This window comes from Styela clava, chromosome 5 (assembly GCF_964204865.1).
Source record: "Styela clava chromosome 5, kaStyClav1.hap1.2, whole genome shotgun sequence".
Classification (NCBI taxonomy): Eukaryota; Metazoa; Chordata; class Ascidiacea; order Stolidobranchia; family Styelidae; genus Styela; species Styela clava.
The window spans coordinates 5,017,227-5,079,520 of NC_135254.1; the positions used below are offsets into that span (position 1 = coordinate 5,017,227).

The 62,294-nt window shown below is 36.5% G+C and overlaps 2 protein-coding genes across 2 annotated transcripts; one reads left to right on the top strand and one right to left on the bottom strand.

The window, feature by feature from the left end:
- The first annotated feature begins 2,441 nt into the window (after positions 1-2,441).
- On the top strand, positions 2,442-35,640 carry LOC120344662 (peptidyl-prolyl cis-trans isomerase NIMA-interacting 1-like). Its single transcript, XM_039413955.2, has 5 exons — positions 2,442-2,692; positions 3,474-3,559; positions 30,850-30,961; positions 31,749-31,859; positions 32,896-35,640. Exons 1-5 carry the CDS (start codon positions 2,626-2,628, stop codon positions 33,003-33,005), a joined length of 486 nt encoding a protein of 161 aa, XP_039269889.1. The 5' UTR covers positions 2,442-2,625; the 3' UTR covers positions 33,006-35,640.
- A 7,828-nt stretch (positions 35,641-43,468) lies between these two features.
- On the bottom strand, positions 43,469-59,863 carry LOC120343890 (phosphatidylinositol 4-phosphate 5-kinase-like protein 1). The gene is made up of 11 exons (XM_078113099.1): positions 59,566-59,863; positions 56,168-56,236; positions 55,193-55,356; positions 54,538-54,609; positions 51,506-51,593; positions 50,409-50,486; positions 49,301-49,394; positions 48,022-48,184; positions 47,109-47,236; positions 46,344-46,428; positions 43,469-46,034 (listed from the first exon to the last, which is right to left on the bottom strand). The coding sequence occupies exons 1-11, from the start codon at positions 59,752-59,754 to the stop codon at positions 45,752-45,754; spliced, it is 1,413 nt and encodes a 470-aa protein (XP_077969225.1). The 5' UTR covers positions 59,755-59,863; the 3' UTR covers positions 43,469-45,751.
- Between the last annotated feature and the right edge of the window lie 2,431 nt (positions 59,864-62,294).

Below are 62,294 nucleotides of genomic sequence, written 5' to 3' on the forward strand. Positions count from 1 at the left end.
AGTGCGTTTTTTGAGTTATTATTCTGGCAGGAAATCCTGTCGACAGAATTGGAGAAATGTTTGTTTGTATTCTATCAAGTGCTCAACATAGAAAAATATCACAAGTTGAGCATCGTTTATCTATTATTCAAGCTTGGGAAATATATCCAATTGACAGACTGCGAAACGGTGAATGCACGTTCCGGCAAAGTAGGAATTTTTGGTAGTAATTACAACGTTTTTGATAGTATTTGCAACGTTTTTTGGTGGAAAAAGTGGGTTTGTTGGGAAGATATTGTTCCATGCACGATTGATGGTCGAAACCCATGTATTCAGAGGTAATTTGAATTTAATATATTAATAGACATGATATGTTCTGGGTTAGGATAGGAATTTAAATTGAGAAATGGGGAGAGTATTTAAAATAAGATTCTTGATATGTTTTGGGTCAGGATAGATGTATTACTTTGGCAAATGGTTAGAGTAAACATGTGTCAGTGTGTAATTATGGAGTCGAAATAAACTTATACAAGTGTGATTCATGGTAAGCTATGGGTTGGGGCTGTAGGGTGGAATAGAATAGCTACAGGAGTGGTGACTCAGGCAGGGGCCACGGCCCATCTAATTTGGCCACATGGGCCGTGGCCCATCAAGCTATGGGCCGCGGCCCCATCGGGAAAAATTCAATTATCTTACTAAAATTTTCAATTTTTACAATATTGTCAATATTCGAACCGAAAAAAAATCGCGAGATGCCAGCAAATTTTTTTCTTACGGTAAGCCTCTATATTTAAATTAAGCAAAATACCAAACAACAGAAAAGAATAGCCTACTCCTGTAGTATGTGTACCAGGTTAGGGTTAGGACAAAATCTTGTTCAAAATTTTTCACATTATAGTTCTATTATGAGTGTGGTGACTGACTGTGTTAGCCAAGTAAATAGTCCATTTACACAACTTGATGGGCCGTAGACTGGTAGAGGAATCACCACTTCCACTCTAGAATAGGTAGGAATAGCTATAAAGCTCCCATCCAGTGGCTAGGTATGACATGGTATTTTTTGGGTTAGGCAAAACTAGGGGTTCAGGTGTAGTTTAGTACGGTACCACATACAGACATATACTTCTAATTTGAAAAGCTATATGACGTGATTGTGACGTCGTAGTTATGTAAATTTTGGATGACATAGTCAAGTGGGGTTAATAATACTGTAATAACATATGCAAAAATAATTTTGTCCAGCCCACTAGGCTTGTTGTACTATACTACGTTAAACCCAAGTTAGGATAGATATGAAAATTTAGTCACGTTTTGATTGAGTAATCATATGTTTGCTCGGTATCAGATGCTAGAAATACGCTCTGTCATTGCACCTCTGACTACCCTGCATGGGTTCGCAGGTCGAATGCTGTGGGGGAAAAAATGTCCTGAGAGGATTGCTGGCCTTCCCGCCGCCGTAGGCCATATCACGTAACCGCTGAATGATTTAAACAGCACAAGGCTCAACTAAATATGGAAAGAGTACTGACAAATTGCAAGTGCCATTCATTTGCTAAATTCAGTTTGCCCGATAGAGATATCAGTGGTTGACACAAGTAGACAGTGGTCTACATCTGGGTTTCTTGAACTGGGGTTCGTGATGGCTCCACGAGGGTCCGCAACGAAATGAAAAGATTACGAAATATACATTTAATGGTGCTCCCGAAGTATGCGAACCAAGATGGCGGACATCGGAACGTAACATGGGTAACAGGTTAGGGTTAGGCGATAATTTCTTTCCAATTTTCCTTATTTTAGTCCTATTATCAGTTCGAAGACTAGCCAAGAGCCTCCCGTAGTATTTATACCTAAAATTATGGCCTAACCCTAACCTAGTACACATATTACATTCCGATGTTCGTCATCTTGGTTCGCATACTTTGGGAGCCCCCATTTAATATCATGTAGGCTATATATCCATTGTCACGTAGCGATTCGTAAACAAGATAATGTCGTAAGTTCAGGCGATCGCAAATCGTAATTGTTACGAAACCAATGGAAGTGAAAAAATTATAGTAAAACGATCCTTGCTTCCAGTGTCTGTGAGGTGGACCTTCATCGGGGAGCAACGAATATAAAAGTATTTATTGCACTATAGCATTGGTTTCCAGCTTTTTATATCCTGTGGCCCCCATTCGGAGACTTTTAGCACTCATGGCCCTCCTGTTTATCACTTCAGTGGTATTTATGATGTTATTTTGATTTGGAACAATATTTCCCTGCCTCATCTGATATTCAAATTTTCTGTATTCCAGCGACCACCTTGTATATGAGCATGTCTTGAATCTTTTCTTGGATTTTTATTTTCTGTATATTTTATTGTTTATATTGCCTTGTATAAATCAGAATAATTAATATTTTATCTTAATAATGTTGTTGAACTTTCTTATCAGGATTTGAAATAATATTGTTGTAAAAAAATTTATTTGTTTCTTGCTTTGTTTTAAGGAATATTGTAGATAAAACTAGTTTATACTGGTTTGAACCAGTTAAAACCGAGATAATCCAGCTGTGAATTGTCTGATTATATCTCAAGCTATCTGACAACAGTTTGTCTTGTTTATCATCCCGTGCAAATTGGAGCAGACGAAACCAGTCTAATCCAGTATGAGCGAGTCAGAACCGGTTAGTCCACTTCCAGATGGTTGGATAAAGAAGGAAAGCAGATCATCAGGTAGTTATGACTCACAATTGAAGGATTTTAACCAAGCATTATTTTAGTCCAGTGGTTCTCAAACGGTGGCGCCCCCCCCGAATGGGGGTATGGGCAATTTTTCGAGGGGGCTCGAAGCTAATTGAAAATGGTAAAAAAATGTTAGATTTGATCTTGCCTGCCTTATTTTGGATATTTTACATTTCGAAACTTTTTATTCGTATCAATATGTACGTTCCATCCACATATTTTCAACGTGCTTTTCAAATAAATCATACTTTTGCCTTACTATCTGTTATTTGTAGCTTATTGTTAGCTAGTTATTTTAGAGGTGGGACATGAAATTTGACAAATTCTAAAAAGGGGGCGTGGCTCAAAAAGTTTGAGAACCACCGTCCTAGTACATTTTATTTATTTATTCAAGACATTTGAAACGTCCATATAAAATGACAAACAAAAAACAATAATTAATAATAAATAAGGGGAAGTAAATAGTACAGAAAATGCATTATATAGGATTTACATATTCATCCCGGGAGGAGAGGAAAGCCTATAAAGTGGCTTGATTACATGGCGAACCACGGCCTCTTGTCTGTTTCCATACTATGTCGGGTATAGAATTAGTTATCCAGTATGCGAATCCTATACCTAACGTTTACCACGCTGCGCCACACTGCTGTGTGTGCAACGTGCAGACATGCAACATATATATATATATATATACAGAGAATCTGTGATTGTGCAAGTATCTTGAATTCCAATTTTTTGTCATTTTTGTCAACTTTCTTTTTGTGCTTCTCAGGGAGACATTACTATGTGAACAAATACACGAATGCGAGTCAATGGGACAGACCAACCTCAGAAGCAGTGAAACCAGCAAGACCAGAGGTAGGAGATGATTTTTTTTTTTTTCTTGAGTGAAAGGAAAGCTGATGAACCGTGTTTGGAAGCTCGAGCGATCACAAGTCAACAGTTATCTAAGATGAATATAATAAAATATAATCATAAGTTGCAAGAGTTTCCAACAAAGGAATTGAAATTTGCTGTTGTAAATATAGCTATCAATCGGAGTTATGTAAGACTATGGAATCGCTTTTCTTGTCTTTGTTGACATGCTTGTCTAGCGAGGACAAATTATTAATCAATTGTGTCAGTGGACCAGGTGAATAGCCAGGAATAATTGAAGGAGGGAGATCTGGAATTTTTATTAATTGTCGAGTTGGACCATAGCAGCCAGCGAGTCCGACTGGACGACCCTGACTTTGTCCCAGTGTGAGAATAGCTGGGCGGATGCATGAACTAGACTAGTGAAGGGAGTCTTTCTATTAACAGTGTGATTGCTGTTTAATGAGATTGAGACCAAATTGGGAAAAATGGGTAAAGTGAGAGAAATATTAGTCCTAGTAAATCGAACGTCTCACCTAAGTAATCTGGAGAAATATTCCCCAAACTCTGTAAAGTCTGCATATGTTTAGGTGGATGCTTGCCCAGAGCCATCTTCACAAAATTGCTATGTATGATACATAATGGGGTGTACTAGGGCAGGGGTGTGCAAACTGTGGCCCGCGGGCCAAATGCGGCCCCCAAGGAAATATTGTGCGGCCCGCTGAGAAGTGCCAATTTTGAATAGTGTGCCCGCAAAAAGAATTTTTAGTTTAGTTATTGTGACACGTGCGAGAAATTTTAATCACTTTACGTCGCAAAGCCAGTACCCGAGTGCCACTGTCATATTAGCAAAACTAGCTAGCAAAAACAGTTTTTGTGTGTGAAACTACTATAAACTATATCTTAAATAAAAGTACAGCCTGTGACTTCACTCAATCACTTGAATCTGGCCTTCCTGTAATAAAGGTTGCACACCCCTGTACTAGGGTATTGTGTATTGAACTGCAGGTCCTTTCTCCTTGTTTACTTTATATTCCGGATCCGTATGTGGCTGTTGCCACAAGGATGTGTGACTGAGATAGTATTATGAAGATAAATAAAAATAACATAATCTCTTTCCACGAAATATTAAGTATATTATATAGTATATAGCTATTTGATTAGGCCATATCTTGTTTTATCTGGAGAAGTTGGACTATGATCTAACGCAGTGGTCGGCAACCTTTTTCCAGTAACAGACCGGTAAAGCCTGACCAAAATTTTGTAATAAATAATATGCGTTAGAAAATGTATGTTGACAATACATTCAAAAACAAAGGTGATACTATTCATGTAACGTATTTCTCACTCACGTTAAACCCACTTCGATCTTTCGTTTTTGTAATTGCCATTTTAAAAACCCAACCTCACATGAAGATAACAATGGCATTGTACGTTTTCATGTCACCATTCTGCGGACCGGTAGTGACCTTTCCACGGATCAGCCGCGGCCCGGTGGTTGCCGACCACTGATCTAACGACAAATATAAAATATACTTGATATCACAAATATACTTGATATTTCATGGAAAGAGATTATGTTATTTTTATGATACATAAAATTGCTTTTTTATATTTCATTTGGGGGTCAGACCCTCAAAAACCCCTGTAGTGGCAGCAAGCCCCCTTAATCACAAAGAATAGTCCTCTGTTTATGACATGAAACTCAGAAGGAATATTTTATTCCTTTTGATATATATAAGTTAGTATATTTTTGTTTTGTAATTTGTAACATCAGGCAGTGAAATTTGAAATGACCTAATTTGACTAATTTCAGATACTGTGGAAAATAATATGCAATTTGATGTAAATTTAATTCAAAAAACCATTTCCCTTTTAGTTTGAACATTCTGAATTTTCTGTTGTGATTTGAATATGTTGTTCATTGAGCAAGTTGACTGCTACAAATGTACAAATCTTTGTGCACAGTGAAAGTGAATGTACAGTGCCGTATTTCTCAACCTTTGGTTCATCACCCAAAACTGTCCTGAGTTATTTCATTTAGATGGGGGCTTGCCAAGTTGGGTGTAGTGACCCCATAGAGGGTGCGCAAGGAATATTAGGGTACGCAAAGCCCCAAGGGTTGAATGGTATGTTTTATCTTCAGGAAGTAATTAAAAAAAATAGAAATTTGTTATGCAAATTCAACGTTACTCAAATTTCATGAGACCATATGGTTAAAAAGCTTTCTTCTTATTAGGCTCTGTCAAGTATGAAATATAAATAGACTATAGTACAATAGCTTGCCAAGTTTGGGAGAGATCATAGACCAGATTTTACTCACTGGTGCAGCCAGGGATGGTGAAAACCAAATAAATGCTTTTTCTAGACACTTATCGTATTTATTCGAGTATAACTCGAAAAATTGCTGGACGTGTTGCTGGACGAATTTTTTTTCTACAAAAAACTACTCTTGATATTTGCCTCGATTAATGCAAAGCCATCTTGCTTTTGAAACATAATTGCTGAACAGCTGGCTTTTGATTTTCAAATTTCAATTTTATTTTTGTGCGGTCAGGAACGGTCCATTGATAAAAAGATATAAAAGTCATAGCACAGTCAAATTGCTGACTCGTGTGGCCTATTCACTCCAAAGACAGGAAGTGTTCGCTTCCTGCTTTCGCTCTCTTTAATCCAATTATATGAAACCATGTGTTCAGCCATATGATTGTGTGTGTGTAATGTCTGTATTACAATGCAATATACCTCATATCAGTGATTTCAAACGGGGGGGGGGGGGGCTTGTAGCCCACCATGTGGGCCACTGGGAGGGAGTACACCATGCCAGGCGCGAAACTGATTTTACTTTTCCCGTTACTAGAAAACGTCCTGTTAAAAGTGTTTTCACTTTTAATCGTAGGCACTTGCTTTAAGCAGAATTGTGCATATTTATAATATATTCTACATTCAGTTTTGCCATTTCTTTAAGCATTTAATGTTTAAAACACAAAACAGAAAGATGTTGCTCATCTCTCTCCTTTTAAGCCTCCTACTTACTTATATAAAGTAGAATCTATATATCGACACCCACGTAAATAAAAACAGAGTGGCATCCTGTGCCGTCTCAGAATAGCCTAAGAGCTGTGATTCGTGGGTTTCCTATTTCCTAGTTTCGTAATTTTAACATAAACTCAGTGTATAAGTAAGTGCTGTCGAATAAGTTATTGCAAAAATTTGAGAACGTTTTTATTAGTTGTTCTTTCTTTACACCTTTATTCTTAACTGGGCTCGGTTCATGCAAGGCACTGATATACGGGGGGGGGGGGGTTCTAGGAAAATTCTCTGTAGGAAATTCCATCTTATAGAAAAAATCGCAACAAGAGCATTTTGCTGTGAAACAAGTATTTACGATGAAAACAGTCAGGTTTTTGAAGTAACTTTTTATTTAAAGAAGATTCGTTATTTAAGACCTCAACGTTAACCCTGTAAACATAACTTTTTTTTATCACAATTACTTGTTTAGTTGTTTTACATCAAAATGCTCTTGCGCAAAATTTTTCCATCTGCAGAATGTTCCAGACACAACACAGGGCAAATTTTTCTGAAGCCCGGGACGGTTTCTGATAATGATGACTAGGGATGCCACTTTTGGATTTACGAATCGGATCGATTCGAATCGCATCTTTTCTGAATCGATTCGAATCAGATTTACGCGATTCGGAAAAAGAGAGCGATTTAGCGAAAAAAAAAAAATTGAACGTTTGTCAAATCGTCGTTTTCGGCGGCTTTAAATCTGCCGAGTGCGTTTATGCGGCACTTCAAATAACGCCAAATTACGGGACCGAAATAAAAACATTAAACGTGTGTTAATCGTTGTTTTCGGCAGTGTTAAAACTACCGAATGTGTTTATGCGACACTCCAAATAACACCAAATTACGGGACCGAAAGAAAAACATTGAAAATTTGTTAATTGTTGTTTTCGGTGGCGTTCAAACTGCCGAATGCGTTTATGCGGCACTCCAAATAACGGGTCCGAAAGAAAAACATTGAACATTTGTTAATCGTTGTTTTCGGCGGCGTTAAAACTGCCGTATACGTTTATGCGGCACTCCAAATAGCAACAAATTACGGGACGTAAATAAATGAAAATGAATTTTTCGTGATTGACTTTTTTACTTGTATACCTGAAAATTCGTGACAATTTTGATGAAAATTTTCAACAGCACACCTGCGCTGCGACTAAGTTATTGTACCCCCTGGCATGATTGGATAAAGAATCGGCTACCGACGTCTAGATAATGTTTAATTTTGATTGAAATTTAATTTAAACTTTGTTCTGAGAGCAATATTTCGCGTACATTTGAAGAGAACTATTACTGAATGAGTTTAGTCGACAATGTTAATTGACAATCATGTTTCTCATCCCAAAATATATATTTATTTTGTTTGCCTTTGTCAGGCTTCCACTCGAGTGGCTGTAAACGAAATCAGGGGGACATAATGTAGTAGTACATACACGTCTTTTTTCAGCTGTTATAAAAAAAAAGTAGTATTTACTTTTAATTTATTAGCGCGATACAAGCGGATAAAACATTTCGGATTATTTCTAGCAAATGTCATAACGGACAGGTGGGAGTAAATAATACTTGAGGAAAGGTAACTTGTGCACTGATTTACATCAACACGTGCCAAATTTCATACCAGACCAAGCATACTGTGCGAATGTCGTCTTACTTTAGCCTCAGCGACCATGTTTGATCGAGATAGAGCGTCAACCAATTATCGCTCGTCAGCGCGGCGTCCATTATGCACATTTGGACTTTCTGAATTACAAAATTAAACGTAGAAGCCTGAGTTAGCCAATAACGCTGTTAGCCACAAATAATATTGTCTCTAATATTTATGGAAATTTTTGTTCGCAATCGTAGTCGGATGAACGATTGTTTTTATCGAAATTAATTTAATTTAATCGTGGTTAATCGTCGTCTACAATCATATTCTTGTAAGCATTTCCCATTTATAGTAATTCAGATGCAATTAGAATGTTTTTGTCGTATGCTGCTGGCATAAATATAAAATATTGTACTAAGATTTTGAAGATAAAGAATCAGTAATAAGGGCGGCCCTAATTCAATATAACAAGAAGGGAAATACAACGGTTACATATACTGGGGTGGGACAGCAGTGCTGTTACTGTGTTTAGGACATAACAGTACAACTGTTCCCTGCTTATTTTCTCATATGAATCTTTTTTATCATGATGAAAATAAGTGTGGCTTATCCACCGAAAACCCTTATCATCCTTGCTATACAGCGTATTCCATTTTTCTCTCCTAGATTTGAGCTTTTTTGTGACTTTGGGCAAACATAGGTATGTAATAAAAAAAAGCTTAATGGAATCAGATTCGGAAAGATTCGATTCGAAAATTTTTGATTCGAGATTCGATTCGAAAAAAAATGTATCTGAAAGTGGCAACCCTAATGATGACCCTTATACCTAACTTCAAAAATAATTCGGGGTTAAACAAATTATAGATGTTGTTATACATTAATGATACCCATTATACCTAACTTCAAAAAACGAGAATATCAGTCGGAGACCGAAGACTTATTGATCGAAACTGCGGTTTCGATTCATGACTCTATAGTGACACCGCGTGTCCCATCAATAATTAATTAATAACCGCTAATTATACGACTTAATTCATCCAAAATCAATTGGCTTCTGGTCCGAGATATGATGAATGCACATGCAAAATTTGGAGCAGATTCAACCACGCCTTCGTGAGATATCGCGTGCATCTAACAGACAGACAAACAGACAAATACCTATCAACATACTTACCGATCTAAAGATCGATGAGTAATAATTCGGAGGTAAACAAATCATAGATGTTGTCATACATTAATGATGCCCATTATACCTAGGTAACTTCAGAAATAATTTTGGGAATAAACAAATTATACATGTTGATAGTCATGTGAATGAATAAATTAAAGGTCGAGTAAGAATGAAATGTCTGTATGTTTATTTAAATCATCAAACAAAGCAATGAACTCACCCCTATAAAGGGGCAGTCACCCCTATTGCCTCTTAGACACGCCCTGCTAATACACAAAGACAAACTATTTATGGAACCGGCATTTAAATTCTGAATACAATTGCAAAGTATAACAATATATATTCTCTGTGGCGTAGCATTCAGTTATTTGAACTCTTTATTTATCTATTTCGATCGATAAGTCTTCGGTCTCTGACCGATATTCTCGTTTATTTAGTTGAGTAGTTTAGTATGACTGAAAGAGTTCATGCATGTTTATATTATAATAATGGATGGTTTGTGCAATTTTTTAGTTGAACATACCCAATTTATATTACATTTATATTCAAAAATATTTTTTCAGGACGTATTGGGAAAGTAAATTATTTGGGTTTGGCGATTGGTAAATATTGTGCGATTATATAATGAACGTGGTACAATTCAAAACATATTCCTCTACTCAAAAATATTCTTTCTTCAGTATTTATTTGAAATAGTTAATTATTTGAATTTTGCTATTACTGGTTTTGAATAAACTGTTGCCTATGGTCCAGTCTCAAATGTTTGAAAATATATTTCCATAATGTAGTAGTAATATTAAATTATTAAGGTATAACTTATAAGACATCGGTATTCCCTAGTGAATAAGATGCCATCCCTAACATTACTGAATAAATGGGAACAATCCAAGCCAATTCCCAATGTGAATTTACATTTCGTCAACAACTTTTTGTTGACTTTTGCCAAAAGCATTTTTCTATTCTCAAAGGATATTTATGTATTGTATTGGTGGCTGATGTTTCAACTATAATTCATGGGAAATATTCTCTTTATGTTAGTGATTGGTGACCTCAGTGGTTCCCACCAGGAATTGCAAAATAATTTATTTCCTTGAAATATGAACTATGGCATTTTCTCTTATTCAACACTTATTTGTGTCTTTCGCTCCGAACAACGACATTTACAAGCATTTACTAATTTCGATTGATTGGCAAGGAGTGTAGAACTTATTTTCGGTGTATCACGCCTTCAATAAAATCATGGTGAATATTCTCTTTATATTAGGATTGGTGAACTTGCTGTTTCTAACCAGAAATTGTTGATAAATTCGCTATTTTGAATATTTTCAGTGGCTTTTGCATCTTTGGTATTTATGTGTGTATTGGCCTTTATCATTAACTTGATATGTCGATAACTTGGTACTTCAATGATTGTTGTGTCGGAGGAAAAAATGATTATTGTAGGTTGATTTAGTCCACTTTTTTTTACTTTGCACATTTTACAAATTTATTTATTGTATGAAACTGCTATTTGTACAAGCTTACCTTGAAACAGAACAGACACCATTTGGAATATATTCTAGAATTAAGTTAAATTTTGTGCATTGGGTCCTAGATTACAATCATACGCAAGCAGAAGTTTAAGTGTTAAATAATCTTCATTTTTGTGAAAGTACCTAATTAAAAAATTTATGGGTCTTGTTTTTCTGGATCACCGCTTAGTAAGATATTTTGTTAAAATTCCTTTTGATAGTTTTAAAATTGAACTTATTCATTCCTGAAATTCTTAGGGCAACATGTGTTGTTATTCCAATGCACCTAAATAATTCTATATTTGCCGATAAGTTTTGCTATTCAGTGAGACGTGACTAAAGAAACGTGTTAAAAAGGAGAGAAAAGAGAGTGCAATGAAGCGTGTGATGTTTCCGTATATGTGGTATAGATCGAATTTTTTTTGTCGTGTTCTTGTGGTTTTTGTAACTGATCTGTAGTGAATGTTGTTTCAATTTTAATGATGAAAATGGTCCAGTTTTAGGTAAAAAATCTCCAATTGTAACTAATGCTATGCCATGGAAAAAATGTATAATATTTACGTTTTTATTGTTTTCGGAATTTAAATGCCGCTTTCATAAATAGTATATCTTTGTGTATTAGCAGAGCATGTCTAAGAGGCAATAGGGGTGACTGCCTCTATATAGGGGTGAGTTCATTGCTCTGTTTGATGATTCAAATAAAAAAAATTGATGCAAACATTTCATTTTCCCATGACCTTTAATTTATTTATTCTCATGTATAACAACATCACTAATTTGTTTGTCTCCCGAATTATTTTTGAAGTTATATATATAAGAGGCGTTATTTCTGAGTAGCTGCTTTCCCATGCCTTGTTCAGAGCAAAGATAAAAATTATAACATAAAAATTGTAGCATTAATTAGTTGTAATATGCAATTCAAGAGTCCCGCTGCTCGCTAACACATAAATGTATTTCTGTAACGTTTCGTCTGACCAAAATCAGACCTCCTCAGACAAGCAGTTTACAACAATAAACTGCTTTGTCTGAGGAAGTCTGATCCACTGGCGCTAAGGCATTGAAGATGGACTGGGAGTCAGTCTCTCGTAACCTCTACTGATAATTAATTAGTAGTATGATTATTTTTATGGCACAGTCAATCAATTCAAAATTGACAGTATTTCAAGAACCCGCATTCTCAAATTAAGTTTTTTTTTCGGCGCTCCAGGAGTATGTGTACCAATATAGAGGTAGGCTAACTAATTTTGCTCGCCTACTCCACACCAAGTTGTGTGAAGGAACAGAATCTTATGGGCAGGAGGGATTCACTTGGCTAACACAGACAGTCCCCAAACTCGTAATAGAACTAAAAAAGGTAAATAGAAATAAAATTATGGCCTAAACCTAACCTGGTGCACACACTACAGGAGTACCTTTTTTCTAAGTTGCAATTTTTGTTTCCAAATTACAATATATGTTGAACTTGGTGACCGTACATTTGAACCCACGTACATTTGAACCCATGCGTATATCCACGGGTTCAATCTATATGCGGGTGCTAAAACCCATGGGTTAGGGTTAGTATGGGTTCAACTATCCGTGAAACAAAAAAATTCCATAGGTGCAATAGCATACAGGTGCAATTGTCATGGGTTCAAATGTACGTGGGTTCAAATGTAATGGAACCGTTGAACTTTGTTGAATAAATCCCCAGTGACGCCTGTAACTTTGCTCAGAGATGTGTCTTCTTCACTTTGTATAAACCTGCTTTAATCAAATGTCCAAAATCCCATTTTGGATGAGACAATACTAAATATAAGGTGCTCCCGAAGTATGCGAACTAAGATGGCGGACATCGGAACGTAACATGGGTAACAGGTTAGGGTTAGGCGATAATTTTTTTCCAATTTTCCTTATTTTAGTCCTATTATCAGTTCGAAGACTAGCCAATAGCCTCCCGTAGTATTTATACCTAAAATTATGGCCTAACCCTAACCTAGTACACATATTACATTCCGATGTCCGCCATCTTGGTCGGCATACTTCGGGAGCCCCAAATATAAAACAATACTGAAAGTTTCTTCCCCAGAAATGTGAGCTTTCGTCATATGATTGACCTATTCTTTACAGTAGTTCAGTGGTAACGCAAGACTTAAAATAATGCCAAGTATCCGGCTTCTATTTGCCGTAGTATTACTCAAAATTCTTCAGTTTTTTGTTATTACTATCAATCTATAATATTTATTTAAGCACACATTATGAGCTACTTAACTATTCAAAAGCGGGAGTGTGGCTTGTGCATAATACTAGCGAAGGATCCATTGAATATTGGGTACTCCCGGAGTATGTGGGCCAAGATGGCTGACACCGGAACGTAGTATGTGTACCAGGTTAGAGTTAGGCCATAATTTCAGGTACAAATACTACTGGAGTCACTTGGCTAGTCCCCATACTCGTAATAGAACTAAAATTCGGAATAAAATTATGGCCTAACCCTAACCTGGTACACATACTACAATCCGGTGTCCGCCATCTCGGTTCACATACTTCGAGAGTACCCAAAATACAACAATAGATATGATTTTATTTTCATATTGCAATTTCAGATTCGTTTTTTATTTATTTCGTCATGCAAGAATCCTTAAGCGAAAAAAGCATGTAAAATAAAGAACAGGAAACATTGATTCACAGCAGATGACTCGGAGACATGTAAGACTCAATGAGTCATCCAGTCAGCGACACTTTATTTCACTAAAATCATTTTAAAGACAAAAATACACAGAATTTTCAGTTGAATATGAGTGTATCCATTTGATAGCCTAACTTAATTACAATGACAATCATTTCTAGGCTTATGAGTGGAAGCACAGCATGTAACTGTGCTAATAGATTGTGTCCTTCAATTCTGAGTTAGCATTTGTTTCTTGCTTTGAACAATACCTAATATCAAAGTAGGATGTTATAGGTGCATGCCACACATTCATGTCTTAGGCCGGTAAGGTCTTGTATATGTATCGTGTCTCTGTTATACTGTTTAATTATTATGCAGATACTGTTACATTTTTGAGTCAAATAAATATACAAGCATACATAGGATGAGAGAATGTATTTAAATTAAAAACTCAATGAGTGTATCTGTGTGAATAGAACAATATTTATTTCTTCGGGTTCCATTGGTCGCCCAATGAGTTTACTTAGACATTTATCTCTTTGCTTTTAAGCAAGTTCACCAAAATGATGCGTAGGGTGTCCATAATTTCCCTTCATAATTTCAATTTTGTTATGAAGTATATTCTCAACATATCTTAACCAGGTTTGTTTTTTAATCAGTAATTGTTCAGGTATTTTTACTTCATTTAATACATCTGTATGGGCCAAAACAATATATGGTATCAATAAATTCCCCTTGCAATTGCAAAAAATTTCGGACTTCATGGACACTGTATATTAGTATATATGAAATGGGTTGTCGCCTCCATTTGCCGCTTAGGCATTCCAAAAACATCTTAAAAACCAGTCATTTGGGGTTAAGTGCGGTGCTTAGCCGGTTCGCTCGCCACTTTTACGACTTTCGCCATTACGATTTTAATCACGGCGTGGTGAGACTGTTAGTTTTAGCTTTAATAAAAAGAAAGAAAGCGAGAGAATTTTCTAGAACCTGTTTCCCTTAAAAAGAGAGCATATAAAATAAAAAAGAGAGAAGCAAGAGGAGAGTGGGCTAGATTAATAAGAAGAGAGGGAATAGAAGAGAGAGCAAAGGATAAAAAGGAGAGATGGAAGATAAGAGATACGTGAAGTGAATGAGATAAAAAGAGAAAAGCAGAGGAGAGTGCAATGGAGCGTGCAATCTTTTTTCCCTGAGTAACACCCAGCGGCGTTTTTTTTCATATTCGAAATTGCTTTGTGACTAAATAAGTGGTGTATTATTGCGTAACAGACCGGTTGAGTAATACCTCGCCCGCATAAATTTATGAGCTGACGGCGCCATCTATGGTAAAGAAATAATATTTTATTATGTTGTTATTCTATTTTGCCACCGCTAACTTTATGGTATGTGTTTAGGATAGGATGTAAGGTGATGCAATATCCAAACTTGGCTTATCATAGTCTGAGGTAAACATATGAAAAATATGGCTTGCGCAATAACAGATAATACCAAAAATATTAAATTTAAAATATCCATATATAAATACTTTTGGTATTCTACCATCGAATAATAAAAATGTAAATTGATTCATTTCACAAAGTTTACAAAAATTTTATTGATAAAACGGAAATGATAGGAGAAATAGTAATTTAATGACATGCTGTTCATATGGTACAACCTCAACATAATCAGCCATTCAAATGGAAAATACCACCATTTATCTGTTGTCTTAAATTGCCTTTACTGTATTGTCAATTACGATAGACAGGGTGTCCAAAAAATCTAGTAAATTTATTTATTATTATTTCAAAATGCTCTCAAATAGTCCATTTGCGGTTAGACCTAAGAACAAATAAGATTTCGTTTTTTTCAAACTTCAGCAGCTTAATATCTAGCATTGGCTGCTTGCATAAGGCGTTGTTCTGAACAAAATGCATATAGACACATTGTTTAATAAAGGATATTTGTTTTGGATATTCCTGGTCCAATCTTTCTCTCATGATTTTCAATCCATCTATGATTCCCTTAAAACTGAGGGCATGCAACAGGCCCACCAATCCATTTCGTGTGGCCCTAGTTGACACTCAGATTTTTTTCCTTGAAGTATAAAATCTTAATCCGACAGTTTATGTTTAAAATAGACTCTCACATGGGTGGAAATAATATGAAGAAACTTGTCGAACAGTTCCTTTAGGGCCATTCCTTGAACAAGTAAAATTCTGTTTTTTTCAAACTTAATACTGACCTTTAACCTATTAGTGGCTGCTTCTACAGACCCTTGTTCTGAGTGAAAAGCATAGTTACACATTGTAATTTGGATATCGATGTTCAATTTATTTCTCAAGATTTCAAAATTCTCTCAAACAGTTCATTCATGATCAAAATTTACGAATAAGAAAAAGTCCGGTCTTTCCAAACCCGTCGTAGCTCAATACATAGATGGCTGTTTGCATATGGCGTTGTTTAGAGCAAAATTTATATAGCCTACATTAGAGGTAAAATCAGGCCCAAAAATTCCGACCCGGGCCTGGGGTATTAAACTAATTAACTGGATTTGCAGGCCCGAAGCAAACCAGAAATTTATATTTTATTTAGGAGTTCCCTGTATTCCACACATAGTTTTAGTATACGTTTTTTATAAACATGCATTTATTTAAAAAAAAGTCAGCGATAGAGAAGCCCGACCCGAATGTAATGATTGACACTTCAGACCCGAATTTCAAGTCAGGCTCGGGCTTCAGATGTTAGCGCTAGCTGACATATGTCATATGATAAAGAAAATTTTTTTTGAATATTCCTGTTCAATTAATTTTCCATGATTTCAAAAATCTCTCCGACAGTTTATTTAGGGTCAGACTTATGAACAAGAAAGATTCCTGTTTTATCAAATTTTAGTAATTACAGTGTATGTACAGAGCCTTTTTCTGAGCAAAAGGCAAATAGGCACATTGTGTTTTGGATATCGATGTTCAATTCATTTCTCAAGATTTCAAAAATTCTCTCAAACAGTCCCCGTGTGGTCAAACCATTCGAATTAGAAATATTTCGCCCTTTCCAAAGTCTTCGTAGCTTAATACCAAAAATGGCAACTCACCAAGAGTATTGTTCTGAGTGAAAGCTATAGATACACATTGTATTTTGGATATCGATGTTCAGTTTATTTCTCACGATTTCGAAAATTCTCTCAAACAGTTCATTTGTGGTTAGACTAGGAATGAGAGGCATCAATAATTCATTCCTTGGATTTCTAATTCCAGGTTAAAGATTGATCGTCTTTTGTTGCCCGAGGGCCTGTTTTGGTTTGTCGCTGTTAATCAAGGAGAAAAGTCTAGAACGTTGAATTTGGCGGCTAACGATTTTCCATGTTGAATGCGTGGGTTCGTTAAAAGCGAGATGTTTAATTGATTTGTTTCCCTCGTGTGCCATATAAACAGATACGTTTCGTCTCAATGGGGAATAATGCTCACACCCAGTTGATAAATTATCCAATTAATAACCTGGAAATGACGTATTCTTTCATGACGTCAGCTGTAATAATAAATTTAATATAGGATTGTGTGTGTGTAAAATTTCAGTAAAACTCCAGTAGTGTGTGTACCAGGTTAGGGTTAGGGCCTTAATTTAATTCCGATTTTTCTTATTTTGGTTCTGTTATGAGTTTGGGGACTGTCTGTGTTGGCCAAGTGAATATACACCTTCCCATGGGTTTCAGTCCCTTGACGTAAAGTAGGCGTACAAAATTAGTTATCTCCATATTGGTACACATACTTCTGGAGCGCCCAATAAACAATTATTAATCGTGACTATACAAAGTAGTTTTCCTCAGTCAGATAAAATATTCGAAATATATATATATATTAGGAATTCAGATAAGAAAAGATTATAATTTTTGAATAAAATTTATTAAGCTTGTTGTGAACACACTGGGATAAGTTATTACATATCGATCTTAAGATCGGTAAGTATATTGATAGGTATTTGTATGTCTGTGTGTGTGTGTGTCTGTTAGATGAACGCGATATCTCACGAACGCGTGGTTGAATCTGCTCCAAATTTTGCATGTGCATGCACCTTACCTCGGACCAGACGCCTATCGATTTTGGGTTAATTATGTCGTATAATTAGCGAGTTATTAACTAATTACCGATCTAAGATCGATAAGTCTTCGGTCTCCGACCGATATTCTCGTTGTTTCATCAGGACATTTTACTGATTCATTTCTTACATATTCACAATGGACAAATACTTGTATTCGCACCTGTGTATGAAAATTTTCATAAGATGAAACGTTACAGAGATATATTTGTGTGTGTGACAAGACTTAATTTTATATAAAACACGGTTTCAAAGTAGGTTTTATCAAGAATATTCAAATTGAAATCAATTGCAGTAGAAGACTCTAGAATACTGAACTATTTTAAAATGAACGCCCCTAACCATATTGGCAGTGTCAAATTGCTAATGTGTAATAAAGTGACATTTTCAAAAAAGACAGGGTGACATTTTTCAAATTTCAGTTTTTACTAAATTATTTGTACTTTTTAGCTGTTGCATCGCTATTCAGGTAACTCTAATATTTACTGTTCATCCAAATAGGAATTCCTAAATTTATTTGTTTAGGATCAATATTATTTACAACCTGTCTACTTAGACCACCTTTGGTAAACATTACGTTGCCTCACAATAGTTGTGTTGTCATTTGGCCAAGGAATTAATCAAACAGTCAACAATCAAACCCGAATTTCCAGAAATGACAAGAATTGCTTTTTAGTAAATTTTTTCGATCCAAGCAAGCGTTACCTTATGTCATTTAGCCAAGGAAATATTCAAACATTGCTATCGCTCGCGAAAAATTTGGCTGAATCGAATCCCAAATTTACAGAAATGACATTTTTTAAGAATAGATATGTGAATATATGCATTTTAGTATAGATATTTTAATCTAAGCTTCGGTTTGAAATTTTGACTAAAATTCACAAAAATTAAAAGTTTAGTTCAAGCAGATCCAAAATCTGTCCCGAAAGCAACGTTCAATTAAAAAATATCATACGACCCCAAAAAATGGTTGATGGCATATTCACAGCTGGACCACAGCATCTCATTCGATTACCATTCCCGGTTGGGTATCGAAGGGAAATGATCAAACAGGTACTTGTTTCATTTACATGTACCTGGGTGAAGATTATTTCATAATTCAGATTATTGGAATTGAAATTTTATAAAGTCAACCATTTTGAAAACGAATATCATGTATATATGAAATTTTATGGGTTGAAATTTAGCAAAAAATTATTTTAAATTTATTTGAATATCTAAATTCCTAATCCCAAAAATCTTTTAATTTCAAATTTTAATTAAACCAAATTCTTCGACGAAATATTTTAATCATTTTATTTTAATCTTAAAGCCAGACGAAGCTACTTGAAGTATACACACCCCGAGGCTAGTCAGCTATTGCTACGGCCGTTATGTGTTATCTTGATAGCAAACAAGTATAAAAGAATGTATTTATCATGTTATAACTTTCAATAGTGTACCGGTATATTGTTTGTACTAATAAAGAATAACTTATTAACTGGGATACCCAAAATGAATCAAATATTCGAAGATTTGAAATTAGTCTGAGAAATCATTGTATGTAAATTGATTTACGCCATTTCTTGTGTTTGTCCTGCAGTCTCTTGTGTATTTCATGAATATTGTTGTCAAACTGGCTTTCATTTAGTAAAGTTAAACAAACAAACTTGGGTGCTCCAGAAGTATGTGTACCAATATGGGAGTAACTAATTTTGTTCTCCTACTTTACATCAAGTTGTGTTACGGGACTGAAACCTATGGACACGGGGTATATTCATTTGGCTAACACAGACAGTCCCCGAACTCCTAATAGAACTAAAATAAGGAAAATCTGACTAAAATTATGGTCTGACTAACCCTAACCTGGTACACGCACTACGGGAGTACCCCAAACTTGGATATCCAAAATATATCGAATGTACAATCTAAACAAAATTCATTAATTTCAATTTTTAAATTCTCAATTTTAAGAATAATGTGCAATGTTTTTTTTTTTAATTATCATCCTGAGCAATTGAAATCTCACAGCGACAAAATCTTATTTAATTAGGTTTCTGAAGACTGAAAATTAGATAACCTATTGGTACTCCCGAAGTATGTGAACCAAGATGGCGGATACCGGAATGTAGTATGTGTACCAAGTTAGGGTTGGGCCATAACTTTATTCCAATTTTCTTTATTTTAGTTGAATTACGAGTTTCGGGGACTAGCCGAGTAACTCCCGTAGTATGTGTACCTGAACTTATGACCTAACCCTTACCTGGTACACATACTATGTTCCCGTGTCCGCCATCTTGATTCACATACTTCGGGAGTACAAACCAATCTGTTCATGTTTATTAATTTTCAATATTTTTTTACTGCGAGATTCATAAATCATTGATTTTAGGTATAATTCAGAATAGCTAGGTGGAGGCCACATTGTGATCAAAATATCTTTTATTTCATATTACTGAAAAGTGGAAATAGATTACCGATCAAATTTATGTTTATTTCAACAGTCTTGCTTTTAGGAATTTGGCCTCATTTAATATACAGGGTGTCCATAATGTCCTTTCACAGTTCCAAGTCAGTCCCCAATATATCTTAACCAGGTTTGTTGTTTTTAAAGTAATTGTTCAAGTAATTTTACTTCATTTAATACATTCGTGAAGAGCAAAACAATATATGGTATCGTTGTATTCTCTTTGCAATTTTAAAAAAATTTAAGACTTTCATGGACACATTGACTTTTATGAAATCAGAGAGAATTGACCTGATTTTGTATTTGAACATTATTTCCTGTCTTTAACATTTCCAACTACATGACTGTCTGCACAAAGTTCAAACAAATTGTCAATGTACTACGTTCCTTTTCCTGTGAGTCTTGTGGTCTGTGCTTCGACATAGTGGAAATCCATAGTCAGCGATATCCAAGCGTATTGAATAATTTATAATAGAAGAGTTAATTTCACTCTTGCTTTAGCACTGGTTCTCAAACCATGGGCTAATTACGACCTGCGAAAACGATTTAATATGACCCTCCGAACTTGAAATAGTTTAGCACAGGGTGGTCCGAACCCGAGCCCGTGGGCCACATGTGGCCCGCCACTTCATTATCTGTAGCTCGCATTCGGAGAGGAATCAAAAAATCGCATTCGTGTTGTTTCATCATAACATTAACCAAAAAATCTTTTGACATATTGTTGCATCACCAACGTCACTGAATTGACTAGTGTTATGGCTTGCTGAGGCAACTAGCGAAGTTAAACGAGCGAAGTTCTTGGCACTATTGTGGCCCGCGAACAATGCAAAAGTAATTTTGTGGCCCGCAGAGCTGTCAATCTTGTACCACCCTGGTTTAGCATTTTTTGTGTGTTTTAGATAGATAGATTTGTGTTCTAATTTGAGCATTTGATAGGTGTAACTAATTGGGTATACTTTTCTCAAATATATCATTTCCTTTCTAAGTATAATATCTCAATGGTTAGCGATGTCCAAATAAAATAGTCAATTAATTTAGAATTAAGTTATTAGAAATGATTCAAAAGTCATCTTCAGTCTTGCCACATTATCATTCCATTATACATATATATGGATCCAGCAACGCAAAATTTGAAAAGATAAATATTTGTAAATTTTTCTTCGGGAATAATGCAACATGTTTTTGTGTAAAAATTGGCAATTTGAGCATTTAATAGATGTAACTAATTGGGTATACTTTTCTTAGAAAGATCATTGTCATCCCAAATATAATACCTACTTCTGAACCAGTGGTTCTCAAACTTTTTGAGCTGTCCCCTTTTTTAGAAATTGTCAAGTCTCGTGCCCCATCTCAAAAATAAAAAGCTAACAATAAGCTACAAATACCAGATAGTAAGGCGAGATAATGTTTTCATTCAATAAACACGTTGAAAATGCATGGATGGTACGTAGATAATGAAATAAATGAAAACGTTTTGAATGTACGGTAAATATCCAAAATAAGGCAGACAAGATCAGATCTAACAAATATTTTTATTTTCAATTAGCTTCACGTCCCCTAAAAAAATTGTCTACGCCATCTTGTGTAGCAGGCAGTGTTCCCTCTAAAGTGTGCGCGCGCACACAGCTTTCAGAGGCCGCGCACGCGCATAGATTTACTGCGCACAGACGTATTTCGATGTAATGTAACAATGTTCTCGGTTGGCAGGTTGAGAAAGTTTGTTGTTGGCCCACCCATTACCTAGTTAGAACGCCAAAATTTCTTCATTGGTTTTTGCACAAATATTAGTCATTTCCAGAAAAGTGCGCAAACACCAAAATTTTTGCGCACACATACTACAAAAAATTAGAGGGGACATTGGTAGCGGGCCCCACCGATTGGGTTCCATTCGTACAAGACCTCGTTGAGAGTGTGGGTAGAATGAATATTTTATGATCATTGTGATTAGTAAGTTAAAATAAAATTGGTGAATGGCCTTGAACTCTCATTGAGGTAACCTTAGGGGTTGTGACCATTCCACCAAGATTAATGTTATTTTAGGCCCAGGAGATAGTTGCTTGTTGTTTATTCGAATTATTACTGTCAAATTATTTGACTGTTTCCATATTTTGTGAGTCGCACACAATCGTGTTTAGGTCTACATGTCCATGTATGTACCCTGTCTTTAATATCTTCATTTATGCAATTTGTGGCGCTCCAGAAGTGTGTGTACCAATATGAAGGTAAATAATTTTGATCGCTTACTTTACATCAAATTGTAAAGGGACTGAAACCTATGGGCAGGGGAATATTCACTTGGCTAAAACAGACAGTCTCTGAACTCGTAATAGAACTAAAATAAGGAAAATCGAGATAAAATATTGGCCTAACCCTAACCTGGTACACACACTATGGTAGTATCGATTTGTTACTTATTTAGACAAATATAAATACATCAATATCAGTGGCCGCGTATTCAGAGTGACTTCGTGAAAATACCGTCATCATAATGCCACTTGGATTATTTGATCCATACCGTTACTACCACTGCATTGATAAAAACCTGGTGGCTTAGTGTTTTCTGTGACTTGTTAGGGATAGGATTTACATATTTAATCTTAATCATATGGTGAACCACGACCTATCGCTTGGTTATCATGGTTATATGGGCTTAGTTAGCCAGTTAGTTCGTTTTCAGATGCATGGACTTGATGATGCTGGATGGTCATAACCGACCAGTGGTTACGTGAATCACCCTATGAGGGTGAGTATAGGGTTCACACATTTATCCCGGGGGAGAGGAAAGCCTATAATATGGCTTAATCATATGGCGACCCTATTTGGTTACTAGTTCATGTCAGGTTTGGGATTAGTAAGTCAGTTATTTTTTTTTCAGATGCACGGACTCGTTCAGAGTCACAATTCAAATATGCTCCTAAAAAATAGCATTTAAGAATTGGATTATTCAACCTAGAAATATACTATCATGAAGTAATCAGTACACAGTAGTTTATTTTATCCATCGGACATGAAATACCGTACACTAATGAATACAAAATGTAAAAAGAGCTAAACTGGTAAGTCGTGGTGAAAAAATGTCGCGAGAAACCATGACTAGTTATCGAGCAGCCGACACCCATGAAAAAAAACCTAACAGTAATTGATAATAGCATAAAAAAGTCAAAAGTTCATAAAAACCATCAATGATTACATCAATACCTTGCTGTGTAGCTTTTTCTGCGAAGGCTTCAACCACATTTTAGTGATGTCACATGACCTGTACAAGGAAGTAACACAAACGTGATCAAGTCAAATTATTGCTCTTGTGCTCCATCTAGTGTCTGTATTCAAATTGACAGGAAACAGGATGTACATTTTGTATAATAGGCCGTGAAAATTGCATAGGATGTGATATTGTGCTGTCAACGCTGAAATTTAGGTTTTTCAGTGACTGGCTATCTGTAGCAGCGATTTCCAATCGAGGGCCATTGGACTCCCAAAGGGGCCACAAAGCAGTTGGCGGGGCCACAATGCCAGGTGCAAAACAGATTTTACTTTTCACCTCACGAATAAATTCCCTGTTCTTTCTAGTATTATTGTTTGATAGGGTTATTTCACAGGGTTTTTTACTTTGTTAAGCATGAATTGTTTGAACATAATGGGGTTTGAAATCTTACAACCAAAATAACACTAGGGCCATGAGTGCTAAAAGCCTTTGTAGAGAAGTTCACAAGCCAAAAAAATTGGGAACCGCTGATCTAAAGCATCATTTGGAATGATTGTGTGAAAACTCCTTCACAATTAATTCAACTTATGACACTTATTATTATTTCAATGATCTAAGTAAGACTCGTATGGACACCCCATGTTTTCGATTCCAATGATTTCAATGGGTGTCCATAAAGTCTTAGAAAATTTTAAAATTACGAAGGGAATTTATCGATATCCTATATTGTTTTGGCCCTCACAGATGTATTAAATGAAGTAAAAATACTTGAACAATTACTGATTAAAAACAACAAACCCGGTCAAGATATATTGAGAACTGACTTCATTGAAATAAAATTGAAATTGTGAAGGGATATTATGGAAACCTTGTATATATATATTTCAATAGGTATACTTGTATACATGAATAAAACTTATTTTGTTGTCCTTGTGTTACAGATAAACCAGTTATTGCAGTGATTCTCAACCTTTGGTACGCGGGAGCTTTTTAATCGGTCTGCAACCAGCAATTTTCAATTATTGCAACGTTTAACTCTTTAATTGGCTAAAACATGCCGACAACGCTTTGTCTTTATCATCCATACTGTATGTATTTGCTGAACAGCATTTATAGCATTACCAGTTCTTTTTGTGTGTTACGTCACAAGGCGTGTTGTGCCACATAAAATACTCCCATAGCGCGTTTCTTGTGTCATTGTTCCCCACGACCGCGGCCAGAGTAAAAAACAGTAAAGTGGTACCAATCAGTAAAAGATTGAGGACCACTGAGTTAACATAACAATATTATAAATCAATGCATTTGAACCAAATACCTGGTTGACTAACCCCAATAACAATATGGACTGGTAACCGGATGAGAGCCATATTATGATAAAGCCATATTTTCGTCCTTTCATTTCCTAAAATATAAACAATAATCCAGTTCGATTTTAACATAAAATGAATAATAAAAAGCCAGTGATTCATTTTGATTGCTTCAATCAGGCCACCAACCCACTGCCTTGTATTATTTCATCATAATGGTGCCTGTTAATGGTATTGTGACTCATGACCACTGAAAAGGAAGGAAGAGTTACTCACATACATATATAGAACCATATTATGAAGTAATAAAGTTAAGTTAGGCCTTGAATAGTTTATGTACGAATATGGCCGGGTTTGGTATGGCTTATCTGTGGCCAAGCTAGTTCTGAGTATGAAATTTGAATTTGTTTTTATTTCGATTGCCTAGAGATTTTGCAAAGCATGTCTTCATCATGTATGGCCATTGATATGGAATTGAATATAATGGGGTTATGTTAGAAACATGCATGATATTATATAATTATAGGTGCATGTCCTTCCTGGGCTGATATGCCTGTTCTGTTGCGAAATTCTGAAGGCTTCGTAATGATGAACTACTGCTATCTAGTGAGTGATTTCCAACCTTTTATGGCTCGTGACATCCTTTCGGAGGTTTTTAGCACTCATGGCCCCCTGTTCATCATTCCAGTAGTATTTATAGTTTAATTTTGACTGGTAGATTCCAAATCACTTTATGTTCAAACAATTCACGCTCAACAAAGTGAAAACACCCTGTGAAATAACCTTATCAAGCAATGAAACTAGATGTAAAATCAGTTCCATGCCTAACTTTGTGGTTTCCCTCCAACTGCTCTGGGAGAGGCCACGGTTGGGAAAAACTGATTCAAGATATTCAAAGAACAGGTGGTTACATTGGTGGTTTGCAACTACTAAGACCTCACACATCTTCTATTTTGTCCCTTAGTTTCTAATTCAGAAGGGTGTTTCCCAAACTGTGTGTTGCCGATATCAGACATTCAGTTACGTTATTATCGTATATATGCTAAAAAGAAGCTCAAATGTTACATTTATTGAATATGCACACCTTGTAAAATTAATTCTAAGAAATTTGACAATATTTTTAACACAGTAAAGAAGTGGAGCCGGCCATCATTTAAACTCCCAATAAAAAAATATCAAATGCTCTTAATAGAAAGGGTTACATAGGCTAGTACTAAACAGTGAATCCATAAATCAGCTCTTCAGTAAAGAAAAAATTAATGATTTAACCTCTTAACGGCTGTTTAATGTTTGCCGATTTTATGAGCTTGTTTAAATTACCAGGCTGGTGACATATTGCGCAATTAGGTGATAAAATTGCTCAATGTTTTGTAACAGTTGCCAGGGAAACGTCTTTGATTCATGAGCAAGGTCCCAATGGCATATTTATCATCACATTTATTAAAACCATGCTGACGTGCTGATAAAAATGATTTCAAATTGGAAATTACTTAAACTCGAATTTTCACTTAAATAATAACGTACAAGAATCTCAATTCAATAACAGTCAACGATAGAAAGGGCGTATTCACAAACTTTGCCATTGGCACCATTTCATGTGGATATGTCACTGCCCTGTAAAATGACGCTCATTGTAGTCGCTGACATTTTGATGAGTTCAGTATAGGCCATAAAACCACTCCAAATATGGCATTTACTAGTAAATAGCAGATGGATCAGATATTCCCGGTACAAAGCCAACTTACCATAATATTATGTATTTATATATAGCAGGAACAGCCAAAAAACCATATTTTGGTTTGGTTACCGGTTCTCAACCAGTTGTCCATGGCTCACTGCCAGGCCACAAAGATTTTCAAATGGGCCACAAAGCCATTAAATTGATAAATTTAATCCTATTTGTGTTACTATAGTATATGTTTGATTGCAGTGCAATATTTGATGCTGCTTCTGTTTGCTGCAGAATGGTAATTTTCAAGTGATTTAATAAAGGGAAAGGGTCTATATTGTGTAAATATTTACCGTATTTGTTTTTCTTGCAGTCTTACCCTGACATGGTAAGGTAAATGGGCAACGAATTTTCAGCGCAACGAAAATGGGCCACGGCAGAAAATGGGTTGAAAACCACTGGGTTATGTACTTCAGAACTTGCTTTAAGCAAACACTTATGAGAACAAAAAGATTACAAACACAATGACGACTTTGAGGTTCTTTTCACTATCGCAAAACATAGTTAATAATTTATGGCTGTAATCTTAGAAAGTGTTCCACTTTTCAAGTTCCTTACAAACAATGTAATTGCCATGCCGTCTTTGTGACATTGTGAAAATAAAGTTTTAAAAAAGTGGTTTCGAAATTGATATTGGAACTCGTAATAGAACTAAAATATGGGAAATCAGAATAGAATTATGGCCTAACCCTAACCTGGTACACACACTACGGGAGTACCCTTTTTCAACATGATACAATTTAAAACAAATTTGATATCCAAAAATTTTAATTCAGAGTGGATTTCGAACATTAGAATATTTATCGTAGTTTTAGTTATCTCTGGAAAACATATATATAACTACTGTATGTACTTATTGGGTGCCATACCAGAAAATACACGAGCCTTTCAAAAATGATAAAAAGTAACACAAATAGGATTAAATTTATCAATTCAATTGGTTCTGAAAGCCAGGCAGTGAGCCATTGACCACTGGTCGAGAATGCGCTTTTTTATCGTTGACTGACGATTTTTAATGAATCTTATTGAATTGAGATGCTTGTTTGCTAATATTTGAGCGAAAATACGATTTCAAAAATTCCCATTTTAAATTATGTTATTGAAACCCTTCACAAATTGCTTTTATTCAAACTTTTTCTACATTTGAGAACTCATGAACTATATTTTTTTTAACATGACCCAATTTAAAACATATTTGATATTTCAAAGTTTTTTGACAGAGTGTATTTTGAACATTAGATCATTTACCGTAGTTTTAGTTATCTCTAAGAAACCTATATATACATATATATTGGGTGATAATATTTCTGTATTTACCAGTCATTGCTTGTCCAAGCCCTATTTGGAGTGGTTTTGTGACTTTAACATTCAATGAAAACATAAAATGTCAAAGCAGTATGCTATTGCTGTATCATATATGAAAAGATCCTATCCAAAATTCTAAAGCAATGGACAAGCGTGCGTGAAAAAAAATTTAGCGTCCACTGTGTGCCGAAAATAACGGGCGTGGCCACAATGCTTTGTATTGTTGAATAGAGAAGATATGGCCTCCATTAAATAAGGTAAATGTTTGCTCAGCAGAGCTAAACTGGCCGTGTCCACTGGACAAATAAAAGTGAAGCGAGGTGAATTGGATATATACGAACAGAGATATTTTATCATGTAATACACGTACTGGGATCCCAAAAGTCCATGCATTATTGGGTACTCACGGGTACTATAGTAAATATTCCTGTTTGTTGAATCTCCATAATGTAGCCTTAGCTGTACTCCCAAGGTATGTGAACCAAGATGGCGGACACCGGAACATAGTATGTGTACCAGGTTAGGGTTAGGCTATGATTTCAGGTACCCATACTACGGGAGTCACTTGGCTAGTCCCCGGAGTGTAATAGAACTAAAATAATGAAAATTGGAATAAAATTATGGCCTAACCTTAACCTGGTACACATACTATGTTCCGGTGTCCTCCATCTTGGTTCACATACTTCGGGAGCACCCATTATTGTGCATATATATTAAAAAAATTTTCCTTCATAATTAACTGTTAAAGATTCCATTTTTTTTTTTCAATGTACTGTGATTTACATTACATATAGGAAAGTATTAGCTCTAAGCTATTCTATATGAGTGATAAATTTAACACAAAAGTAATATTATTTGAATAGGGCAACAAGACAATAACTATCTACTTCTGAGAGACATCGTGCCAAATTATGCGTCCGTATGACAAACATTGCCTCACCCATTTAGTAAATATCTTCATTTCTTAACTTCATCTTATCCTGGTCCATACATAAAAATAAGAATTATCTAGATTTCATGTACAATCAAATATAATAAGATGAATTCATTGGTCAATGATTAAAGCTTTATTTACTCACAATGACTATGCTAAATTGTACTTTGTTAGCAGCGCAAGTTTTTGTGACCACACAATAAATGTTGAATAATTTATAGATTATGATGTCACAGTAGAGGCTTTATTAATTTGTTGTGTTATTTATAGAGGGCTATTCAAGCACTATTTACTGGCGCGTAATGTCCCTCTATATTTTTTATAAATTTGGCAATTCGATGATTGTGTCTAACTTTGTTCAGAGATTAGTCTTCTTTACTTCTGTGTGAGGGGGCCGAATACACCATTATAATTCATAGTTTAAAGTCCCTTTACAGTTTCAATTTTGTTATCGAGTCAGTTCTCAATATATCTAACCAGGTTTGTTGTTTTTTAATCAGTAATTGGTTAAGTATTTTTACTTCATTTAATACATCTGTGAGGGCCAAAACAAGATATGGTATCGAGAAATTCCCCTTGCAATTTTAACAAATTTTAAGACTTTATGGACACTCTATAGTTAGAGTGAACCCCGGAATTTCAGTGTTTGTCTTTAACTTCTGAGTGAGTGCGTGTTATGATACACACACCCAATTCTGTAAAGTTTACAGCTTTTGGCATACCAGTGATAACCTGCAAACTCTTAGCAAGTGTGCGTGTCCTGCTTCAAGGAAGTTCTCCTTATGAATAGCAATAAAAGTTTGCGATGTCTCTATCCACCACGCCCGGTCTTTAAATCTATATTTCACTTTTGATTACTTTTAGGGAGGCAACACTTCACGTTTTTATGAGAGAAAAATGACTCTCTGTCACCACATAGTGGTTTAAGTAGTTGACAGATAGTTCTAGAATCTAGATAATTTTTGTCGTCCAAGCCCGTCTTGATCATTTTTGGATACATAATGGACGTTTTTTCAATATTTTTGTTGTGATGTTTGGAAAAGATTGCCTTTCTCTGAAACAGCGGTGGCGGTGTGGCTCAACGGGCTAAGCGCTAGGAATACGCTCGCCACCGCACCTCTAATTACTCTGCGTGGGTCCGCAGGTTCGAATCCCATGCAAGGATGGTTATGTGCGAGAGGATTGCTGGACTCCTCGCCGTCGTTGGGTGGTTCACGTAACCGCTGGTCGGTTACGGCTTCCTCCACCAAGTCCATGCTTCCGAAAACAAACAATACAGTAAAACTAATCCCATACCCGACTTGGAATGGTAACCGGACGAGAGGCGTGGTTCGCCATATGGATAAGTCGTCTTATCGGCTTTCCTCTCCCCCGGGATAAATATGTAAATCCTATCCAGATGAACCAAACAGAAGTGAGTGTTAAGAACCATGGTTCCCAACCTTTCATGACTTTTGTCCCTTCTTCGAGGGCTTCCAACACTCATGCCTTGCCTGTTCATCATTTCATAGAGTGTTATTGTGATTGTTAGATTCCAAATCTCATTATGTTTAAACAATTCATGCTCAACAAAGTGAAAACACCCTGCAAAATACCCTTATCACACAATGAAACAAGGAAGAAGGGGGATTTTTCTTGTTAAGTGGAATATAAAATCAGTTTTACGCCTAGCATCGGGGCCCTTCCAACTGATCTGATCTAGAATTGCGTCTGACCCTTCAACCACTCTTTGGGGGCCACGGGACCCCAGTCAGGAACTGCTGAATTATAAAGAAAATACTATTAAAAGCAGATATGTCAGGCTATTTGAGTAACAATGTTCTTTATTAGTCCCTTGTTACCTCACATTAAAAACATTGTGAGACTGTCTCTCACTGCTATTTCCATGGTTACCTAGACTGTGGTGCTTGGAGTCAACTTTCTTTTATTGAAATGGTGACTGCTCGGCATATACCAGGTTGCCTTAATAACGTACATGTTGTTTTTTTCAGCTCCTTGACGTACCTTGTTTCGTTTTGCAGTGACGTACATATTGTTTTTTATCGGCTTGACGTACCTTTTTTTTCCAAATAACATATTTTGTTTGTCTTTATTCTATTTATAATGTGGTGCCATTGCTTGGAAACCACAATTGGTTTTCGGCGTCTCTATTCACTCTGAAGTGCGATTTTTTAATTTGTGTATGTATGGTTCGTATTTTCAGTACGATGAAGAAATAAAGTACTGATTACAGTCCCCATACCTCCCCTTGTCATGGAAATAAACAATCAATAAATACTCAATAAATTTAATCTGAAATTTATTCTCTTTTAGACTGTCCATGCCTTCCATCTTCTCGTAAAACATGTAGATTCACGTCGGCCTTCATCGTGGAGAGAAAACACGATTACAAGAAGTAAAGAAGAAGCTTTGGATATTTTGAAAGGTGATTTAGGACTTTTATGTTGAAAATCAATTTTTCAATTAGATGTTCTTACCATGATCGAGTCGCCCGTGATACTTCTGAACCTACTATTTGTAGATAAGATGGGATTTACATATTTATCTCGGGGGAGAGGCGACTTTATCATATGGCCAACCACGGCCCTCGTCCAGTTACCAGTCCATGTCTGGTATGGGATTAGTTAGGCAGTTATTTGTTTTTTCGGAAGCATGGACTTGATGGTGGACGAAGCCTTAACTGATGAGCTGTTATGTGAACCACCCTACGACTGCAATCTAGCAAGTCCAGCAATCCTCTCGCACATAATTTACGCTGCATTGGATTCGAACCTGCAGCCCAGGCAGAGTAACCTAATCAGAGGTGCGGGGGCGAGCATATTCCTGATGCTTAGCAGGATGCGCCACACCACTGAGTGTGTGTGTGAGGATCAGCCTCTCTCCATTTTGGCATGCTTGATCAATTTACAGAGAAATTTTTACTAATCATTGTACAGGGTGACTGAATACACATAATGAAATTTTGAGGGGGCCTTGCGGGCCGCAGTCAGGAAAACTTAATCGCATCAGCAAATATGGTGAGAGTTGACCTCGATGACCATAAGGTCGTATCGCTCATTCCTGTCCATATCAAAACAATTTTATTTCTACATTTTCATTTATTGATGACAAAATCTTTATTGTTTACCTCGCATATTCATAAATATTGAATTTGGAAATATCACTATTCACAGCCCATTGAAATTCGTGTTAGCACTTTTATCTTGTTGCAGGTTATGAAGAAGCAATCCGAAATGAAAATGCTCAATTCGAAGATCTGGCTTCAAAGTATAGTGATTGTAGTTCTGCTAAGAGAGGGGGAGATCTGGGCAAATTCTCAAGAGGTGCGTATGCATTAGGTCACGATTGTGCAACAGGCGGCCCCGCGATCGCAATCCGGCCCGCTATGAAATTTAGTGTGGCCCCTTGTCAACACTCAGATTTCTCTCCCAAGCATAAAAACGAGAATATCGGTCAGAGACCGAAGTCTTATCGATCGAAAGTTAGGGGATCCCCCAAAACAGCGCTCTTACTCCACAGTGACACCTTGTGTCCAATCACTAATTCATTAATAACTCGCTAATTATACGACATAATTCGCTCAAAATCAATAGGCTTCTGGTCCGAGATAAGATGAATGCACATGCAAAATCTGGAGCAGATTCAACCTCGCTTTCGAGACAAACAAACAGACAAATACCAACATATACCAAATATCGACATACTCACCAATCGAGATCGATAAGTAATCATAAAATGACGGTTCATGTTTATAAAGGCGCTCAGATGAATATAAACACATAATGCAATTAGATCGTCGGCTAATGTATTTTGTCAATTAAGGGTTGCTACAACTTCTGTCAAAGCTGATGTTAACAAACTATTTGCAAGAACTTAAAATGTTAAATAAATAAAATTTGCAATGTGAGAATTTTTTAATTTGTTGTGTACATGGAAAAACAAATTTTTTGTGTGGTCCAGTCAGATGTTTGAAGTAGTTTATATGGTCCACCCACAAAAAATGTTACACACGCATGCTTTAGGTGATGTATCTGAACGAGACTTAGATGTGTGTGGGGCATAGTTCCTACTGCCTCATAATAAATATACCAAAATACTTATTGAATACAAAGTGGACCTATGTGTCATTTTTATTGAACTTAGAGCCAACAAAATTTTAAGTGTACAATGATGGAAGAAGCTGCAAGATCGCTAATACTTATTTTACCTCTTTATTTTGTTTTCCCCGACAGACAGACAGACCATCATTTGACATTCCGAATATTCTTTTAACACTTGACTGGAATTTTGCTAATATAACTTATAAAACTTTCGTTTCGTATATTTCTGTATAGCAATGCTCTCTTGTTTACATTCCAGGTCAAATGCAAAAACCATTTGAAGACGCTGCCTACGCTCTAAAACCCGGAGAAATGAGTGGACCGGTATTCACAGACTCTGGGATTCATATAATACTTAGAGTTGAATGAAATGACTTACTTATTGATGTCATCAGGGTCAAAGGTCAAGTTCATTTAACTGTGACCATATCATTGTGTGCCATAGCAATTCAAAACTGACGCACTGATTGGTTGTAACTTTGTGTTGCCATAACGATTCAAAACTGATGCTCTGATTGGTTGTAACTTTATGTTGCTATTAGCGACTGATAAACAGTTATCGCTCCCCTTGGAACAGCATATGAACATAGTAGAAATAGGTGTTGTGATCAAATTACTTCTGTATGGAGCTAGATTATTTATACTATTGTAATAAGACAGTGGTTCACATCCCTTTCTACACCAGTTTACTTGGTAATTGTGGGTGTCTTGAACAATCAGAATATTGGTTATATTAAAATCATTTTTAAAATTCGAGCTAGGTCTTTTTTTCGGGACACACAATAGCTATTCATTGAATACTGACAGTTTTACTGTTAATTAATAATATCCATCAACATCAAAGACGTTGATTCATCTCTGAGATTTTGAATTCTCCTGGGAGTTTGAAACAAATGACTGTTTTGTCTGATTAAAAATTCTAGCTTTTAACAAACATGGGGAACAGATAAACAATTATCAGTTCGATTCAAGAAAGAAAATTTCAGTTTAAGGGTTTGGAGACAAAAGGTCGTATGTAAAATAAAAATCTCGGATACTCCCAGAAGTATGTACACCGAAGCGTAGTATGTGTACCAGGTTGGTATTAGGCCATAATTTCAGGTATAAATACTACGGGGAGACTCCTAATAGAACTAAAATTGGAATAAAATCATGGCCTAACCCCAACCTGGTACACATACTACGTTCCGGTGTCCGCCATCTTGGCTCACATACTTCTGGAGTACCTGATCACGAAATCCAATCTCTGAAAAATAGGTATGCAGGATGAACGAGCCTAAATATTAAAAATATCTGATATTATATCCAAAAATATTTTTTTTAAAATATGTTTCAAAAAGTTTGGAAACTGCTGCTTCAAGCCTACATGATTATAAACTTTGTAAGGCATAAAATTCATATTAGGGATCACAAAATTGAAACAGCATTTTTTTCGTGTGTGCACCATGATTTTTTTTCCTTGATAATTTGGCACCGCAGCAACAAACAGCTTGGAAACCGCTGGATTAGGCTATCCTTAGCCATCATTCATTGCTCACAAATATTTATGTGATCAAGTCTCTAGGGATATGAAACGGTTGATCAAATTATGTCTTCAACGACTGTTGACGTTTGTTATATTAATATTTAACCGATGTCTGTGTAACCGCTACTCATTCGTCATTCACTACATGGCTGATCTATTATTACAGTTACTTTTTTGTGATATTTTGGCCATGAAGCAAGCACTTGACAAAATGTAGCAAATTACAATAAGTGTTTTATTGATGTTTTGCTGCTGATTGTCATCTGCAAGGCTAAAACACCATTAACGTTTTTTTTAAGAATTGTTGCACGTTATACCTCAGAACTAGTCTCTTGAAAAGCAAACTATAACACTGACATGGGCAAACAACGTCCCGTGGGTCAAACTCTGTCTGTTGGGTAATTCAATCTGGCCCGCCTGATGCTGCCACAACCAAACTAAAACCAAATTTTGATGTTTTAGCTAAAAAATATCTCGAGAAATTAGTTGAGATTGTGATTAAATTTAGTTTTCGCACCAGGCGTATTGTTTTCCACTTTTGCTTTTGTAACACTGTAAATAAAATTCTGTTCATAAAATGTAACTTTTTACACCACGCTTACATGACCAGCAAGTCTAGGTGAGCAAAATTTTCGGCCTTTGGTTCCAAGACCTCACTCACCTCATGCTACAGCATGTGGGAAGCAACTATTTTGTTGTATTGATGTTTACCTGTTGAATAAGTATCTTTTGCACAATCGGTCATTTTAAATTTTTTCTTTTCAACTAAGAGTTCAAAATAAGGTACTTCTGTAGTATATGTGACAGTTTAGGCCATGCGTTTATTACGATTTTCCTTAAGCTTTCTGTTTGAACTGAGAATATTTTAGTTCTATCACGAATTCGAAGACTATGTTAGCTAAGTGAATATACCCCCGTTTATAGGTTTCAGTCCCTTTACACAACTTGATGTAAAGTAGTTAAACAAAATTAGGTACCTCCATATTGGTACACATACTTCTGGAGCGCCCATTTCTTGACTGGCTGACCCACCACCGTTTTCTATTACCACATTTAATACTGTGTTACCCCCAAAATAAGACAGGGTCTCAATTCAATTTTCTTCCGGAAGGCTTATTTTGGGGGAATATCTTTTATTTTCATTTATCAAAAACAAAGTTACAAAGTAGAGAATTACGAGATTTTCAAATATACAAGATATGATATCCATTTACTTAAAAAATAACAGGTTTTTATTAAAAACAACTTCCGAACATAGATTATTAATCATTTAAAAATGTAGACGTAAAAAACTTCTTAAAATTTAGGATTGGACTTATTTTCGGGGAAACACGGTATAATCATGAAATACTTCTGTTACCTGAAGTCGCCAACAATGTTATGGGTTTTTCGTAGCTATTTTTACTCAGTTTATTATCATTGTTTGGTCATAAACGTTTGTTTCAGTTCAATAAAACTGCTGTTACCTAATTAAGAACATTCATTTGTCGTCGAGCATAGTGTGATGGGAAGTGGAAAGCCGAGTGCAATCATAATGAGAACCATGAACTGCCAGTCCAGATTTGATTTGGGAATCGTTAGTTCATCAGTTTAAATTCTGTTCGTATGAACTCGAAGAGGGTTCAAAAATTAGAACCATGACGTTATCACGATTTAGTATCATATTAAATGGCGATTATGTCTGAAGTTTTTAAAATTCACACTTTTTAAAGTAAAAAAATACTAACGTGTCAAGTTTTGGCTGCCGAAGTATGCGAACCAAGATGGCGGACACCGGAAAGTTGTATGTGTACCAGGTTAGGGTTAGGCCATAATTTGATTTCAATTTTTTATATTTTAGTTATATTACAAGTTTGCAGACTAGCCAAGTGACTCCCGTAGTATTTGTACCTGATAATATGGCCTAAGCCTAACTTGGTACACATACTACGTTCCGGTGTCCGCCATCTTGGTTCTCATACTGCAGGAGTACCATGAGGTATCATTTAAAGTCTTAAAACAAGCGACTAGAAGAGCAGGACAAATTATGTCTCCAAATTGCGTGGCGTAGAATTGGTTCATTTTAATACAATGCCCGCGTTTAATATTACACGAAACTCGCACTCGCGCCCTTTAGTAGTGTAAGCAGATGAAAACAGTGTTCCCGACGCTGAGTTGTAGATCGTTGGACCTAAACATATTGACATCTCAAGTTAAAAAAAATCAAGGGTATCACTACTTATGACAGGGGTCGACAATCTACAGCCGAACCGCGAGTAATATAATCCCACTCGGGCCGCTTCACTGAATTATAGTAACAAAACAGCGGTTTTGACGATTATATTCTTCACGTAACAGAATTTATTGTGAGACACGTGTAGACTAAATTATATTATAGTCTAACAAGTATATAATTCACAATTATTCGTTTAATGAGCCTATAGTTTAATTATAATTAGACAAATGGCAATAAAACGCAGAAAAGTTGATGCCAAGTGCAAAGGGTTCAATGCGCCGAAAATAGAATTTTTTGAGATGCAATGCAATGATGAAATAAATCTTTATTCTATTCGAGAGATGTATCACTGCTCGATTTTTATTATAAAAAGTATCATCCGTTCGGTTTTCAACTTTCTAAAAATATGTGTGGCCCGCCAATGACTTGCAACCTTTGATTTTGGCCCGGGACGACAAAAAGTTGCCGATCCCTGGCTTATGTTATTAAACATTGTTCGATCTCAAGGTGTTGTGAAATAATGCCTCAAGAATTTAACAGGCACAAGCGATCGAGACATTGAGCCACGAACTGTTTATTGCGCAACAATATGACTCAGACCAGGTCTAGACAATATCTCATTAGTCTGTACTTTCTCCTAAGTGATTTCTACCTTTGGGAATAATCTACTTCATTCACTGATGGACGATAAATAGTATAATGAATATTGAAGTGTGTGTATAACGCGATGGTATAAAAGTTTAAAGGTGACAGTTGACGCATCTGAAGTGTCATAAATTCCAATTATCAATTTTATTTGCTCGCTCTGACGTAAAACGTAGCAATATCAAACCGACATACAGAATGCAGAGTTACCTGGAATTAATGCGGCCATATTCCAGGATAAAGTCAAAAACGGTTACTCCTGTAGTAATTTTATTACGATTTTCCTTTATTTTAGTTCTATTACGAGTTCGGGGACTGTCTGTTTTAGCTGAGTGAATTTACCCCCTGCCCATAGGTTTCAGACCCTTTGCACAACTGGATGTAAAGTGGGCGAACAAAATTTGTTACCTGGTACACATACTTCTCGAGCGCCGTTCGTTGTTCATATCGCTCTGCTAAAAGAGTAAGGGTTGATGCGTAGCCGTATGCGTAGCAAATTTATTCGCTCGCTAGGCGTTAAGCATGGCTGTTACATTTTTGAGGCAAATAAACATACATACATACAACAACAAACGGACAAACAAAATCCCGACTTCCTGAAGTATGCGCACCAAGATAGCGCACAACCTGAACTCAGGTTGTGTACCAGTTTTGGGTTCAGGCTATGCGACATCCTGGTGCGCATACTTCAGGAGCACCCAAAATCCGAATATATATCATTTTCATAAGTCGTCGTCGGGTATAAATCACTTATGAAAATTAAAAAAACTACTCCAATTCATTGCTAGACGACCATTTTTGTACTTCCAATTCACCTTGAATGAGTTCGCAATTAAATGGGGAGGATTGTAACCGGATGAAATGCACTTTATTCCAATAAAAAGCTGTACTCTTGTACAATGATCAACGCATTATTCATAATTTTACGCGAATTCGTGGGATCTGAACATCTTTCTCATAAGTGATATCTTCGCTTGGGAATTAGATACCCCATTAATTAATTAGTAGTGTATGTTTTTTATCGTAGCGAAGTTCGTGTATATCGCGTTGGTTGGAGTTTGAGGCTTATTGTTGACGCGTAGCGTCGAGTGTTTCGAATCTCAATCAATTAATTGCATAACTTGGGATAAAGTTGAAAACGTATATAAGTCCACCAAGAACATTAATAACATACGAAAAAATAAACACAAAATAAAATTGGGCAACAACTTCAACAATTAATTGAAGATATGAAAATTCTAAACGAAATGAGAGCAAGGAAACACTTTTTAGAAACAATAAACGCTGGGATATTCGTCAATTAGCATGCAACTTGGCTTGTTCATTGTTCGCTTTGTTAAATGAGTATGAGGTTGACGCGTAGCCGTTTATGTTATGAATTCAAATTATTAATTTTATTTGATCGCTCTGACGTAAAACATAACAACAACAAACTGATAAACAAAATCCGATCCGAATATATATCTTTCGCATTAGGGATTTTTACCACTGGGAATAAACTACTCCATTCATTGCTAGAGGATATATTGTATCGTCGTTCGCGAAGCTCTTTCGCGGGTTGATCGTTAGTAAAAGAGTCGATAAGGCTTACGGTTGACGCATAGTGGTGAATATTCGGCGGCATGGCGCATCGTGCTAAGCGTTATAAATGCACACCTCTGATTTCGAATCCCATGCGGGAATAGTTATGCGCGAGAGGATTACCGGCCTTACCCGCGATAAATATGTAAATCTTATCCTATCCTGTTCCAAAAGCTTAATTGTGCAAAGCACATCATTCTGGGTATATTAGTAACCGCTGTTTATTCCCCCATTATTGAACACGAAATGGACTTATTGATCGTTTTTATTATCATCTTGTCATTTCTTGTTGTTGTTGTTGTTTTTAAATAATAACCAAAAATATGGATTTCGGAAGCTAAAAAACATCTTTCACCCTAAACTCAATGACAAACAACATAATTAGAATGTCAGGGGCGTTTCAAACTTTTTTGCTGCCCGGGGCGAATTCCTGATAATGCTGCCCCTTATTCTCAACTTTAAAAATAATTCGGCGATAAACAAATTCTAGATGTTGTTATACACGAGAATAAATATATTGAAGGTCAAGTAAGAGTTCGCCATGTTCGTATTATTATTATTTGAGTCATCAAACTAAGCAACAAACACCGCCATAACGCCTCTGCACTGAGTATATCTAAACTTAATCGACCTTATACTCAGTACAGGAATGTGTGACATTTGTCGGTGGGACATATAACCGACTTCGGGCATCTAGCTTGGCCACACAAGTAGTTTTTCCATATACATAACGCATTAAAAAATTTCACAATGAAAATGCTATCGCTTAGCCCAGGGGTTCTCAACCTTTTACTGACCGCATAACACTTTTATGTTTCTACTGTGGCCGCGTACCACCGACAAAACGCTTTTTTGGCGGGGAACAATGGCACAAGAAACGCGCTATGGTAGTATTTTATGTGGCACTACATCCATTTTTAGAGCTTCGTGCAAAGTTTCACCGTATTAATTATATTCAGTAACAACGTAATAATTGCGTGCAAAATCACGAGAGAATTTGCGTCGTCTACCGTCAGAGTTGAAAGGCTTTAATCATCGCCACCACTATATTATCGAAAAACTCAGACAAATACACTTTAATCGGCGCTAGCCACTGTCCGGAACTGCCTAACGCCTAACGGCGGAAGATTTGACAAAAGCAATAAAACATCATGTATTTTCACCTACGTAACCGCCGTTTCAAATACCAACTGTCGGGTTAAAAGTTTATGCTTAATGGAGGAAAATCTGAGTGTTGACAAGGGCCACATTAAATGGCTTGGCGGGCCATTGGTGCGCGGGCGGACTGCTGCCGACCATTGCTCTAGAAACAAATGGAGTCGGTCAAATGCCGCTTGATGAGTTAGTAATTACTACAAAAAAACAATAATGTAATAATGACGAGACGTAAACAAAGGAGCCCAAAAGTTTAGCACACTGTAACGTGAATAACTAAACCTAATTAGATAGATATTATATTTTGACAAGTCAAAAGTAAACGTAAATTGAAAATGGAAAATCTGGATTGCTATAACACAGTGGTTCTTAAACTTTTTCGAGCGCGACCCAAATCTGAGTTTTATGAATACTCGCGACCCAATCCTAAATAACGCAAAATGTGTTTTTAATGTTCGTACAATTACAGACAACTATTTATTAGAAACAGTCCATTGACTCAGTGAGAAAACTGAAATTTCCTTTTCATTATATCTTCAATACACAGCTCTATTTTACTTAACGCAATACGCAAGTTGTCACAGGTATCGAGGCGATTGCGAGCTTAGTTTTGATAACAGTCAGTGCCGAATATCCTCGCTCGCACAAGTGCCTTGTCGCGAATTGTAGCAGAAAAGGCGTCCGCTGTCCGTCGCAAACACGACATCCTAGCTGGCCTTCGGTATCTCTCGCAATATACAACTTTTTACTCATCAAATGTGCACACACTGCTTCGTTCGCGGTAAATGGTGCCTCGAGATGAAGTCACATTTTCTCTAGATATTGAATACTCTAATGTCGAGAAGCGAGCTTTTTCATTGCGTCGTCTATTACAATTTACATTACCAAAAAGACACCCATTTTTGGTTATTTTAATCCACTAAGACAACATTCCACGCGGTCAACACAACGACAAGCGACGTGCATGGTTACCGATACCATAAAAATAATACACGTGACTGGCATATCAGAATCGTGATGTAACAATGAGCTCAAGACAGTTCTTTCCGTGAATGAAATTTTATATTCCATTATTTTTAAATACCAGAGTTTAAAAGCTAAATTGAAACATTGGGAAAGCTGAAAATTCGTCCTCCTCCTCTTAGATTGCCCTTGCATTGACGACCTTGTCGCGACCCATTTTTAAACTTTCCGCGACCCATACTTTAAGAACCACTGCTATAACGTAATTAGGATCTTATGTACAGAGCCCCCGCCAAAAAAACACTCCGCCAATGCTCAAAATAAGAAAATTAGTAATTATTCAGCTAGGGTTAGTAATGCAGATTGCATTAGAAATTGCAGTTTTTAAATTGTAGCCTAACTCCAACCGGATAATTACTATCTTGTAATTTTAGAACGTGGCGATGTGTTTTAATCAGACCTTACATTTTTGTATTTAGGGTTTTGTTTTTTATCAATTCTAAAAAAAAACATGGTGTTTTAAAACAAGGGCTTGTTTTAAATAAAATTTTTTTTTCTGTATTTTTTTTTTATTTAAATCCCCTCTGCATCGCCGCGAAAATACGCCGAAACGTTGCATTCTGGCAGCTGCACACGAGCCGGAATTATAATTTCAAAAATGTAAGTGAAAATTCCCTTTTTGACTTTTACTTCTATTGCGTACATTTATCGCCACGTTTGTATCTCCACCAAAGTCATAAGATTTTAACCGAAATGTTTATCCGAGATATCAGAGAGACGTTTTGAGTAAAATCAAAATATTTATGATAAAAATTATGAAACTTAGCTCACGAGCCTACTACAAATGCAATTAAATTAAGGGCAGTCTTCGGCGAAACGAGTGGGTTGCGATAATGTACATGAGCCTCTATCGATATTTATGGCGTTTTGAAGGATTTATTGCAAATAAGAAGCGCTTGGCAAGTTTTTACATCCATTTTTCTTCAACATATTTTATACAAAAAAATCAAATAGTACAGCCATTTTAAACAAAACAGGCAGAATCTTACTTACAGAATCTTACTCTCAGACTGGTCCCGGTACAATCGGACTCTCCTCGTGCACGGCATAATGAGCTAGTAACTTCGCAAGGGAACGTAATATTAAGTCGTAGTTTGAAAAATCTTTCTCTCGCGATAAACGAATAAATCCTATGTGTTTTCCTGTAAAAAACACCAACCCATATAAGACACTCTTGGCTAATTGACTATAATGCCAGAATTCTCCAACATTATTCTCCACTTGTTACTTATCGATTTTAATCGGTAAGTATGTTGATAGGTATTTGTCTGTCTGTATGTTTGTCTGTTAGATGCACGCGATATCTCACGAAAGCGAGATTGAATCTGCTCCAGATTTTGCATGTGCATTCATCTTATCTCGGACCAGAAGCCTATTGATATTGGGCGAATTATGTCGTATAATTAGCGAGTTATTAATTAATTAGTGATGGGACACAAGGTGTCACTATGGAGTAAGAGCGCTGTTTTGGGATCCCCTAACTTTCGATCGATAAGTCCTCGGTCTCTGACTGATATTCTCGTATATTCCTTCATTTTATTTTAAATAATAGGTATAATCTATAAATTAAATACTTTGTCGAACTGGCTATAACACGATGGTCATTTTGAAATGTAAAAAAGGCATTTTTCTGTATGGTACATAGCATTTTTCTTGGCCTGAAACGTTTAGATAAGGGTGGTCAAAGGTGTTCGGCTCCGCGGGCCAAAAAATTATTTTTGCATTGTTCGCGGGCCACAATAAAGCCAAGAATAGGTAAACAGTGCAATACAAAACAAACACTTTTATTGTGCAAACACATAGTTATCAGGCATAGCCATTCTAGGCTAATAGAATCTGCATTCGATTTTTAGTTTTCTTTGATGCCTATATTGTGAGCATATATTCCCGACCAAAAAGTTAGAAAACCAGATAACAATTTAGTCTAACAAGCACATTATTTAACTTCGCTAATTGCCTCAGCTAGCCATAACACTATTTAATTCAGTGACATTAGTGACGACAATATGTCAAAAGATTTTTCTGATTAATTTTATGACGAAACCACACGAAATGCGATTTTTTGATTCCTCTCCGAATGTGACACGAGCCACAGATAATGAAGCGGCGGGCCACATGTGGCCCGCGGGCCTGGGTTTAGATCATCCTGGTTTAGATCATCAAGTCTCTTGAAAACCCATGTTGTCCGTTCCCGCTTGCTGTTACGATCTAACTTGACAACATTTAGAAGTTTCGAGCCCCGCGTAGGGATAATTATGTGCATTGCTGGACTCCTTGCCACCTTAGGGTGGTCACGTATAGTCGTTTGCGCTTCCTACACCAACAAGTCCATGCTTCCGAAAACAAATAACTGGCTAACTAATTCCATACCCGGCATGAAATGGTAATCGGATGAGAGGTCGTGGTTCGCCATATGCTAAGCGTTAGGAATACGCTCGCCACCGCATCTCTGATTACCCTTCGTGGGTTCGAATCCCATGCGGGGATGGTTATGTGCGAGAGGATTGCTGGACTCCTCGCCGTCGTAGGGTGGTTCACGTACCATCAAGTCCATGCTTCCGAAAACAAACAATACAGTAAAACTAAACCCATACCCGACTTGGAATGGTAACCGGACAAAAGACCGTGGTTCGCCACATGGTTAAGCCGTCTTATAGGCTTTCCTCTCCCCCGGGATAAATATGTAAATCATATTTTATTTTATATCGAGAGGCATCAGTGGCTGCTTATCTAGTGTTCTGTTCGGGGCGAAAAGCATGAATGAGCATCGCAAATAGAAATTATATATATATGGGTGTGTGTATTAGATTTCAAAGCAATACAAACGAATTGATAAAATATAATTAAATAGTGCAATATTAATGGTTTAACAATATAAAGTGCAATTAAATTAAACAGAAAACGCATCAGTGCACAAGAACAGTTAAGCTAGGCAGAAGAAGTATAATACTTCAATGATATTTGCTCTTATAAAAAAATTCGTGTGAGTTTTTGTGCCTTTGTCCAAAGATGGATATTTTCACTTTCGTTCCAAGGAGACTTAATCTTAGACATGTCTTTCACAAAATGAATCTACACGAGGAGGTGATTGCACTCGCAGCCGCTAACATTTTTTCCAATTTTTTTCGACAGTCAAGCTCAATCAAGTTCATGCGTCTGAAACAGTGTTTTTACACATTTTTCATTGAGAAAATCCCGCGGCACACCACCAGCTGAAAAAAGGCCTAATATTCACAATATAAGTGTTATATTGTTTATATAAGCTTTTTTACCATTGAAGAAAAATGTTGGATTGGACATCTTGAATAGTAATCGAATAAAAACAAAGACAAAAAGGCAAATCACCACCTTCTGGTATATAACAGAACTACATGAATGTTCTGCCGGGCGCAACACCACATAGCCATAGACTTACAAATTGGAGAATTTCCCACGGAACCCCCGACAATATTTTACGGCACACCGGTGAAGAAACACTGGTCTAAAACACAAGTTCTCAACCAGTGGGCCATGGGCCATAGAAGGATTTTGAGTTGGGCCAGAAAACTAATAAAAATTGCTAGTAAGTTTTGATTGTAGCAGCATTCAATGGCAATGCTGTTTTGTGCTAGAGTGTCAATTCCCATTCTTATTATAAACGTTAAGTGTTCATTTTCGCAGAAACATCTTGCTTTTTCTTGTAAAATAATGAGGAAACACGGATCTTTGTGTATAAAAAAATTAGAATAACTATATCACAGCTTAAAACAATAAATAATAATTTAGGTAAAAAATAAACATGGTTCAATAAATACATGATAAGTACAAAAATGTTTTTGTGTCGGGGGCTTAAGATGTGCAGTGAGTGGATGCAATTGCTCTTTGATAATGAAGATCATTGGAATGTGCAAAAATAATAATTATTTAATAAAATAAACAAGGTATAAATGATGATACTTAATTAGAAGCAAGAAACCATTAGAATTTACAAAAATAATAATTAAAAACCGGTAAAATAAGAAAGTAATAATAAATACATGTTTGACATATAAAATCAAGTGCAGTTTCAGGTATTTTGTGGCATCCGAAGATGCCGCAAAACCATGGCGATATTTCCAAACCATGACAGTTATGGCCAAACTCACGGTGACAGACTTTTTAGCTGCCACAAACCAATAGCGAGATGCCATTACCACGGCAGCAAATTGAAAACCAATGGTGGGTAAAAGTTTGCTGTCGTAACGACGGCATTTAGGCTGAAATGGCAGCACTGCCCCTAATGGTGACACAATTTAGGTAAGTTAGAACATTTTCCTTATGAATACAGTTTTAATTAATTTAAGGTTTCAGGTTCAAGTAGATATAATTCCGCATGATAAACTAAAATTTGGTACATGACTTTGTGAATATCCGGTGCTAACGCCATAGCCCATGGCAAGAGCTGCCATGAAGTGGTAAGAACTGCGACTCTGTAAAATGTTGTTGTTGGAATTATATTTTAAAATGCAGAGAGTTGGAGTCAAATTATATATTGAAAATAATAGTTTACTAGACTTTGCCTATCCCTGTTAGGTTATTTTTACTACGCATTTTGTTTGGGAGGAGAAATGAAAAATTTGAGACAAACATTGGCTTTTGTTATAAAGGTCTAGAACAGTGGTTCTCAAACTTATAAAGCTACGCCCTCTTTAAAATTCGCTAAGTCTCGCACTCCACTTCAAAAATAACTAGCTAACAATAAGCTACAAATAACAGATAGTAAGGCGAAAGTATGTTTTATTCATAAAACATCTTGAAAATGAACGTAATTTTTCTACGACCTCTTTGTGGGGCGCCCCCATCGTTTGATAACCACTGGTCTAGATTCTACCAATTTTGCGGACTCGATTACGAATTTTAGTCGACAAAAACAACATGATAAGTTGAGATCTGTGTACGATCGACATTTGTAATGACTACATACGAAAGCGACTCCCTCAATTTCTATGGGACCTAAACGACGTGTTTCTTCAAAAACTCTTGAAATCTATCGGCATAAGCGTCAGGATTGACTGTAGAATAGGAGTAACCAGACTTTTTATACTTCATCGCTTTAAAGATTCCTTCGCAACGTTTTTTGAGTCCAAAAGGCGTAAAAAAGTCGATAATACCGATGAAATAGCGTTCTTGATTTGACCCATCGATTATGTGAAGCTCGTTACGACATTGCGGCAGTAAACGACGGTTCTGCATGATTGATTCTGATTCGTTTACGGAATCTCGACTATCGGCAGTGCTAAAAAAAAAATTATAAGTCAGGAAATTGTTTTTTGAATGACTTTAAAGTTTATAATTGTTCACTGTATACTATCCCGTGGAAGCGAATTGCACCGAAGTTTCGAAAGAGGAAAGTGACAAGATGGCTTGAATACTGCGAACAAGACTCTGTCAACGGCCACTGATATGGGAGGGCAGGAACTTAGCCAGAGTGTTGTTGAGGGCCTCGCCAATGTTCACTGGTTAACCCGGAAATAAACATGAAAATCCTACCCTCAAGGTTTTTTACACTATTAAGACAAGAAACAAGGCATAAAAGTTAGCCCACCTTTTCTTAGGACTGACAATTGATGAAGTACTTTTAGTTGAATTACTTTTCACTGTGTCAGATTCGTTTTCTTCTTGTACTGTGCCTGCAATATTAAATCATATTCAGCTGTTGTACTTGAAAATTAAACACATCTCTGAGCAAAGTTATGGCCGACCACTCAAATGCAGAGTCCTACTGCACAAAAAGAGAATTATATTGAAAACAAGAGAACTATGCTCAAATATATGGACACCTAGCGCCACCCAGTGGCAATAATTTTGATGACGTCATAGCGAAAAAAAAAAGTAATAGCCTTCTGGAGAAAAATTTTATCTTTAACCACTGAAAATATCAAAGCAATTGGTCCAGTATTCGAAGAGAAAAGCGATTTTTTAAAAATGGAGACGGAGACAAATAACAATAACAACAAAATTTTGAAACGATCGTTATGGCCACTAAATGTGTCCAATAAACTTCAATCTCACTGTCATTCCAACAACACCCTTAAATAACCAATAAGATTTTCTTAAACGGAGATAACTCATTTTGTTCACCTACTCTACATCAACCTGCGTAAAGGGAATGAAACCTATGGGCGGGAGGTTATTCACTTGGCTAACACAGACAGTCCCCGACCCGTAAAAGAACTAAAATAAGGAAAATCCGAATAAAATTACGCCCCAACCTGGTACACATACTACGGGAGTACCCCCACTGAGTGCTCTGGGGGGGAAAAGGTTAAAAGTGCCGAAAAGGTCAAGGACTGCAATGCCCATACAATACCTGGTAGGTTTATGTTCTCATCTGGTGACGACGATTGTGATACTTCGGATTCCTCACTAATCTGTTTCATCATTCTTGTTGGACTTTGGGCCCAGTGACGTAGAACACTGTGTTGACGAGATGTTGATCTAAGGCAGAATAAGATAGGATGTACATACTTATCCCAGGAGAGATGATAATCATATGGGGAACCACAGCCTCTCGTCCGGCTTCAATTCCATGTCAGGTATGGGATTAGTTAGCCAGTCATTTGTTTTAAATTTATGGACTTGATGGTGAAGCAAGCCGTAATCGACGTAATACGAAGTCCAGCAATCCTTTCGTATATAATTATCCCCGCACAGGATTCGAACCCACACAGGCTAATCAGAGTTGCAGTAGTGATATGATTCTTCAGTCTTAGCACGATGCGCCACACGGCCAAGCTGACATTGCTAAGGCTACAAAGTAAATCTCAAACAAATAGAAAACATTTAGAGTTTTATGCATGTATGGACTTGATGATGAAAGAAGCCGTAACCTGCAGCTATGTGATCCCCACTACAATGACATGGAGTCCAGCAATAGGGTCTCATGTAGTTTCTTACCTAACATACTTCTAGTGGGCGTAGCATGACGATTTTTTCACGTATCAATCCTAACCCCACCCTGACTACACCATCCAAAAATTACGTCATTACGACGCCACAGTGACGTAATTAGAGCCCTTCAAACTATACGAATTGCCATCCAAGACGCGCAAATGAGCACCCGTTAGGATTGACATATCAAAAAATTGTTATGCTACGCCCACTAGAAGTATGTTAGGTAAGAAACTACACGAAACCCCAGCAATATTTCTTGCCTAGATCGGAGCAAAAAGCATTGTTTGTTGGACGAATTATCATAAATATCACTTCAAAATAAGTCTTACTTTTTTGTTCTGACTATGATTGAAGCAAGTTCCCTGTTCTCCTTGATTTCTTCTTGATGTAGAGATTGTACCCCGATCAGGAGACTATAATCAATAACTCTCAAACTTCTTAAAAACTCAGTATCGTGTTGGATTTGCAGATCAAACCAAGAGCTTTGTGAACCTGTGAATAGAGGGTTAATATTTTGAATTGTTATTGCTGGATTTCTCTCAGAACAAGGGTCTGCATGGTAGAGCAATTATCTTAATAAAACTAATGTGGTATAGCAGTAGGATTTCTATATTAATCCTAGAGAAAGGAAAAACGATAAGATGGCAAACCATGACTTCTCGTTCGGTTACCGGTAGGTTTTTACTGAAAACTGAATTTATCATTGTCAAATTTTCATAATCAGCAATCTTGGTACTTCCATTATTGTTCACATTTATTGGGTCCTTATCAATACAGTTAGCAATATTCTTTAGAATTAAGTGCCCCAGAAGATAAATTTGCGATAACGTATTCATTTTTGAAAAAATTGTACATTATAAAGATGATTTATACGTAAGATGTCAGTTACCGGTTAAAATAAATCGCAACCGTTAACCATTTAAAATCGGTTAACTGATTAACCGGTTAACTATTCCCAGCCCTAGTTACCGGTTCATGTTGGACATACAGCCAATCATGAAGGGTGATATTTTAGGTTGTTATTTTTGAATTTCTCTCAGAACATGGCTCTGCTCACCAAAGCTTGATAAAACTAAGGTGTTTCAACTGTTTCAATTTTCTTGTAAAAAAATATCCTGGTCCACTTTCTGTTACACAATTTGATAGCTAATCTAGTTTGAGTAGAAGCTTGATGTAAGCTCCCACTCAATAAGTACCAAAGGCTTTTTCAGCGTTGTATAACTGTGACTGAAGGGTCATTTGAAAATTAAGCAAGGCAACATATTTCAATTAAATTTCAGGCAGTTCCTACTCCAACTGACTTTCAGCTTTTTTAAAAACTGTCACCTTCAAAAATCGTCAATATTATCAATCCTGACCATATTAAGACAAATTTCCACTGCTTTGATATGAATTTGAAAAAAATTGGAAAATCGCCTCTAAGTTTTGATTATTTTTCCGCTATTAGTGACATAGAAATAATATAAGGTTAAGGACCGAAAAACATAAATTCAAGAGAATTTAAATATTGCTCAGTCAGAAAAAGAGAATATTAGGATTTAATGCTATAAGAATTTCTCATAAAAACAAAAAGTAATCAGACATTAGAATCTCTCTTTGGATTCTCACCTAGAAATATTTTAGTTTCTTCAAAGTTCATGTCTTTCAAGACAGTGATGATTTCATTCTGATCATTGTTTTGTTCCTTTGTGAATCTTCCAGCCTGGTAGAATAAGTGAAGTTTATTTTTATTCTAAGCGGAGATCACAGGTTCAAATCTCAGCATAGAAGTTTTACATTGGGATTGCTTACTATATTGGTAGTTGGATAGGATTTACATATTTATTCTGAGGAGAGCAAAGTTGATAGGACAGATTAATCATATGGCAAATAACTGGCCTGTCGTCCGGTTACCAGTCCATGTCCAATATGGGATTAGATAGCCAGTTCTTTTGTTTTCAGATGCATGGACTTGATGGTGGAGGAGGCCATAACTGACCAGCAGTTATGTGAACCACCCTACATAATGCCCGCGAAGGAGGTGCGGTGGCAAGCACATTCCTAACGATTAGCACGATGCGCCACACCGTTGAGCAGAGCTAAGGAGTCAAAGTTTGGTATGTTTTATTGATATTGGAGTTGTATTTTGAAACTCCTCAGAGTTGGAAGTCGAAGTTGATTTCTCATAGTTATTATTGCAAGGGTGTAGCAAGGAACTTTTAAGAGGGGGGTTCTGAAATTTCTAATTGCCAAGTTAGATTGTGACAACTAGCGGGTCTGGCCGGAAAAAGTGTGTTTTGAAGAGTTTTGTTGGTCCAGAAAGCGTTTGAAGCTATGTATGATACAGAAAAACGTTTCAAAATTTGTTCTAAGCCGCAAACCCCAGGGTACACCTCGCTTTATCAGAATTTCCAACAAAAACTAGAAAAGCATTATTAAGTTTACTGAGACAATTATAGAAGGCTTACTTAAACCAAAGTTTATGTTACAATTATTTTTTTTAAATTTGTGGCCGGAGTCACAGTAACTCAATTCAAGTAAAACATTAACTAATGTTAAAAAAAGATCAGTTAGAATTAACAACACACCAAGCTGAAATTGAACCATCCTCCATTATGAAATAGAATTTACGACCAATCTCAGCCTAGTAATTAGATTCGAGGTTGTTTGATCGACTTTCCTCGCCCCAAGATAAATATAGATGCCTATAAAAATCAGTACACAGACAACAACCTACCTGACAGCCTTTCAAATCAAATCTTTGGTTAATTCTTTCATCCGGATATAAGATGCTTTGCATTACAATGAAATAGACCTGAAAATATTTCAAAATTAGGCCTCTGCACAAGGCTGTAGAAAGCAGCCATGAATATTTTTAGGGATATTCAAAATTTAGTAATTCAAAATAATTTGATATGTTACCCCATTTGCACAAAATGTTTTGTTTTGACGAAATAAGTAAAATAGAATATGAAACAATGTTCTAAAAATAAGCACGCATACATTGTCAACAGAGGGTCGCAAGTATTAAGAGTCTTAGGGTGACAAAAGTTCAAGTTTAAAAAATCTGCTGAAATTGCCCTTCCCAAAGGCAAGAGGAGGCTGAGGTACAGTAGGGGGTTTCAGTAGCGAAGTGAGCCTGTTGAGAGGTTCTTTAATATATTGTTAGATAGGTGCCTAATTGCCTATTCCCTTTTGTGGGCGCACCCCTACCGTTTAAGACCCACTGATATAGATGAATAGATGCTCCCGAAGTATGCGAACCAAGATGGCGGACATCGGAACGAAACATGGGTAACAGGTTAGGGTTAGGCCATAATTTCTTTCCAATTTTCCTTATTTTAGTCCTATTATCAGTTCGAAGACTAGCCAAGAGCCTCCCGTAGTATTTATACCTAAAATTATGGCCTAACCCTAACCTAGTACACATATTACATTCCGATGTCCGCCATCTTGGTCCGCATACTTCGGGAGCCCCGTCAGATATCAGTGATTGCTTATATCTAGCCTTGTTCAGAACAAAAGTCATGAATGAGCGTTGTATCACGACAATATACGAAAAAATAATGGTGTGCCCCTCCAGATTTTGGATTGGCTATTACCTTGTGTGGGGTCAAGTCAGAGCTTGGAATTTTTTTATTGATATTTAAGCCAAGACCAGAGTCGTACTTTTGAACTTGAGTTGAAAAATCAGAGCCAAAATAGAAAGTTTCAATTTTTTGAAATCAGGGATGGATTTTCAGGTGGGCAGAATGAAATGTTTTGGCATGCTGCATTCGGCTCGCACGTCGCAGTTTGAAATACCTGTACTTCTCAAATAAAATTAATCCTTACCGGATCATGCTTACTGATGGTGATTTTATACAATCCAAGATATCTTACAATCAATGAATGCGGGTATCGTTTGAGATGATTGATGTAACTGAAAATAGGAGAGAAAAAGTTTAAAGAAGAGGTCCTCAGTTCTCTTTCATTGGTATTCAGAGCACAAAGTGGTGATTGAGCAGGGACAAATGGGGGAGCTAATGCTGCAAAAGCATATGCCAGGTAATGTGAACTCAGGAAAATACTTGGGTTTGTGGATACGTTAGAGGTCCACACAGATCATATCATCTGCTCGGCGGTGTGGCGCATCGAACGAAGCGTTAGGAATATGAATCATGTGGGGATAATTAAACAAGTTGAGATTGCTGGACTTCTCTAGCCCCAGTAGGGCGGCTCACGTAAACTCTGACCGATTACAGCTTCCTCCACCATCAAGTCTATGCATTTGAAATCAAAATAACTGGCTAACTAATCCCATATGATTAAGTGTTCTTATCGGCTTTCCTCTGCCCAGGATAAATATGTAAATCCTGTTAGAACTCTTCCATCAATACTTTGAGTACATATTATTAAGGAAGAGCGGGAAATGCATTTTAGTTATCGGTAAAACATTTCGTCTAGTTATTCATAACATTGAGCCACTCTAACCCTGGATCAATAAAGCCTTGACCAGTAAAGGGTTAATTTCTCATGAAACATTGATTATATTCAGCAAAGGGCAAAATATTTAAAATTTATAAAACGAACTGAAAGAAAAATGTGGTTCATACAGAGCATAATCAAGTATGATACGAGAATATAAGATATAATTGAAGTATTATCATGCTTGGCAGAACATAAAACATTTTCTGATAAGCCTTGAAGGATTTTCCATCAAATGTAACCTAGTCTAGAGATAATGTCTTTCTATGAAATATATAGGCATTGATTTTTGACATGCTTAAATTATTTAAATTTTAAGAGTAATGTAACCAAGGGAACAAGCACATTAATATTTACATGCAAGCATGAACCCCTGTGGGGTTATTTAGTGCAGTATTTCCCTACTTTCTATGGCTCACGGCCCCTTTCCGGACGATTTTAGCACCTGTGGCCCTTCGGTTGGCGCTCCAAAATTATGTGTACAAATATGGGGTAACTAATTTTGTTTGCCTACTTTTCATCAAGTTGTGTAAAGGGACTGAAACCTAAATACAGGGGGTGTATTCACTTGACTAACACAGACATTCCTCGAACTCGTAACAGAACTAAAATAGGGGAAACCGGAATAAAATTATGGCCTAACCCTAACCTGGTACACATACTACGGGAGTACCCATTCGACTTTACTTAACAATTTATTTTAATTTTAAGAATCAAACATTGCAGGATAACCCTTACAGGGTATTGATTTTGACACTTTTGAATTATTAAAACAAACATAACGTCGTAGAACCACACACAATCAAGCAAGACCCGTACAAAATCATACACTTATCTACAAATTATACTTGGCCGATTGATTTCATTGTTGAATTATAAATCAACTTCCAAAATAGAAAAGTAGTTATATTTAAACTTCATCAATATGATTTATTATTCATAACAACAAAATAAAGATAGGAACACAGATTAGGTCAATGGTTCCCAAAGTTGATTAAAATTAGAAGCAGAAGGATATTCGCGGGCCGGGAGTAAAAAGAGCTGCAAGGGCACAACCTGTATGTAATCCTAATAACCGGTACATATAATTAAGATACCATTATAACTGAATTGTTGGGAATATACACCTCCTTAAACTGTGATAGTGACGTAACAATTGGTATCTAGAACAGTGGTTCTCAACCGCCGGTCCGCCTTCCATTAGAACCGCGTTTAACTCGTATAATATCAAAAAACAGCAGCAAATTTCTCATTAAATTTGATTGTCTTCTTTTGCACCGCTAACATTTGTCGTAATTGCATTCTTTTGATTATGTTTTTTGCTCATGATATTTTTGGTTAATTTTGAAGGTCCGCCGGTCCGCAAAATTTGTTTTGAAATTTTACCGGTCCGCTAGCTGAAAAAGTTTCTGATCTAGAATGTTTGGCGGGCCGTAATGAATCGTTAAGCGGGTCGTGATTGACCCAGGGCCGTGGTTTGGAACCACTGGATTAGATGGGAATGAGTGAGAATGACTAACTAATTTTGACTAGAACACAACGTTTGAATATTTTTGTAATTATTATATTTATATTTCGATCTGAACTAGGCCTTGCACAAGCCGCAATTATTTTTGGACACAAAGTTAACATACCTTCAAAACAAATTGAAAATACTACTTTAGAAAAAGTCAAAATAATATTTGATTTTTAAACATCATCACTGAAATACCAAGAAAAACTACGATAATACAAAATTAATGTTGTGAATTACACCCTATGCCAGTGGTACCCAACTTTTTATGACTCGTGGACACCTTCCAAAGGCTTTTAGCACTCATGGCCCCCCTGTTATCATTCCTGTGGAACTATCGTGTTACCTTGATAGGTGGATTTCGAATTCCATTATGTTCAAAAAATTCATGCTCAACAAAGGAAAAACACTCTGTAAAATAACCTTATCAAGCAATGAAACGAGAATATCGGTTAGTGACCGAGGACTTAACCATCAAAAGTTAGGGGATCCCCCAAAACAGCGTTCTTACTCCATAGTGACACCTTTTGTCCCATCACTAATTAATTAATAACTCGCTAATTATACGACATAATTCGCGCAAAATCAATAGCCTTCTGGTCCGAGATATGATGAATGCACATGCAAAATTTGAAGCAGAATCAACCACGCGTTTGTGAGATATCGCGTGCATCTAACAGACAGACAGACAAATACCTATCAACATACTTACCGAATAAAATTGATAAGTAACTAGGAAGAACGGTGAGTTTTCTTGACAAAAGTAAAATCAGTTTTGCGCCTGATATTTGGCCCCCTTCACCTGCTCTGTGGCCCCGATTTAGAATCGCTGCTCTATGCGATGGACATAACAATATTATTTAAAACAGTTCAAGAAAATACGAACCTTGGCAAAATCTTTAGAAAAAAATTCTTCTCATTTCTTGTATGTGTCTTGATCATAAGCTGTTTGTTATTACTGAAAAATAGTGTTTACTTAATATTGTAAAATTAATGAAATCAAAGAGCATTTATTGAAGCATTGAGGGGGGGTATATTCACTTGACTAACACAGACTGTCCCCGAACTCGTAATAGAACTAAAATAAGGAAAATTGGAATAAAATTATGGCCTAACCTGCAGTTTTTTCAGCTTGGTCCTTACGAATGACCAAAAGGTTGGGGTGATCAAAATTAAGTTGGATTTTATTCAAGAAAAAATTCAAAAACTCAAAGCGATATCGCCCATAATCACCTAGAATCAAAGACGACTGACTAATCTTTGGGCAAAGTTTTCTGGCGAACACTCAAGGGACTTCCTGAAGTATGCACACCAAGATGGCGCACAGCCTGAACTCAGGTTGTGTACCAGGTTAGCGTTCAGGTGATGCGACATCTTGGTGCACATACTTCAGGAGCACCCACTCAAGAGTAAAAGAAAACGATCTCTGAGCAAGATGACTTATGGGTATTAATGAATTGCAAAGAGATACTGAAACTATTTAAAATCACCATAGCTTAATAACACACACCAGTAAATAATAAATCAATATAAAAACTCACGAAAGAAAAAAGTTTTGTCCACTTTTTGAATTTGAAACAAATTCCAGATATTTAATTTCATTATCATCTGGACATATACGATCGTAATAAGTGTCTGGAAACATATCAACTTGTTCTCTGAGTGACTCGAATACTTCTGGTGCATAAGTCACAAATTCAAACTCCTGAATAAAAAATTGTGGTTTTTAAGATTAATATTGAGATGTAGTAAAAAGAATTATGATATCCATCAATTAGGAATATTCGGCACATCCGAAGTATGTGCAACAAGATGGCGCACAACCTGAACCATAACCTTGGTACACATACTATGTTCAGGAAGTGCGCCATCTTGGTGCACATACTTCTGGAGCTACGAATATTTTCTATCAGGGGGTGTGCAACAGGGCCGTGGGCCACAAGATGGCACACCAAGCCATTTAGTATGGCCCATGTGAACACACAGATTTTTCCCCTTCAAGCACAAACTCTTAATATGACAGTTTAAGTTTAAAAGGAGCTCACATGGTTAAAAATACATAATGATTTTTTCTTTTGTCGCTATGTTAAATCCTTCGCCGTTTCGCTTGGTACATTTATTACTGTAAAACTAAGCAAAAGCCACATTCTCTGCTCTTGCCTTTCCTGTGGCACAGCGGCTGTAGATAATTTTTATTTCGTTGTGTTACAACTTGTGTACAAAAACTATTTTTTGTTGTATGGCCAAGCTCGATATCTTTTGGTTATATAGCCCACCGACAAAAAGTGTTGCCCAATGTTCAATATCCGAGGTGTCCAAAAAATTTTGTTTGATTTTGTAAGGATAAGAGCTAGAAATTTCTCATTGTGTAGTGTAGTTTTTTGTCATACAATAAATGATTCCATATCATTTGATTCGCTCTTGGCATTTGAGCGGTCGAGCGATCTTCTCCACTGCTGAGTGAGTGCATTTGATCCTACTTTGATCCAATTCTTTAAAAACAAAAAACAACTTACAGTTTTATCATGGCTTGAAACCAATTTTCTATGAATTTCTTGAGAATATTGTTTGTCAGTTCCCTGGCCCTGGAAATAGTAGAAAAATGAAATTATAAATTTTGAAGTTGATTTTTATTGTTTAGAGAAAATTTATTTACAAGTTGACCAATACCCACAAAATTGCAAAATAAACAGGTTAGGTACTTCCGGATAAAATAACAAGCTAAAATATGAGCTCAGTGAGGGGTGTAGCCAGAGAGTTTTTTGAGGGTTGAAACTCCGCACCCCCCTCTTTTTGAATGTAACATACATTGCAATTTTCGGACCTCCTGCGTTTCAAGCTGTGAAAATTGGGTATTCCCAAAGTATGCGCACCAAGATGACGCACAACCTGAACTCAGGATGTGTACCAGGTTAGGGTTCAGGTTGTGCGACATCTTGGTGCACATACTTTGGGAATACCCAATTTTCACAGCTTGAAACGCTTTTTAGATCCTCAGGACCAAATCCGGCCCGTGTAACGATTTAAAATGGCCCGCCGAGCTTACGTGAAATAGTGTTCAACAGATTTTATTTCTACCTTTTCACGATCTAGATAGCGCTAATTTATGTCATGAGTTCAAGCACGTGTTTATCGTAACAATTCAATTATACCAGTATATCAATTATAGGTACCGGTGTTAGGATTACATAGGGCAGTAATTTAGTTATCAGCCATATAGAAAAGCTTAAAGATGTCAGAAATCAAACAAAACTAGATTCAGAAAACTAACGTTTCTTGGAGAAATAGCAGTGTTCGTATTTCTCCATTGAAAAGCATCAAACGTATCAGTCTTCTTTGCCAACGAACTATTCCAGTTCTGAAGGAATACAACATTAAGCGCCATTATGAGTCAAACAAACGTGTTTACAAATTTTAGAACCCCCCTTGAGGAAGAGAAGTAGTTGGCCCCACAAAAACCCAATTATTAGCCTGGGTGAATATGTAAAAAGAAGAAATGGTTGAAATGGTACTACTGTAAAACCAGGCACCAAAGCCTTCAGGTCAAGTCCATGCGTCTAAAAACAAATAACTGGTTAAGAAATCCCGACTTGGACTGGTAACCGAACGAGAGACCGTTGTACGCCACATGACTAAACCGTCTTATAAGCTTTCCTCTCTCCAGGATGCATATGCAAATCCTATCCAAACTCATTATTACCGAAAAATCTATAAAAATTGACTGTAATTTACATAATCATTTGTATTATATTAGAAAAGCAATTATTTTAAAAATTCATGTATAATCAATTCCTATTTTAGCAAATAGTACTGAAATAAACCCTACTCAGTAAGCAATAGTTTATTACTTATCGATTTTAAGATCGGTAAGTATGTTGATTGGTATTTGTCTGTTTGTTTGTTTGTCTGTTAGATACACGCGATATCTCACGTAAGCAAGGTTGAATCTGCTCCAAATATTGCATGTGCATTCATCATAGTTCGGAACAGAAGCCTATTGATTTTCGATGAATTATGTCGTATAATTAGCGAGTTATTAATTAATTAGTGATGGGACACACGGTGTTACTATGGAGTAAGAGCGCTGTTTTGGGGGATCCCCTAACCTCCGACTGATAAGTCTTCAGTCTCCGACTGATATTCTCGTTTTTCTACCATAAGCAAAAACAACACTCGGTAAATACAGAAGGTTAACGTGAAGGAGAAAAGCGTGAAAACCAGTACTGATTAAAGCCCTTAATTAAGAACATATCTAAAAATCAAAAATAGCAGAATGTTTAAAATTTTATTTTTTCAGTTCAATTTAAAAACCTCGAATGTCGCTGCTAGAACTGAGTCTTTCTGATGGTTTCAGAATTGAATCGAGTATTTGTTTTAAATCAAATCTTGAATACCTAGGATTTATTTAAATTAATTGTATGTGACTTCTTTATTGCGATGGCTCTTCCAGACACATAAATTAATGGAAAGTGGGCCGAGTTGTCACAACAACCTAATAGGAAGAAAAGAGCCACATTTCAGAATTGTATTTCAAAAATATGGCTTCCGTAAAAAAATTGAGGAATAGGCCTAAACCTCGTCTTTTGACAGAATAAAAAAACATGATCGCGTCGATTTTCGTCTGGAGCAATTCGAATAATTTTATATTTGATTTGAAATGCCCAGACCTAGTCGCTGTTCGATTGCCAGCTTTGCTTTCCCGTGGTTGCTTTTACCCAGTTAAACTGTGTGATTATATTTTCTTCTTCTAGAACAGTGGTTCTTAAACATTTTAAGTAGCGCTCCACTTTTAGAATTTGTCAAGTCTCGTGTCCCACCTCAAAAATAACTAGCCAACAATAAGATACAAATAACAGATAGTAAAGCAAAAGTATGTTTTATTCAAATGACACATTGGAAATACGTAGATGGAACGTAAATAATGAAATAAATATCCAAAATAAGGCGGACAAGATCGAATCTAACAATATTTTTATTTTTAATTAGCTTCACCCCGCCCCAAAAGTTTGAGAACCATTGTTCTAGAACAGTGATTCCCAAAGTGGGCAATATCGCCCCCGGGTGGGCGGTTCGCGAATTGTCGCGGTTCTTGCCCGCTGTTCCGTTTTTAACTTTCAAAAAATATATGCGACCCGCAGAAGATTAGCAACCCTAAATGTACAATGGGGTGAATTTAGGGAGTTAAATGCTATAAGGAAAGAGTACACGGCGGTTTTTGAGGAGGTAGAACCCTAGATTCTTTCATTTCCGACCGCTAATATGATGAGGGGTTTTCAGCTGTGCTACCATTGCTATCAAAACAACGAAATCGCCTTTCCATCAGTAAACAGGGTAATTTTAGATGTTATAAAAATCTCGCTGAAGAACACCAAGCTCATCCATCTCATTAAAAAATACTATAAACTATGATTTGTCTCCTTATTCGGTCTGTGATATATTCGTTCCAGACTTTACATTTTTTATGCAGTGCCGGGGGGCGATGAACTTGTATAAACTACTCTAGGGGGGCGATGGTACAAAAAGTTTGGGAACCACTGTTCTAGAATATTGTACATCAGGGCTACTCAACTGGCGGACCGGGGTCCGAATGCGGACCTTTCGACCATTTAATTTGGACCGCGTCTGCTTGTTTATTTTGGCAGCATAAGCATCATTTGGTAATTTTAGATGATTTTGATATAATTCAAATACACATCTATACAGTTTGTTGTACTGGTACCAATATGTGACATTTGTGTCTATATTTGCGAGCCATCATTTGACGTTTCGTTTATATTGAAATAAATTTTCTGTAATGTCCGAACCCCAGTAATTTTGAAGTTTTCTAATCGAACCTTTGGTGAATATAGTTGAGTAGCCCTGTTGTACATGATTGACAAGACAAGTTGTAAAAAATAAATTTGACTCAACTTACCTTGAACTCCTTAGTTGCAGCAATGCTATCTTGCAGGCCTTGTCGAACATACAACGTAAATGGGTGTTTGTTGTGGGATTCGTCAATCTCGATAACGCCTCGTCGTTTCCAACGTTTGCGAAAGCGAATAAAGTAACTTTCTCGTTTCACATGACTCCCACTTTTGATTTGTGTGACTTTCGTTGACATTTTTCTACTTTTCTATATGTTTTTTCTGGATAGGTCTACTCTGAACAAGGCTCGATATAAGGCTATAAGCACATACTTGTGTATATATGAGTTAAAAAATGCAATATATATATCTGGATGGATTTGAAAGAAATATAAAATTATAATTTGGGTACTCCCACCAAAGTATGTGAACCAAGATGGCGGACACCGGAACATAGTATGTGCACCAGGTTAGGTTAGACCATAATTTTAGGTACAAATACAACGGGAAGTCACTTGGCTAGTCCCCGAACTTGTAATAGAACTGAAATAAGGAAAATTGGAATAAAATTATGTCCTAACCTGGTATACACACTATGTATGGGTGTCCGCCATCTTGGTTCACATACTTCGGGAGTATTTGTATGGATTCGCAGATCCATATCTAAAGAAGTGAGTTTGTGCAAGGTGATTGCTCGACTCTTTGTTGTCGCAGGTGACCACTAGGGCCCGTCGTTTCTATACCAGTGGGCCAGGGATCACTGCTGGGCCAGAGATCTATTTTCAAGTGGGTAAAAAAACTATTGAAAATTGCTACTCTTATTGATAAATTAGCTAAATTTGATTGTATTAGAAATGAATGATAATGCTGTTTGTTGCTACTACCGTAATTGGTAATTTTCATTTTACGGTAATTATTCCAATGAGTCCAGTATGGTTTAGTACCACAAGTACTTTCAGTGGGCGTGGCATATTGAATTTTGCATATGTTATTCCTAACCCCCATCTGACTATGTCATCCGGAAATTACGTCACTACGACGTTACAATCATGTCATAGAGCTTACCAAAGTAAAACTAAGATCGCCGGAAACGGCAACAAGAGAAATACCTTGCTCGACTTCCGGTGATCGTCTGCGCGTTTTGGACTACCATTCCAATATACTTTGGAGGGCCTTATTACGCCACTGAGATGTTGTATTAACATGATTTTTTTGGTGATGTAGTCAGGTGGGAGTTAGGAATGACATATGCAAAAATTGTTGAGCCAAACCAACTGGGAGTGCATGTGATAGTAAACTATACTAGACCCAGAACAGCTGCGCTAGACAGTTAAGGCAATTTTTGTCATAAATAAATAAAAAATTACTTAATGGTTAGCTATTTACCGTATCTATCTGACGTCACTGATTTTAAAACTCGCCTAACTTTTTATTGAAATACTCTGGCTGTTTGGTGAAGATCGCTTTAAACTTTCATCAGAAAGCCGTGTTAGGAAGCATTTATTCAGAATTTTTCCAAACATTCGCTCTCTTTGTTCTGAAATCCTGGAGTAAAAATAGACCGAAGGCATTAAAGGCCACTGCGGCATGGTTCACAATTTAATTAAGCCATTAAGCTGTTATACTGTCAGACTGTCATGTTTAATTATTATGAAGATACTGTTACATTTTTGGGGCAAATAACATAAATACATAGCCCACATACATAATACTGTCTTATTTCTCCCCGGGATAAATAATAAAATCTTACGCTAGCGAAATTGTAAACAAGGTAAAGCCGACACCCGACAGTAGCCAGCCTCAACTGAGACAAAACAGCGTCTCGTCGCCTAGGTCTCCGTGACGTAATGAAATATTTATAGCGTTCCGCGCCAATACGCAAGATTGAAATCTCTAGCCGTTGTAGACCCAAATTTTATCAGAAATCATTAAAAATTTATATTTTAACCCGACTGGGGTAATTTCTATGGCCTTGTATGCATTAAAATGCTACCTATTGCAACCCATTATGAATAATACCGTTTGATGGAGCTAGAGAAAATAAGTATCTTTATTATTTATTCCCCTCTCGAGAACTACACCTTCGCAAATCATGTTATACCAGTCGCTATGTTGCAGTATATCATCTTTGAGAATTGTTTCTGATTTACGTAAGTTTAAACTAATATGACTTTCTTTTTCTCTCTCACACGCCCTCGAAGAAGAATGGTGCCAAACGTCCAGTCAATTTTTAAATGAAGTTTAGTTCGCCTGCTTGGAATTAGTAAGCTAATATTGGAGATATTATATCAAAATCTTGCCTATCAATCGTTGGCCTAATAAAGCCTCAATTTCAGTGTTGGAAGCAAATCATTTAAATTTGTTCCGATTGGTTTCACCAATTCTGCGGATTTGACTCGGAATAAATATATTAATATAAATCTATAAATATAGATAAGTTTTATTTCCATTCATTTGCAAATATGGTGAGTGAAAAAAAAAATATAAATTAGTTTGAAACGTATGAAGCGAGTTCACCTACCAAAGGTGAAAGAAAACAAATCACGAGCCTTACTGGTTTTACCTTGAACTTTACCTAACAGACGCTTTTGTGTCCGCGAACGAATTTACTTTTGTAAATCACTGACACATACATTCTTGCATAAGAGTATTGAAGCCATATTTGGATGAGTGCAGCTGCGACTTTTTCAAACGAGAATATCGGTCAGAGACCGAAGACTTATCGATCGAAAGTTAGGGGATCCCCAAAACAGCGCTCTCACTCCATAGTGACACCTTGTGTCCCATCACTAATTAA

What these genes read in the sequence shown, in the direction of transcription:
- LOC120343890 (XM_078113099.1), bottom strand. Translation starts at nt 59,754, where the DNA reads ATGTCAACGAAAGTCACACAAATCAAAAGTGGGAGTCATGTGAAACGA. An exon ending in TTGATTTGAAAGGCTGTCAG is followed by an intron (nt 49,395 to 50,408) that starts GTAGGTTGTTGT and finishes TTATTCTACCAG; the next exon opens with GCTGGAAGATTCACAAAGGA. An exon ending in TGAGAACATAAACCTACCAG is followed by an intron (nt 46,429 to 47,108) that starts GTATTGTATGGG and finishes TTAATATTGCAG; the next exon opens with GCACAGTACAAGAAGAAAAC.
- LOC120344662 (XM_039413955.2), top strand. Translation starts at nt 2,626, where the DNA reads ATGAGCGAGTCAGAACCGGTTAGTCCACTTCCAGATGGTTGGATAAAG. An exon ending in GAAGGAAAGCAGATCATCAG is followed by an intron (nt 2,693 to 3,473) that starts GTAGTTATGACT and finishes TGTGCTTCTCAG; the next exon opens with GGAGACATTACTATGTGAAC. An exon ending in TGAAACCAGCAAGACCAGAG is followed by an intron (nt 3,560 to 30,849) that starts GTAGGAGATGAT and finishes ATTCTCTTTTAG; the next exon opens with ACTGTCCATGCCTTCCATCT.